The sequence below is a fragment of the Triticum urartu genome, chromosome 3A (assembly GCF_056163025.1).
Source record: "Triticum urartu cultivar PI428250 chromosome 3A, HENAU_Tu73, whole genome shotgun sequence".
NCBI lineage: Eukaryota > Viridiplantae > Streptophyta > Magnoliopsida > Poales > Poaceae > Triticum > Triticum urartu.
Genome location: NC_141875.1, coordinates 551,868,841 through 551,940,929, shown reverse-complemented (window position 1 = coordinate 551,940,929; position 72,089 = coordinate 551,868,841). Strand labels below are relative to the sequence as shown.

Below are 72,089 nucleotides of genomic sequence, written 5' to 3'. Positions count from 1 at the left end.
GCGGCATTAAACCCAGATTAGTGCGGTCCTTAAAGGAGTCTAACACGCACTGGGTAGAGGAGCTCGACTCCGTACTCTGGGGGATGCGGACCACGCCAAATAGTACTACCGGATATACACCCTTCTTTATGGTGTACGGCGCAGAGGCAGTTCTGCCCTGCAACATAATTCATGACTCACCTCGAGTGCGCATGTACGAAGAAAGAGAAGCCGAGGTCGATCGGCAGGACAGTCTGGACACCTTGCAGGAGGAGCGCGATGTGGCAAAAGCTCGTTCCGCATTCTATCAGCAACGGGCTCGCAGATACCAAAGTAGATAAGTACGGGCCAAAACTTATAACGTTGGCGAGTTAGTTCTACGCCTGCCGGAGAAGAAAAAGACCAAGCTCGAGCCCAAATGGGAAGGTCCCTTCATTATTGACCAAGTTCTGACTGGTGGAGCGTACCGTCTGTGGGATGCATCAAATAATCGACTTGAGCCGAGCCCATGAAACGCAGCCAGGCTCCGAAGATTCTACGCCTAGTGCCAGACTCTATGTTCGTCTCCTTCCTCTGTCCATTTTTTTCATATACATTATCTGTCTTTTTCCTCTTTCTTTCTTTTATTCTTTCTCAAGGCCTTCAAGGGCCAACTTGTGCCTCGCTTGTACACTATAGATGCGCTAAGCGCGCTCATTATACCTGGGGGATTCTTACACAGAAGCTTAATTATCTATCTGGGCTTCATGCCCCGCACATGTGTTATTCTTCCGCATGTACCTTTTCTTCGTCATTATATGCATCGATATGACTTAAGTTTTGGCCAAGCTGGGTTGCCTGGCTCTTGTATTTATGCCCTACGTTCCCGTTAATTCGGCTAGGGCATAAGGGGAGCACCTCTGCGATTGTTACTGCTGGGTCAGCCGGATGTGTACCTCAGACTGGGTGAAGGCGAAAGCTAGCATTCTTAAGGGAATATTCGGTCGGTGAACGAAAGATGATTTTTATTTATTTTCCATATATGCCCCCAGATGTTTTTGCCTGCGTCTCCGCTCGCAGTCCGGACATGCACTTTAGGGCATTCGTGCCCAGGGAAAGGAACCCCTAACGGAACTATTCTCCCTGGAAGATGTTTCTTACTACCCATGTAATATAACATAACTAGTTGGGTACTTGTGTGTTCAAGCACTAATGACCCCTACGCCTGGTTTCATGCATACCCCGGTTCTTATATAACTGAGCGGGTATTCGGACACACTCCGGACTATCGGGTCCCGAGGTTGAAGCGAAAAGGCTCGCCATGACAAATGATTTACAATCCGGCTAGAAGGCATTATACATGTCACTTTAATTACATAGTCATGTAGATTGACTAAATTCCTCTTCTATACCATCCAACAGGCGGTCTAGCCTACAATCCTGTTGGGAATACTTTGCGGCTAATTCTACTTGCCCATAGACTAAGCTAACGGGGATCTCTTTCCCATCGGGCCCCACAGGTCCGACCTCGGCCATGTGGTTTGGGTCAGCCTTGGTATACTGCTTCTTCACCATGGCCCAGGCTTCCCTGGCACCTTGATGGCAGGCCGATATCTTCCATAATCGGAGGCGCCGCCGTGCTCCCTTGAGCTTCTCCGCAAGCTCTCTATTGCCTTCTAGCAGGGAGACTGATGCCCACAAGGCCTGGGCAATACCTTGCATCACCTGCCGAACTTGTTCGTGTAGTTGTGAGAGCTCGGATAGAAGATCACCTGCAGACCCGGGCATCTCCTCTGCGGGATGACCCGTCAACATACCCGCAGACATAACTCTGTTAGCTGGCTTCTCCGCCTCCCCTTTTTAAGGGTTCGTTCAAGCACTTACTGAAAATGCCGCGTCGAAGCCACTTATTCTCCTTCTCGGAGTCCGCAAGCTGGGCTCGAACATCTTTCAGTTCCACGCTCAGCTTGGTATTGGCGTGTTGGAGATTGCTTTTCTCCCGCCCGACCTCAGTCAGCACGTGTTCGCCAGCCTTTAGCTGTCGTACGGCATGCTGGTCCTCCGGATTCTCTCCGGACTCATCTGCAATATCTATTGTTAGATCTGCAGCCACGCTGCATGCTATATGGTACCTATCATTCTTTAAAACAAATGTTACCAGCTGGGGACTTTTTAGGTTCCTTCAATGCGTCAACGGCGGCCCGAAGTTGGGTCTTTCATTCCTCCAGCCCCTGTGACAGTCGAGTATTCTTCTTTGTAAGAACCTGCACAATAGATGATCCTTAAATCAGTTCTGCTAACTGTTTCAAGTCTCAGGAGCTACTGATACATATAATCGTCAGATTTGCTTACCCGTACATCCCTTACATACTGGTCCGTGGCTCTGGCTAGACCATTTTGAGCAACACAAAGGTACGTGTCTCCAGAATTGAAGGCATCAAATGCCTCTGGGGAGAAGCAAGCGTCACGGAGTACGGCTCGGCGACGCCTATGATTCATGGCGCTCTCCACTTCTGAATTTGTAGCGGATAGTCTATCTGCATCCTCTGTAGGAGGAGTATCCGGTGTCTGCCCCATGTCAGCTTCCGCCTCTATGTCCGGTCCTGGAGCCCGACTGGTGGAAGCATGATACGCAGTCTCACCGGACATATTCCGGCGAGCGTTTTTTCTGTTAAAGAAACATGGACATCATTACATTTTGAGAAAGACGACAACCACGGAGCGGGGTTTTTGTCATACCTCTGCGTCGACATCTCCGTCCTGACCGCCTTCCTTTTTGGCATGCCCGGCTTCGGTGCCTCTTGTTGGCGAGTTGCTGCGGGTTCGGCACGGCGTCCCGAAGGCCTTCCCTGTAAAACACCATATGTATATGGTAGGTGAAGTGTCTAAAAGGGGATCCTAGTTTTTGGAGTTGGGATTTTTAGTTTTTCTTACGTGCGATGCAGGAAGCAGTCCGGGATAGTCGGCCGTAATGGCCACCATGGCGTCATCACAGCTTAATTGATAGAACTGCCGGTCTATCAGCTCCACGAATATGTCTGGATCTTCTTCGAGTCCGGGACCGAGGGCCCGGTCAGGGAACTCTGGTTGTGGGGATGGGCTGTTGACCTCCCTTATGGCTTTTCGCAGTTCCTGCCGCACAATGGCAAGGTGAATACCTGCGACAAAGAATGCGGGAAGAATGGGAGTAGGGAGATATAACTCACCCAGCTTGGAGGGTTGTACATGGAGAATCCATCCCGTGGCTTGATGTGGACGAACTCCTCCTCCTCTCCCTTGAACAACTTGGACAGAATTTTTGCTAAAGCGGCAGCGTTGTCCGGACCCTCACGCCCGCAACGGGTGGCATCATCTTCCCCGTTAAAACACCATAGGGGGTGCCCTCGATATTGATGTGGCTGCACTCCCTGCATTATGCATATTGACATAACCCCGATTACTGTCAATCCTGATTGAGCCAGCGCTTTAATCCGGTTCATCAGGTAAAGGACTTCTCCATTGTCTTCCTCCTGGGGGCTCCGTGGGCGCCAACTTCGGTGTTTCTTCAGAGGAGCATTGTTGAACTCAGGAAGACCCCGCCGAATAGGGTCCGGAAGGGGGACGTCTTCCATATAAAACCATTCTGAAGGCCAGTCTTCGGACGTCTTCTTCAGAGTACCGGACAGGTATCCGGTTTCGGTGATGCGCCATATTTCGGCTCCACCCACTTGATAAAGTGACCCCTTCTGTGTGCGGGGGACGAGGCAAAATAACCTTTTCCACAGCTCAAAATGAGCCTCGCAGCCCAGGAATAACTCGCAGAGAGCAACATAGCCGGCGATGTGTAAAATGGAAGCAGGGGTGAAATTATGCAGTTGGAGGCCGTAAAACTCCAGGAGCCCACGGAGGAACGGATGAATTTGAAATCCGAGTCCCCTTAATAAGTAGGAACAAGGCATACCCGCTCCCCCGTAGAGGGGCTGGGGAAGCTCTCCGCTTCCTCCCCGCCATTGTAGGTGGCGAGCCTGGCTCGTACGGGAACCGTATACGCTGGAGAGAGAAATCCCTTGGTCTGCAGTTCGACTAATCGACTGCGTGGGACAGAACACCTTCCAATCACCGGGCTTAGGGCTACGGGGGTGGGAGGAGGAGCTGCGGAGGTCAGCCATGCTGGAGTGGATCTTTCTGAAGCACGCTCCGATGGATTTCCTCTGGGGGAGGGTGGTACGGATTGGATCTAAGAATCCCCATCCCTTTAATAGACAATTTATTTATCTGGCTAGGGGGTGAATGTAAAAACACCCTGGCTCCTCATATTCATTCGACGCGTGGAAGATAGCCCTTATCGGGCACAGAAGCCAAGAGGTCCAACATTTATGGGGCCGGACACTACTTAACGAACATTCAAAATTTGGAGAAGAACCTGCCTTGCAATGCCGAAGACAATACTGCGTGTCGGACTTAACGTCATTGAAGCCTGGTTCGGGGGCTACTGAGGGAGTCCTGGATTATGGTGTCTTCGGACAACCAGACTATATCCTTTGTCCGGACTGTTGGACCATGAAGACACAAGATTGAAGACTTCGTCCCGTGTCCGGATGGGACTCTACTTGGCATAGAAGGCAAGCTAGGCAATACGGATATGTATATCTCCTCCTTTGTAACCGACCTTGTGTAACCCTAGCCCCCTCCGGTGTCTATATAAACCGGAGGGTTTTAGTCCGTAGGACAACATACAATCATACCATAGGCTAGCTTCTAGGGTTTAGCCTCTCCGATCTCGTGGTAGATCAACTCTTGTACTACTCATATTATCCAGAATAATCAAGCAGGACGTAGGGTTTTACCTCGAGGGCCCAAACCTGGGTAAAACATCGTGTCCCCTGCCTCCTGTTACCATCCGCCTTAGACGCACAGTTCGGGACCCCCTACCCGAGATCCGCCGGTTTTGACACCGACAGACGCCGTCGTGTTTCGCTGCCAAAGCAATGATCTGCGTGCTCTCTCCGATGTCTACTTCATTCCTAGCCTACGCAGCAATATCATTTCAGTAGGGCAGCTGGATGAGGGCAGATGCAAGATAGGGATAGAAGATGGCACGATGACCATCCAAGATCCAAGCCGGCGTGTCCTGGCTCGGGTCAAGCGGACGGCAAACAGACTGTACACAGGTGGTCTGACCATCGACGCCCTGGCTTGTTTCCTCACCAAGGAAGAAGATGTCACCTGGCGTTGGCACATTAGGTGGTCCATACGGACTTGTGCGGGCCGATTACGCGAACTACGCCCGGAGGTAACAAGTATTTCCTATTGGTAGTCGATGATTACTCATGTTATATGTTGTTGGAACTGCTAAAGTCCAAGGACGAAGCACATCGGAAGTTCAAGAGAGTGCAGGCTATGGCCGAAGCGGAGGAATGGTGCAAGCTTCGCGCATTTCGGTCAGACCGAGGTGGCAAATTCAACTCGTTGGACTTCAAGGAGTACTATGATGGACTGGGCATCAAGCACTACACAACTGCACCCTACTCTCCTCAGCAAAACAGAGTGGTGGAGCGTCAAAACCAAACCATCGTTGACGTGGCGCACTGTCTCCTCAAGAGCATGGCGGTCCCGTCGTTCTTCTGGGCGGAAGCGGTGAAGATGGTGGTGTATCTCCTTAACAGGGCGCCAACGCACAGCCTAGACGGAGTAACACCGTATGAGGCATGGCACGGCCGCAAGCCTAGCATGCAGCACCTGCGCACATTTGGGTGTGTGGCGTATGTCAAGAAGCTCGGCCCCGGAATCACCAAGCTCTCTGATCGCTCAACCATGATGATCTTCATTGGATACGAGGAAGGATCCAAGTGCTACCATGTGTATGATTTGGCAAGCAAAAAGGTACATGACACTTGTGGTGTTTTGTTTGAGGAAAACATGTTGTAGAGTTGGGACAACCAAGTCCTAGTCACCGCGCCAATGCGGCAACCTTCTCTGTTCTCTACACCATCAAACCGGGCGTGCATGAGCTGGATACTGGCGGCTCATCAGTGTCTGTCCCGAGCAACACAGCAGGCTCACCCTCTAAATCACCAATGGGGTCGCCGCCGCACTCGATGGACACGTCGGCCGCATCGACGCCCGACACACCGTAGACCGAGCCTTGCACGCCGGCTGCGGCGAGGGAAATGCGCTAGGCCATGCCACCCACGCATGATGATCGGCGTGATGTTGACTTCGGACCTATACTGTACCGGCACCTATCGCGCATCTTCGACGAGACTGAACATGAGGCCATCCGAGAAGAGCTCGAGCTCAGCCTCCTCATGGCGGAGGATTCGCGCAGCATCACTGAGGCGCTGAACGACGGGGTCTGGAAGGCGGCGATGGACAGTGAGATGGCGTCCATTGGTGAGAGTAACACCTGGGAACTCGCCCACTTGCCAGCAGGCCACAAAGCCATCGGTTTGAATTGGGTGTATCGCATCAAGCATGACACAAACGGCAAGATCATCAAGTACAAGGCACGCCTAGTGGTGAGAGGCTATGTGCAGCGAGAAGGCATGGACTTCGAGGAAGTTTTTGCGCTGGTGTCATGCATGGAGACTGTGCGCCTGCTTCTTGTGCTCGCTGCGCACTCCGGCTGGGAGGTGCACCACATGGATGTAAAATCCGCTTTTCTCAATGGTGACCTCGCCGAGGAAGTGTACATGGCGCAGCCACCGGGGTACGTCATCGCCGGCAAGGAGCACCAGGTCCTGCGACTTCGGAAGGCACTCTACGGTCCGCGGCAAGCTCCAAGGGCCTGGTATGTGAAGCTGGATGAGACCATGAGCACGCTGGGGTTCACGCGCAGCCCACTAGAGCATGTCGTGTATCGCCGCGGGGATGCACATTCATTCCTGCTAGTCTGTGTGTACGTCAACGATCTCATCATCACCGGCACCGACCAAGCATCCATCACCGAGTTTAAGAAGTAGATGCAAGAACTCTTCAAAATGAGTGACCTCGGTCTCCTAAGCTACCACTTGGGCATCGAGGTAACCCAATCCAGAGACTCAATTACTTTGTGTCAGAAGAGCTATGCGGAAAAGATACTTGAAGCTGCAGGGATGACAGGATGCAATGGGTGTCAAACGCCCATGGAGTGCCGGCTCAAACTGAGAAAAGATGATGAGGCAAAGGCTGTTGATCCCTCTCCGTATCGCAGTATAATCGAGAGTTTGAGGTACTTGGTACATACCAGGCCGGACATTGCACATTTTGTGGGGATTGTGAGTAGGTTCATGGAGAAGCCAACAACCACCCAATTGGCGGCCATCAAGAATTTTTTTAGGTATGTGCGTAGAACTCTGAAACATGGCTACTACTATCGGCGTGTGTCGGTGTCAAAACCAGCGGATCTCGGGTAGGGGGTCCCGAACTGTGCGTCTAGGCCGGATGGTAACAGGAGACAAGGGACACAATGTTTTACCCAGGTTCGGGCCCTCTTGATGGAGGTAAAACCCTACGTCCTGCTTGATTAATATTGATGATATGGGTAGTACAAGAGTAGATCTACCACGAGATCAAGGAGGCTAAACCCTAAAAGCTAGCCTATGGTATGATTGTTGTATGATGAAGTTGTCCTACAGACTAAAACTCTCCGGTTTATATAGACACCGGAGAGGGTTAGGGTTACACAAAGTCGGTTACAATGGTAGGAGATCTTGAATATCCGCGTCGCCAAGCTTGCCTTCCACGCCAAGGAAAGTCCCATCCGGACACGGGACGGAGTCTTCAATCTTGTATCTTCATAGTCCTGGAGTTCGGCTGGAGGTATAGTCCGGCTACCCGAACACCCCCTAATCCAAGACTCCCTCAGCGTGGCTCTGAGAAAGCTACATTGGTTGGATACAGTGATAGTGACCACGCTGGAGACACTGGAGATTGCAAGAGCACTTCTGGCCAGGTTTTCTTCCTTGGTGAAAATCCCATGTCTTAGACCTCTCAAAAGCAAAAGATTGTCGCAATCTGCTCCTATGAGGCAGAATATGTGGCAGTGGTGGCGCCTACTTGTCAAGGCCTGTGGTTGAACCGCCTTCTTGCAGAAATGAGAGGGGAAGAAGTTAGTGCATTCAAGGTCTTGATCAACAACAAATCTGCCATCGTAATGGTGAAGAGTCTTGTTCACCATGACAGAAGCAAGCACATCGATGTCAAGTTCGACTTCATCCATGACTATGTGGAAACAAGGCAGGTGGAGGTCGATCATATCGGCACAAGGGATCAGCTGGCCGATGCGCTAACCAAGGCACTGGGGCGCGTTCAATTTGTCGAGCTGCGGTAGAAACTTAGCGTCCGTGGGACGTTGAGCTTAGGGGGGGGGGGGGTGGATTGTTAGCCTGAATAATCTCACGTCCATGCACGCTAGGTTGTTTACTCCGTTTTAAAATAAGGTGTAACTGGGCTGATGTGACTGATGTCGCTTGAAGCTACATCGGTATTTCCCCAAAGAGGAAGGGATGATGTAGCACAGCAGCGGCAGGTATTTCTCTCAGATATGAAACCAAGGTTATCGAACCAGTAGGAGAACCAAGCGACACAACATAAACAACACATGCACACAAATAACAAATACTCACAATCCGACGTGTAAAAGGGGTTGCCAATCCCTTTCGGGTAACGGTGCCAGAAATTGGCAAACGGACGTGACAGAGTTGTAAATATTGATAGATCGAACGCCAAATAAAATAAATTACAGCAAGGTATTTTTGTATTTTTGGTTTAGTAGATCTAAAAATAAAAGGGCAAATAAAATAGATCATGAATACAAATAATATGAGAAAGAGACCCAGGGGCCGTAGGTTGCACTAGTGGCTTCTCTCGAGAAAATAGCAAATAGTGGGTAAACAAATTACTGTTGGGCAATTGATAGAACTTCAAATACTCATGACAATATCTAGGCAATGATCATTATATAGGCATCACGTCCAAGATTAGTAGACCGACTCCTTCCTGCATCTACTACTATTACTCCACACATCGACCACTATCCAGCATGCATCTAGTGTATTAAGTTCATGGAGAAACGGAGTAATGCAATAAGAACGATGACATGATGTATACAAGATCTATCTATGTCACTACAAGAAATATGTCAACTTCTGACCTTTTGTCAGTGACCCTGGAAGAATTGGTCATAAATCTACGACCATTTGAGACCAATTGGTCAAAAGCTGTTCGGGGGGCTCCAAACCCTAAACTATAACGACCATTTTGGTCAGAAAGGTTGCAATTTCCTTACACGAAATGGTCATGAAGCAGACAACACGGGCCCACTACATTATTTCTAGCTGATCATGACCAATATAGATGATCATAACCTTGTAAATCGTGGGGGATTGCTATGACTTGGCGCCACCTCATCAGTTTCGCCTATGTGTCATGTCCATGTGTCAATTTTTACCCTAGGTTGTGAAGCAACCTATATTTCTGCCATTCCCAAAATTCCCCAAAAAATTGGGCATTCTTTACTATCCAAATCATTTCCTCATGACAATATTCAACTCCATTTGCCTGGTAAATCTTCCTCGGCAAATTTCCAAAGTTTTTGTTCAGCTCAAACTGTTGTGAAGGAAGTACTAGCTAGGCATATCCTAATGAGCTGAAATTTTGCCACATCTTATATATTCCCAAATCATAGCTCTCCACGAAATTTGAGCCCCATCTAATAATACATGTGAGCTCAGCATCCAATCTTTTTTTCTAGTGATATTTTCAGTTTGTGAGGCGGCTATTATTTATGTTAACTTATAATTGCTGAAAATTTACCACGACATGACCCTGCCCATAGAACCTCCCTACACCAAACTTTAGCTCATTTATTCTAGCCAATTTCCCTCAGCATTTTTCCCAATTTTCTATTCAATGGAGAGCACTGTGAAGGAAGTACCAATTTTATGTATCCAAATGGTATGAAAATTTTAAAGTGGCTTCACATGACCAAATTATCATCCTCCTTCAAATTTCAGATCAATCCATTCATTCATTTGAGTCTAGGTTCAACATTCATATTTTTGTCCAATGTGGTACGTTGCAAAACAAATGCCACCTAAACTCCTCTATTTGAGCTAAAAATTTGTGACGACAGTCTTCTTACTAGATGATCATCCTCAGCCAAAACTCACGCCCATTGGCCATGTGCATTTCCCGTAATGCTAATCACACATTTGGGTGCTAATTCATGTTCGATCATAGTTCAGTCTCCCTGTTAGATTCTTCTGTTGTCATTTTCTTCCTAGCACGTACCTAGGGAGTTCCCAACCCACTAGACATGCCTATGCCGTCCAGAATGCAGGGCAATGCCACGGTCACCCGGTGACCATGCGGCGGTCATGCGAGTTTATGCGCTTTGGAGTTGGGGCCCTCGGCCACCGTCCAAACCTCGACGTATCACCACCAAACCATGTATTTCTGATTAAATATATACTTATGTATCTAGAAATGATTTTTGGAAAAAAATAAAGAGCAAACTATAAGGCAGCTGCAGTTCAAATTTTACCAGCTTCCTACTGAATTGGCGGAAATTTGTCTTTTTCACCAGAGGTGGATCAATACTTTTGACACCCAACCATTTTGTCAATTGTGCATTAAATATGGCATAGTATTTTAGAAAATTGATTTGGTCCAATTTTGCAACAAATATATGGTAGGTCCTTCACAAAAAAACTCATTTTGGGCACTCAACAAATGGAAAATGAATTTTCGTGCAAAGAAAATGAAAACTCCCTTAGGCAACATTGTTTGGAATTCCAAGATGCACCCTTGTGCACAATATGAGATCATTTGAACAAACTATGCCATGAATGTGGCCATAAGATTGATCATTTGGCTTGAAAGCCATGAATCTTCACGCATGATAGCTCATTTCTGAGAACACTTTTTAAAAATAATTACCGTATTACAAGTTTATTATTTTTCCTGGAAAAGAGGTCACATATAATGACACAATGCGAAGGCTTTCCAATTTTTTGAATTTTTTATGCCCGCTTCAAAATGCGGTCAAAACTGCAGGCATGACCGTTTGTCGCTAGTGGTTGAATCTTGGAAAAAAAATTGTGTTTCTCTAATTAAATAGATACCTATGTACCTAGAAATGATTTTTGGAAAACATAAAGAGCAAACTATGAGGCAGTTGCAGTTCAAATTTGACCCGCTTCCTACTGAATCGGTGGAAATTTGTCTTTTTCACCAGAGGTGGATCAAAGCTTATGACACCAACCATTTGGTCAATTGTGCATTAAATATCTCCTAGTATTTTATAAAATTGATTTGGTCCTATTTTGCAACAATTATTTGGTAGGTCCTTCACAAAAAAGCTCATTTTGGGCACTTGGAAAATGGAAAATGATTTTTTTCGTCCAAAGAAAATGAAAACTTCCTTAGGCAACATTGTTTGCCAACCCAAGATACAACCTTGTGCACAATATGAAATCATTTGAACAAACTATGCCCTGAATGTGGTCATAACATTAATCATTTGGCTTGAAAGCCATGCATCTCCACACATGATGGCTTGTTTCTGAGAACACTTTTTAAAAATAATTACTTTATTACAAGTTTGTTATTTTTCCTAGTAACTTGGTCGCATATAATGACACAATGCAAAGGTTTTCCAATTTTTTGATTTTTTTGAATTTTTTATGCCCGTTCCAAAATGCGTTCATAATGTCCGACATGACCGTTCCTAGCTAGTAGTTGAATCTTGGAATTTTTTTTGCATTTATCTTATTAAATAGATACTTATGTACCTAGAAATGATTTTTGTAAAAAATAAATAGCAAACTATGAGGCAGCTGCAGTTTAAATTTTACCCGCTTCCTACTAAATCAGCGGAAATTTCTCTTTTTCACGAGAGGTGGATCAAATCTTTTGACACCCAACCATTTTGTCAATTGTGCATTAAATATGACCTATTATTTTATAGAAATGATTTGGTCCAATATTGCAACAAATATATGGTAGGTCCTTCACAAAAAAAACTCATTTTGGGCACTAGAAAAATAAAAAATGAATTTTTCGTCCAAAGAAAATGAAAACTTCCTTAGGAAACATTGTTTTCCATCCCAAGATGCACCCTTGTGCACAATATGAGATCATTTGAACAAACTATGCCATGAATATGGCCATAAGATTGATCATTTGGCTTGAAAGCCATGCATCTTCACACATGATAGCTCGTTTTCGAGAACACTTTTTAAAAACAAAAAAATACTGTATTACAAGTTTTTTATTTTTCCTGATAACTTGGTCACATATAATGACACAATGCGAAGGTTTTCCAATTTTTTGATTTTTTTGAATTTTTTATGCCCGTTTCGAAATGCGGTCAAAACGGCGGGCATGACTGTTCCTAGCTAGTGGTTGAATCTTGGAAAACTTTTTGTGTTTATCTGATTAAATAGATACTTATGTACCTAGAAATGATTTTTGGAAAAAATAAATAGCAAACTATGAGGCAGCCGTAGTTCAAATTCTACCCGCTTTCTTCTAAATAGGCGGAAATTTGTCTTTTTCACGAGAGTTGGATCAAATCTTTTGACACCCAACCATTTGGTCAATTGTGCATTAAATATGGCCTATTATTTAATAAAAATGATTTGGTCCCGTTTTGCAACGAATATATGGTATGCCCGTCACAAAAAAACTCATTTTGTGCACTCCAAAAATAGAAAATAGATTTTTCATCCAAAGAAAATGGAAACTTCCTTAGACAACATTGTTTGCCATCCGAAGATGCACCGTTGTGCACAATATGAGATCATTTGAACAAACTTTGCCATGAATGTGGATATAAGATTGATAATTTGGCTCGAAAGCCATGCATCTTCACGCATGATAGCTCTTTTTTGAGAACACGTTTTTAAAATAATTGTCGTACTACAAGTTTATTATTTTTCCTGCTAACTTGGTCACATATAATGACACAATGCGAAGGTTTTCCATTTTTTTGTTTTTTTATGCCCGTTTCAAAATGCGGTCAAAACGGCAGGCATGACCGTCCCTAGCTAGTGTTTGAATCATGGAATTTTATTTGTGTTTCTCTGATTAAACAGATACTTATGTACCTATAAATAATTTTTGGGAAAAATAAAGAGCAAACTATGAGGCAGCTGCAGTTCAAATTTGACCCGCTTCCAAGTGAATCGACAGAAATTTGTCTTTTTCACCAGAGGTGTATAAAAACTTTTGACAACCAACCATTTTGTCAATTGTGCATTATATATGGCCTAGTATTTTATACAAATGACCTGGTCCCATTTTGCAGCAAATATATGGTAGGTCCTTCACAAAAAAAACTCATCTTGGGCACTCAAAAAATGGTAAATGATTTTTTCTTCCAAAGAAAATGAAAACTTCCTTAGGCAACATTGTTTGCCATTCCAAGATGCACCCTTGTGCATAATATGATATCATTTGAACAAACTATGCCATGAATGTGGCCATAAGATTGACCATTTGAATTTCTCATATCATAAAAGTATTTATATGATTCAACACCTTATTTTTAGTTGATTCCGACCAACTTAGATGGTCATAACGTGTACTGGGTTCTGATTGGTCCATGGGCATGTCACGCGGATCGTGCCTCCAACGCCATCGTATGCTCCCAGATCCGACGGCAGCCCTTTCTCCCTCACCCCCTCTTTGTCTAAAAAATAAAACTCCCTCACCCTCTCACCCCACGAAGCCCGGCCCACAGCCCCGCACGCGAACCCTAGCGCTCCAGATTCCTTGCAGCCATCTCCCCGCTCCAGATCCAAATCCGCCGCCCACCTCCCTCTTCCCTCGCCGCCGTACCGCCCATCGCCTCCCGCACAAACCCCCATAGATCAAACGACCTTCTCCCCTCCCCCCCATTCCCGTGTCCCCATCCTGTTGAAACCCTAAGCAGCGGCGGCGCGCGGGCACTAGCCATCCCGGTTCCCCATGGAGGACTTTGTGCGTGCGGTGGACCCTAAAGAATTGGTCCGTGTGAGTCCTGGCTCGTGCTCTCGTGGCTAGCTGCGCAGCTGCCCAAGCTCTCCCTGACCAACCATGCCACGCACCTCCATAGGCTCAACAAGGATGACTACACCGGCGGCGAGCGAAGGCTGGTGGGCGTGGACATGTTCGTGAGCGCGGCGGACACAGCCAGGGAGCCGCCCCTGGCGACAGCCAACACGGTGCTGTCCGTGCTCGCGGCGGACTACCCCGCGGGTATGCTCGCCTGCTGCGTCTCTAACGATGGCGCCGGCATGTTGCTCTTCAAGGCGCTCTTCGAGACGGCGCGGCTCGCGAGGAGGTGGGTCCCATTCTCCCGCCGCCACAGGGTCGAGTGATGACCCACAAGTATAGGGGATCTATCATAGTCCTTTCGATAAGTACGAGTGTCAAACCCAACGAGGAGCAGAAGGAAATGACAAGCGGTTTTCAGTAAGGTATTCTCTGCAAGCACTGAAATTATCGGTAACAGATAGTTTTGTGATAAGGTAATTTGTAACTGGTAACAAGTAACAAAAGTAAATAAGGTGTAGCAAGATGGCCCAATCCTTTTTGTAGGAAAGGATTAGCCTGGGCGCACTCTTATATGAAGGAAAGAGCTCCCGAGGACATATGGGAATTATCGTCAAGCTAGTTTTCATCACGCTCATATGATTTGCGTTCATTATTTTGATATTTTGATATGTGGGTGGATTGGTGCTTGGGTACTGCCCTTCCTTGGACAAGCATCCCACTTATGATTAACCCCTCTTGCAAGCATCCGCAACTACAAAAGAAGTATTATGGTAAACCTAACTGTTGGGGGTATAACTACCAGGAATGACCCGCCTAGGAGGGGCCGGGTCAATAGCAATGGCGGGTTAACTAAAGGAAGCCAAAAGAGTACACAAGGTGACGGTTTATGATACGGTTTGTAGTAGGCCGAAGCCGAGAGGCGGCTTAAGGCCCATGAGTATAAACCGCCATGTATGATAAGACTTGTAAAGTAAGGCATGTAAAAGACATCACCGAGCCGGACACGTTGTATGAGCCGACCGGGACTCTATAGGCCGTAGGGCGTCAACTTGTGTATATAAGGGGATGACCCGGCGGCGGCTTAGGGCAAGAAACAACAGATCAAGAGCCAAGCTAGCGTATTTCACTCCTTGGTCATCGGAACCTAGCAAATACCACATCAACTGGACTAGGCTTTACCTTCACCACAAGGGGATGAACCAGTATAAAAACCTCTCATGTCCTTTGTCCCGATTAACCCCTTTAAGCTTCCTAGTTGCGATGGCTCCACGACTAAGTCCTTTCACTAGGACATCTGCCGTGAAAATTCCACGACAGTTGGTGCCCACTGTGGGGCCAGTGCACGGTGGATTTGAGTTCTTGAAGGGCAGCTTTGAAGGGCTCAAGGGATATGCTGTCGGCCAGATGACCAAGAGTCGTCGCAGCAAGCTCTACATCGACGACGCAGGTTGGGGCCCCGACGCCGGCTCAATTGAGTACGGGTACCGGGTCCCCTTCGGCGGAATCCACGTCTTCATCGACCGGATCGGCGAGCCGGGCCCTGAGCTAGACATCTGCAACGACCTCATCAAGACGGCTCACCGTGCGAGACCCGCCCGAACTCAGCCCGCCGTGAGGCGTGCCTTCGTGGGTTGCATCCATGGAGGGGAGTTTTCTGAAGGATCTGTGGATGGCGGTGAGACGGTCGTCCACTCTGACGGTGAGTCATCCACAGGTGAGACGGATTCATTGTATCAACTACAAGATGGCGGGCTTGGGGGCTATTCCGATGGCAGCAGTATTCAGGACCCCTTTGAGCCGCCGAATAGAGCTGGGATCTTCATGGCTGGTACGTAGACCGTTCAAAACTCTACGGCTGCAGCAGCGATAACCACTGGATCGGCAGCGGCCGGGTCAAGAGACCCCCCGCGCCCGCCGGCTCAGGTGCTGATGGATCTCATGGATAGGATGACGACCCTATTAACCACCGTGGTTGAACCGGCGGACAAAGCTCAGCATGATGCAGAAGTGGCACGGTTACATGGGGAGGTAGCTCAAGCCAAGGAAAACTTGGCGGCGGAGGACGTCCGGATGGCTGCAGAACGGGCGGCTTTGGACGCTCGGGCTCAGCAGCTTCAATCAGAGGCTTTTCAACTTTCGATGAATCTGAACGCGTCAAACAAGGTCATGAGGAGAAGGCACCAGAAGACTCAATCGTGTCTGCCCCTGACTTATGATCCTAGGAATCTCTTCCACACACCCGGGGCTGGTCCCAGTAACCCGCCGGAGGCAAACCGGATTACAACACCCGGGGCTGGGGCACCGGTTCAGCCGCGAGCTATGGAACCCCCTTGGGTGAATACGGCTCCGCCTCATCATACACCAACACCGCCAGGTCAGTTTTCTAACCCTTTGGAGAATCTGATTGCTGCATCGGCACGTCCGGCGGCTCTCCCAATGGAAGGCGATTCCCCGACGGCGATCGAAACACGAAGGGTCAGAGATCTTGAGACAGCTCTGGCACAGCAGGAGTGATACTCTTATAGTCGAGACAGGATTCATTCAACCCCTCGCCCAAGCCGGAGCCCAAGCTATAGCAGGCATATGGATTCAGCGGCCATGTCAAGCAATGCCCAGCGCCGTAACCAACCACGCAGGTATGACCCGACGCATAATGGAGCTCTTAACTTGGTGGACCAGGAGAGGATCCGCCAAGAGGCTGAGCAGGCGATTCAGCAGGCAGCTGAGCAGGCGGCTCACCAGGTTTTTCCGGTTTACCAAACGGCCTCTGTTGAAATAGGTGTGTCTACGAGGATAGGAGGTGTCCCTTGTCTGGTGTCGGCTCTGCGTAATGAGCGTTTGCCAAAGGACTTTAAGGGGCCTTGCAAGGTGCCTAATTACACAGCCGACTTACAGCCCGGGGCATGGATTGAAAGTTATGAGATGGCCATGGAATTGTTGGAGGTCAGTGACGCAGCAATGGCCAAGTACTTCACTATGATGCTAGATGGAATAGCTCACACTTGGTTAAAGGGGTTGCCACCCAATTCCATCGGCTCATGGGAAGAGTTAAAAGCCCGGTTCATTCCGAACTTCAAAGATACATGCAAGCAGCCCATGTCGATTGTGGATTTGACTAATTGAAAGCAAGAGGAGGTGAATCCCTGACCCATTGGGTGCACCGGGTGAAGGAAATAATACATTCATCCGACAAGATGGATGTCAGCTCCGTGGTCTTAATGTTGGAGAAAATTGCCGTTTTGAACCTCTGAAACAGAAGCTGGGGCAGCTCAAGCATGATTATAATGACATGGGCCAGCTGATGGCGGCTCTGGCAAGTACGCTAACTCTGATAGTACCAAGGATCCCGCGTCTGACGAAGAGAAGACAGGGAAGGGAAAGAAGAACGACAATGGGAAGGGTCACCAGCATAACCCGACGAATCAAGGAGGTAATAATAAACATAAGGCTGACGGTAGTCCGGAGTTTGTGGCTACCACCAGTGCATAGGGCAACAATCAACAACGTAAGGGGAGGCCACCTCCTCGGTCAGGCGGGTCAGGTCCCACCCTCGAGCAGCTGCTAAATGAACCCTGTCCAAGACACGGCACCCAGGAGAAGCCGGCCACCCATCTATGGAAAGACTGTACGATCATAAAGGCTTTCAAGAATTCTAACATGTTCGACGGTAATCATGGACCTGGCAATGGCTCAGGCGGTGGCGGCTTTCATGGCCCGGGCAGCGGCTCAGGAGGCGGCGGTTTTCATGGCCAGGGCCCTCAAGGCAATCAAGGCGGCTATAATCAGTAATCTGGCCAAAGTAGTCAGCAGCATCAATCCGGGTATCAGAGTAACACAAAGCAGCTGAGCAGTGGGCAGTATCATGTATTTTTCACCACCAGTTTATGCAAAAGGGACCAGAAGCTTCATAAGAGATATGTGAATGCTGTTGAGCCGGCGGTTCCATGTTATTTGAGGTGGTCTGAGCAGCCTATTTTGTGGAGTAGGGAAGATCACCCTCCTCGGGTTGATAATCCGGGTCACATGGCCTTGGTGGTGGCCCCTCAGGTTGGTGGGTACAAATTCACTAAAGTACTCATGGACGGAGGCAGTAGCATCAACATCCTCTATTATGAGACGTTCCGTCACATGGGGTTGACTGACAAAAGTCTTAAGACATCCAACACCGTTTTCCATGGAGTAGTACCTGGCAAGTCGACATATCCAGTTGGTAAGATTGAGCTGGAAGTAGCCTTTGGAGATGAGCATGATTCTAGGGCGGAGAAGTTAACCTTTGAAGTGGTCAAAATCAAAAGCCCATATCATGCTCTTTTTGGACGGCCAGCTTATGCAAAATTCATGGCATGGTCGTGTTATGTTTATCTGCAACTCAAGATGCCAGGTTATAAGGGCACTATCGCAGTGCATGGAAGTCGGAAGATAGTTTTGGAATGTGAAGAAGGTGATGCTGCTTACGCCGAATCTGTTTGTGCGACAGAGGAGTTGAAGTTTTACAAGGATAATGTCGACCCGGCGGACATGACATCTTTGAAAAAGCCAACCACGGAGCATGAGCCAGCGTTGAAGTTTAAATCAGCTGACGACACCAAAATGATTGATTTTGTGCCTGGCGACTCATCCAAACAGTTCATTATCAGTGCTAACTTGGATCCAAAATAGGAAAGCGCGCTCATCGAGTTCATCCATGAGAACCGGGACATCTTTGCATGGAAGCCTTCTGACATGCCGGGTGTACTGAGAGAACTCGCTAAGCACACTCTCAATATTGATCCCAAGTTTAAGCCAGTCGGTATTCGGCGGTTCAATGAGGAAAGGCGCAAGGCTATTGGAGAAGAGGTGGCCCAGCTCTTGGCGGCCCGGTTTATTGTTGAAGTTTTTCACCCAGAGTGGTTGGCTAACCCGGTGCTTGTGCTCAAAAAGAACAGCACTTGGCGTATGTGTGTGGATTAATCAGATTTAAACAAGGCTTGTCCAGTTGATCCTTTTTCTCTCCCTCGTATTGATCAAATCATTGATGCTACAACGGGTTGTGAGCATTTGAGTTTTCTGGATGCTTATTCCGGCTATCATCAGATCAAGATGGCAGTGAAGGACCAAGAGAAGACGGCTTTCATTACTCTGTTTGGAGCCTTGTACTATGTGTCTATGCCTTTTGTGCTTAAAAGTGCCCAGCCGACTTATCAGCGGTGTGTGTAGAACTGTCTTCATATTCAGATTGGGCGTAATGTTCACGCTTATGTGGACGATATAGTGGTGAAATCCAGAGAGAAGGAAACTCTGGTAGATGATCTGAAGGAAACCGTTGATAACCTCCGGGTCTACAAGATGATGCTTAACCCAGCCAAGTGCGTTTTTGGAGTCCCAGCTGGCAAGCTTTTGGGTTTTTTGGTGTCTAACAGAGGCATTGAGGCTAACCCAGAGAAAATTAAAGCGATTACGTCTTTGGCTAAGCCGGCATGCATCAATGACGTTCAGCAGCTGGCAGGTCGTGTCGCAACTTTACGTCGGTTCATAAGCCGGTTAGGTGAGAAGGCTATGCCATTGTATCAGATGATGAAGAAGACAGATAACTTTATCTAGAGTGACGCTGCTAACTCTGCCTTTGAAGATCTGAAAAGACAGCTCGCCGAGCCACCGGTTCTTGCCGCTCCCATTGAGAATGAGCCACTATTGTTATATGTGTCTGCTAATACATGTGTTGTTAGTGTGGCCATTGTTGTAGAGCACAAGGAGGCTGGCAAGGAACATCCGGTTCAAAGACCGGTTTATTACGTTAGTGATGTGCTCATTGAGTCCAAACAGAGATATCCATATTGGCAGAAGCTTGTTTATGGGGTGTTCATGGCAAGCCGGAAGCTTAAGCATTACTTTCAGGGTCATCCTATTACTGTGGTTAGCTCTGCTCCTTTAGGAGATATTATTCAAAATAGAGAAGCCGCATGACGAGTCGCCAAGTGGGCCATTGAACTTGGGTCTCATGGTTTAAAGTATGTGCCACATACTGCCATGAAATCTCAAGCACTGGTGGACTTCATTAACGATTGTACAGAGTTGCAGATACCTGAAGAGAAGCCAGACAACACATATTGGACGATTCATTTTGATGGGTCCAGACAATTGGAAGGCTCAGGGGCTGGAGTTGTCTTAACTTCTCCTCGAGGTGACAAATTTTGTTATGTGTTGCAATTGATGTTTCCTTGTACTAACAATGCAGCTGAATATGAGGCCCTACTCCATGGCCTTCGAATGGCTAGAGAAATGAGTTTAAGACGGGTACGGTGCCTTGGCGACTTAGATTTAGTGGCTCAGCAAGTATCAGGCAAGTGGGATTCCAAGGACCCTCTCATGGCGGCTTATCGCCGTGAGGTTGATGCTGTTGCTGGACACTTCAAGGGTTATCAGGTGGAGCACATTGACCATAGGAAGAATGAAGCGGCCGATGCTTTAAGCCGGTTGGGATCTCAGCGTAAGCCGGTGCTGCCTAACACCTTTTTAGATGTTCTGCATAACCCTTCTGTTAAGTTGCCTACAGAGGAGGACTTGGCTGTTCCAGACCCAGAAGCACAATTGGTGGTGGCTCTTCATGTCATTCCAGATTGGACAATGCCATATTTGGCTTATATGACCCGTGGTGAGTTGCTAGAGGATGAGACCTTGGCACAGATAACCCGGCGGTCTAATTCAATGACAATTTCCAATGGTGAGTTATATCATCGCAGTGTCACCGGAGCATTTCAATGTTGTGTCTCTCCTGAAGAGGGTCAAGAATTTCTTCGTGAGATCCATGAAGGAGATTGTGGCCATCATGTCGGTTCAAAGTCTCTGGTGGCCAAAGCTTTTCGTCATGGTTTTTACTGGCTAACGGCTCACGCCGATGCGGAGGATCTGGTCAGTAGGTGTGATGGGTGTCAAAAATTTGCACGACGCGCGCACGTGCCGGCTCAAGAATTGCGGATGATTCCAATCACTTGGCCGTTTGCAGTCTGGGGGCTTGACATGGTTGGACCTTTCAAAAGGTCTAAAGATAAGAAGACGCACCTTTTGGTGGCAGTGGACAAGTTCACAAAATGGGTTGAGGCAGAACCGGTCAGTAAGTGTGATGCGGCCACGGCGGTTCAATTCATGAAGAAGGTGATTGACGGTGTCCTGGACTAGGGGGTACTCAACACGTCATCTCCCGATCTGTTAGATTGGGCCGAGGACCCCCGTGGTCGTATACTCATGGGCCAGTTCGGACAGCTGCCGCATACAAGGAAGATTCCATAAGACTTGGCGATCAAGACAAGGACTCCTCCCCACCAGCGTATTCGGCTAGGACTCTTGTTATCCTAGGCCTCTGGTGCATTATATAAACCGAGGCCGGGCTAGTCGATAGATAATATACATACAATCATACCATAGGCTAGCTTCTAAGGTTTAGCCTCTCCGATCTCGTGGTAGATCAACTCTTGTAATACTCATATCATCAAGAATAAATCAAGCAGGACGTAGGGTTTTACCTCCATCAAGAGGGCCCGAACCTGGGTAAAACATCGTGTCCCCTGCCTCCTGTTACCATCCGCCTTAGACGCACAGTTCGGGACACCCTACCCGAGATCCGCCGGTTTTGACACCGACAGTGATCATTTGTTTTGGCTTTCCACACAGCATTATCACTGATAATGGCACTAACCTGTCCCAAGGAGATATGGAAGAGTTGTGTCAACGGGAACAAATCCGGCTTGATGTTTCATCAATAGCTCACCACCAATCCAATGGTCAAGCTGAAAGAGCCAATCAGGAAATCCTGAAAGGTCTAAAACCCCGGCTTATGGTCCCTTTACAACATACGCCAGGTTGTTGGGTGGAAGAATTACCCTCTGTGATATGGAGCATCCATACTACCCCTAACAGGTCTACGGGTTATACGCCTTTCTTCATGGTTTATGGAGCAGAGGCAGTTTATCCCAGTGACATCCATCGTGACTCGCCCCGCGTGGCGGCTTACGGTGAGGCTGATAATGAACAAGCCCGTCAGGATGCGCTTGACTTGTTGGATGAAGAACGTGACTTAGCGGCAGCCCGCTCAGCAATTTACCAACATGACATGCGCCGTTACCATAGTCACCGGGTTAAGTCACGAACCTTTCAAGAAGGTGCCCTGGTGCTCCGGCTCATCCAGGATCAGTCTGATGCGCACAAGAAATCCCCACCTTGGGAAGGACCCTTTGTGGTCAGCAAAAACTTAAACAACGGGTCATATTACCTTATCGATGTTCGAGAGCACCAAGACTCACGTAAATCGGAGGAGGAGACCCGCCGACCATGGAATATTGCTCATCTTCGGCCTTACTACACTTGAGCCACCAGCTCTCATAATGTACATACTTTGAAGTTGTATATATTATGATAAGTAATAAAGCAGGACCTCTGTCCTTTTTTGACCATATATCGTTATTATTCTAATTATTAAAACTACCAGTTGGGGGCTGATCGTATTCGAATCTAGCTTAACCCTTTTGGTCCGGCTCATGATCATATTCGTATCTAGCCGTTAAACCTCATGGTCACTAGGGGGCTTCCTATTCAAACATAGGTCGTATTCGAACCAAAGAGAACATAGTTGTCGTAACCCTCTTGATCGGCACAAAGCCAAACTCACTAGGGGGCTTCCAGATCGTATGCGAATCATAGCTCAACCCCTTTTGGGTCCGACTTGGATCATATTCGAATCAGGGTCGTTAAAAACCTCTCAAGGTCATTTGGGGGCTTCCTGTTCAAACATAGGTCGTATTCAAACCAAAGAGAACATAGCTGTCGGTACCCTCTTGATCGGCGCAACGCCAAAGCCACCGGGGGCTACATGATTGTATCTGAATCCTAGCTTAACCCCTTTGGTCCGGTTTACCGATCGTATTCGAATCGGAAGCCTTCAAATTTTTCTTAATGCTTGATTTACATTGTTTAAAAGATACTCTTTTGTTTTATTAGTTTTTTGTTTTCTCGAATCTAACTATAAGTTTGGTTTCAATTTAAACCGGCTTGGTTCTTTGACAATAAGTTGCCAATGTATAATAGTCATCAGGCATATGGAGTATTGACTTATAAAATGATTGGGTTGTCACCCTTACTATCCGGGTCACATAAGCCGGGAGTCCAAAGTCAAAGAACGCAGGTATGACATTGTCATTCATAAACAGACTTATCTGTGTTTTTTTTATTTTTCAAAGGCTTTTCAGTCTTGTTTATCTTTACACATGGTCCCGATTATTCTGCTATGGTAATTTCATAGTTATGTATTGGGTGTTTTGACCCGTCCAACGGTAAACCGCCAGGACAGTTTCCCATCTTCTACAAACAGGAACAGGTTTAAACACTGCAGATATGATAAAAGATATAAATCATATATTGACATGACGGATAAAATGTCAGATGCAGTATGATATGCATGATGGCATAGGCAGAACATGCAAGTTTTAAAGCTAGCCTATTACAAGGCGTTGGGAGCCAAAAAAAGGTTAAAACTATTTTTTCTCTTCAACGGATGTTAAGCTAAGGCTGGGTCATCAAGTCTTGGCCGGATTATTTGGACGGTTATGACTCCTCCCTCGCCGGTTCGTCTCCCTCCACTGAATGGAAGCTGGGCTTAGACCAGTTGAACCCATGAAGAGCAACGAACTCAGCTCCTTCATCAATCAGATCAGCCGGGTCAATCTCTGGAGCAAAGGTGTGTTGGCGAACCGGCAGGATGAGATCTGTTACTTTATATGAAGGAGTCGCCATCTTTTTATTGTCAACATCAAAACCCGGCTGATACTTATCAATGTTGGTCTCATCGCCAAGAATGGTAGCCTGAGGACGAACTTCCCTCACACAAGCGACAAAGTCATCTTGATCAAACGGAGTCCTGTCTTCCTTCAAGGGGGGATACCCTTTGGCTACGTCAGTCGGGTCTAGTTCCGGCACCCAAGCTTTGGAGCGGCTTAAAGTAGTTAGGGCTCCGGCTCTTGCACAAGACCGCTTGACCTCTTGGAATCTGGCGGGTAAGATGGATAATTTCTTCAAAACATCACTCAAGAGGTTTGGTCCCTGGTTGGCTGGGGAGATAATAGCAAGCGCTTGTTGAGCCCCAGTGTACAGTTGCTCCACCAGGGTGTAAACCGCCTTGAGTTTTGTCACGCTGTTTTGGCTCAAATTGCTCCTCCGTGGACCTATGAGTATTTTAAAGGGTTAAGCAGGCGGCTTATATTTTTGGTAAAAATAGAGTTTAAGTAAATAATATAAATGACTCACCAAAGACTGCGGAGACCATCTGAGACACGCGATTTTTAAGTCGGTGAGCTCCGTGGTAACCTCCTTGAGAGCCGCCTCAGCTGTCTCAGCACGCTGTATCAGCAAGGTGTTCTCATCAGCCCAGGATTTTCTCTCCGCATCAATACTAGTCTTCAATTTTTCAGCTTCAGAGAGGCTTATTGGAGTTTGGAGTCAGCATTTTTTATCTCCGTTTCTTGATCCACCAGCTGGGTCTTTGCATCAGTTAATTGAGAACCCAATTCAGTTATGGGGGTCTACAGACATGCATAGGTGTGTTAAAAATTTATTTCAATAAAGGAAATAATGATTAAAGCCCAAGTGCTTTGCAACACAACACCACTCGGCACTTGGGGGCTAATGTCTGCCAAAGCAATTTTTTAAAATGCAAAATGGTTCTTCTATGATTAAAGTCCCAAGTGTTTTACAAGTAACAACGCTTGGCACTTGGGGGCTAATGCATGAAATTAAGAAAGTTTTATCATTTTGAGCCGGATTAATTCAAGACAGTTATGAAGTCAAGTACCAGCTCATCCATGATAAATTAAGCCGGCCCTTGGAGGCTACACATTGCTGTTAAAGTTTACATGATCATATTTACAAAGTCCCTTCTCATTATTGCATAATGACCTGGACCTTGGGAGCTACAGTGGTTGAAGCTTTTATGGGCATCAGGCAATTACAAGTCCTAGGTTGCTGCAAGCATGACAACCCGACACTTGGGGGCTACATATGAGGAATACTTAGTTTCGACTAGTGATTAAGATGAACAACATGGATTTCTTCAAAGTGGTAAAATTTATATTGAAGCAAGTCTTAAATCATCACTTTGCTTTTCTCAAGACTTGGGGACTACAGGTCAAATTTATGCTAATCCACTGGACTTAGGGAAAATCTAAGATAGAGCATCAACCTATATCATAAGTCTACAGATCATTCAGGTTCATCATAATCCGAAGACTTGGGGGCTGGCAGAGCATATGTAAACTAGTGAAAGCCGGGGAACATACCTCATATTTCAGTTGCAGCTGCTTGACCATCTCAATTTCCGAGTCATGGCTGGAACGCACATGACTGAGGTATCTAGACGGCACGTCACTAATGTTCAGGTGAGCATAGTGAGAGACGTCAAACCGTACTTTCTGCCTTTCCAAGGCCTCTTGTTTGGCAGAGTGCCTGGCCAGTATAGTTGGATTGCCCGGCTCAATGAATCGGCTACCAGTAATTAAGACGTCATTGTCAGAAGGCGCCGGTGGGTCAGCTGAGCTGGACAGCCTGACGGTGGATGGATTGAGAATGGTCTCATCAGTGGACGGCTCAGGAAGGTCGGATTAAATATTGACAGTAGGGTCTTCTGGTGCTTCGGATTGTTCAGGAGCAGTTGGTATTGCTGGCTTAGGAGAAGGGTCTTTCGGGTCTTCCGCCGGCTTATCCACCCTCTTTTTCTTGGGCTTTGCTTGACCACTAAGAGGAATTTCATGAGTCAATATAATGATACAGATCTAAAGATGCAGAAGAAAGATAATTTTCTTTACCCGGGGGTAGTCCTGAAAGCCGGAAATTGAGTTTGTGAAGAATCGCCGGACGAACAAGAAACCTCCTGCAATAGTAAAATCACAATTAAGAGAGCAAGGAAGTAGATTCATTGACAAAAGTGAAAGATAAAGGTGAAAATAAACCTCATTCTGGCGTTTCCGAGGAGTCTTCGGTAAGCCGGAGAGCAGTTCATTATCGTCACTGGTCTGGGCCTGACAGCGGCTCTCATGTTGCTGCATTTTCAACAGAAAATGAGCATCCAAATAAGCCAAAGGGTGCGAAAACCTTACTTTTCGGGTTACCAGTCGAGGTTTCTGTCTTGGCAAAGGTTCTGAGTCGGAGGAAATAGTTACCTCTTCTTCTACTGCCTGGCTGGCTCACGTGTCATCCTGGCAATAGTCAGTGTCAATAAGGTTGTTAAAAAATAGGCCAAGAAATTCAAGGGCTACCTCCGACTCAGAAACATCATCTAGCTTGAACATATCAGAAGCGGTTCTTTTCTTCTTGGGACTTTCGGGTCGTCTTCTTGGCGGCTATGGTGGCGGCTCTAGCCTTCTTGGCAGCGTCATGATCGTATTTTGCCTTCCAAAAGTCAGACTTGGCTTGTAGGCAAATACCATGTTAAAGGTCATGCAAATACTTAACTACTGAAGAAAAAAGGGAGTCAAGGGAATTTACCTCTAGTACCGGGTTAAGCTTGCAGAAAGAATTCAATCCAACTTTACTGCAGTGCTCGTATTTACTGTTTACGAGGGTGGTTGACATTTTGACAATGGCCTCTTTAGTCAGTTGTGCAGAACTATGACGCATAGGATCATCTGGGCCTCCTCCATATTTATACATCAAGTTGGCTCGGCGGCTCAGAGGGATGAACCGCCATGCAATCCAACAACGGATCAAGTCAACTCCAGTCAGGCCGTTTCCCAACAAGGCTTGAATCCTTTTGATGGACGTGATGAGCTTCTTACATTCAGCGACAGTCAGCTTGTCAGGGAGCACAAACTTAGAATCCAGACGCTCCACGCGATAACCCGACATTGGTTTTTCATCAGCTGGAGACGTGTCTTCGCAATAAAACCAAGTTTGGTTCCAATCCTTGTGATGGCTTGGTAAGACCACTAAGGGAAAAACAGCGCCTTGTCGGTGCTGAATCAAAATTCCACCAAGTTCCAAGCTAGGGCCGTTGGTGCATTCATTCTAGCGGTTCAGATAGAAATACTCTCTGAAGAGTTCAACGATAGGTTCTTCCTGAAGATAAACCTCATAGAGAACTTGAAAATTGCAGATGTTGGATATGGAGTTGGGTCCTAGATCTTGTGGATGAAGCTTGAAAAAATGCAGAACATCTCTGAAGAACTTTGAGTTGGGTGGTGAAAAACCCCGGTTCATGTGATTAGTAAAAATGATGACTTCACCGTCTTTGGGCTGAGGTCGTTCTTCAGCCGGGTCAGGAGCACAATAGGACATAATGTTCTTCTCCGGCAAGTATCCGATGGTGGCAAAATCCTTCAAAATGTCATTCGTGACTATGGAAGGGACCCAGTTGCAGACTGTTGGCACTTTTGATGGCATGATGAAAAAGGACAAGCTGAAGAGAAAATAATTTGCCGGTTCAAATTAATTGGTGGAATTACAGGTTAAATGATTATAGTAGAGATGAGTAATGGTGGCTTAAGTAGGGGCTAATGATATATGAAGGAGAAATGAGCCGGTATGCTAAGCCGCCATGGCTCAAGATATTTGAAGGTTGTCTGAGATAGAATTGATTAAGTACTGAGACAAACAAGTTTCACAAGCTATTGCTATTATTTTAGATCAAGATGGTTCAAAAAAGAAATATAAATCTGGACCTAGAAAACTAGTGCAGAGGAGTTCGTCAGTTCTAAAGAGGCCTTTGTACAAGAGAAAAGGATCTGCTAGCATCTGAAATGGATGCAAAACAACTACCGCATAGGTTTTATACTTCTTTTAGATCAAAGGAGTGTGCGGTGGAGAAACTGCAAGGAATCTGTGATGAATAGCGAAGAACAAAGAAAGAACTCGCGAACCCTAATGCAGATCTAAAGGTGTGAGAAAGCAAGGGCTTACGAATGCAGATCTACTACAGAGGGTCGCCGTTGTTCTCTGGACAAGCTCAGGGTGATGCAGCGGCCAAAGTTGAGGACGACGGTGAGCGCTGCGGCGGCGGAGCTCGAGCGGCAGAGAGGTTGTGAGAGAAGGAATAAGAAGAAAGAGGAAGGACCGGCCGTGCCTATTTATAAGGAGATAGGTGAACAGGCAGGTGCAAAAATCGAGGAAGGCTAAAAGTAATGATTATCCAGCTAAATGGACGCCTCGATTTTCGGAAACCATTTAAGCTAAGGATCCGTTAGAGATGACGTCGTGGCGGGTTTCCAAATTTTTTGAAGATGATGTCATGGCGGGTTCCAGAGCTTTTACAAACAGCGGCGGAAGACGAATACCAAATTCACATGACTACTTATAGCAAGACATCTCCCATGTCCTCGGGAACAAACATAACTACTCACAAATCATATTCATGTTCATAGTCAGAGGGGTATTAATATGCATAAAGGATCTGAACATATGATCTTCCACCAAATAAACCAACTAGCATCAACTACAAGGAGTAATCAACACTACTAGAAACCCACAGGTACCAATCTGAGGTTTTGAGACAAAGATTGGATACAAGAGATGAACTAGGGTTTGAGATGAGATGGTGATAGTGAAGATGTTGATGGAGATTGACCCCCTCCCGATGAGAGGATCGATGGTGATGATTTCCTCCTCCCGGAGGGATGTTTCCCTGGCAGAACAGCTCCGCTGGAGCCCTGGATTGGTTCCGCCTCATGACGGCGGAGTTTCGTCCTGAGAGCCTGCTTATGATTTTTTCCAGGGAAAAAGACTTCATATAGCCAACGATGGGCACCAGAGGCCTGCCAGGGGCCCACGAGACAGGGGCGCGCCCAGGGGGTAGGGCGCGCCTCCCACCCTCGTGGACGGTGGGTGGCCCCCTCCGGTGCTTTCTTCGCCCAATATTTTTTATATATTCTGAAACTGACTTCCTGGAGTTTCAGGACTTTTGGAGTTGTGCAGAATAGGTCTCTAATATTTGCTCCTTTTCCAGCCCAGAATTCTAGTTGTCGGCATTCTCCCTCTTCGTGTAAACCTTGTAAAATAAGAGAGAATAGGCATACGTATTGTGACATAATGTGTAATAACAGCCCATAAGGCAATAAATATCGATATAAAAGGATGATGCAAAATGGACGCATCAACTCCCTGATACGTCTCCAACGTATGTATAATTTTTTGATTGCTCCATGCTATATTATCTACCATTTTAGATGTTTATGGGCTTTATTATACACTTTTATATCATTTTTGGGACTAACCTATTAACCCAGAGCCCAGTGCCAGTTTCTATTTTTACCTTGTTTTAGAATATTGCAGAAAAGGAAAACCAAACAGAGTCCAATTGACCTGAAACTTCACGGAACTCATTTTTGGAAGGAAAGCAACCTGGAGAGTTGGAGTCTACGTCAAGGAAGCTTCGAGGAGGCCACAAGGTAGGAGGGCGCACCCACCCCCCTGGGCGCGCCCTCCACCCTCGTGGGCCCGTCGTGGCCCCCCTGACGTAATTCTTCCGCCTATATATCTCCATATACCCTAAAACCATCGGAGAGCACAATAGATCGGGAGTTCCGCCGCCAGAAGCCTCCGTAGACACTGAAAGCCAATCTAGACCCGTTCCGGCACCCTGCCGGAGGGGGAATCCCTCTCCGGTGGCCATCTTCATCATCCCGATGCTCTTCATGACGAGGAGGGAGTAGTTCTCCCTCGGGGCTGAGGGTATGTACCAATAGCTATGTGTTTGATCTCTCTCTCTCTCTCATGTTCTTGAGGTGATACGATCTTGATGTATCGCGAGCTTTGCTATTATATTTGGATCCTATGATGTTTTCTCCCCTCTCTACTCTCTTGTAATGGATTGAGTTTTCCCTTTGAAGTTATCTTATCGGATTGAATCTTTAAAGATTTGAGAACACTTGATGTATGTCTTGCCGTGCGTATCTGTGGTGACAATGGGATATCACGTGATTCACTTGATGTTTGTTTTGGTGATCAACTTGCGGGTTCCGCCCATGAACCTATGCATAGGGGTTGGCACACATTTTCGTCGTGATTCTCCAGTAGAAACTTTGGGGCACTCTTTGAGGTTCTATGTGTTGGTTGAATAGATGAATCTGAGATTGTGTGATGCATATCATATAATCATACCCACGGATACTTGAGGTGACATTGGAGTATCTAGGTGACATTAGGGCTTTGGTTGATTTGTGTCTTAAGGTGTTATTCTAGTACGAACTCTAGTGCTATTTGTGACACTTATAGGAATAGCCCAACGGATTGATTGGAAAGAATAACTTTGAGGTGGTTTCGTACCCTACCATAATCTCTTCGTTCGTTCTCCGCTATTAGTGACTTTGGAGTGACTCTTTGTTGCATGTTGAGGGATAGTTATGTGATCCAATTATGTTATTATTGTTGAGGGAACTTGCACTAGTGAAATTATGAACCCTAGGCCTTGTTTCAATGCATTGCAATACCGTTTACGCTCACTTTTATCATTAGTTACCTTACATGTTTTTATATTTTCGATTATAAAAACCTATATCTACTATCCATACACTACCTGTATCACCATCTCTTCACCGAACTAGTGCACCTATACAATTTACCATTGTATTGGGTGTGTTGGGGACACAAGAGACTCTTTGTTATTTGGTTGCAGAGTTGCTTGAGAGAGACCATCTTCATCTTACACCTCCTACAGATTTATAAACCTTAGGTCATCCACTTGAGGGAAATTTGCTACTGTCCTACAAACCTCTGCACTTGGAGGCCCAACAACGTGTACAACAAGAAGGTTGTGTAGTAGACATCAAGCTTTTTTCTGGCGATGTTGCCAGGGAGGTGAGCGCTTGAAGGTATATCTTTCGATCTTTCAATCGCGTCTTTTAGTTTCTTGTCTTATCACTAATTAGTGTATAAAAAGAGTTTGCCACATACGCTTCATCTTTTTAATATCTTTCATGAGTATGATGGGAAGGAAAATTGTGCTCAAGTACTAGAAGAAGAATTACATAGAATGCTTGGCATAAAATATTTGAATGATGAGCATGATTGAAATGTTGTTAGTATGAATTCTTTGTATATCCATGATGCTAATGATATGCAAAGCCACAAGCTTGGGGAAGCAATGTTTGATGAAGATGATATTTTTTGTCCCCCAAGCTTTGATGAGCAAATTTATTATGATGAAAGCATGCCTCCTGTCTATGATGATTATTGTGATGACACGTATGCTTTAAAGAATAATGATAACCATGAAACTTGTCATCTTGATCTTAATTTTCAATCACATGATAGTTATTTTGTTGAGTTTGCTCCCACTATTATTCATGAGAAGAATTTTGCTTATGTGGAGAGTATTAAATTTTCTATGCTTGTAGATCATGAAAAGAATGCTTTTGGTGCTGGTTATATTGTTGAATTAATTCATGATGCTACTGAAAATTATTATGAGGGAGGAATATATGCTTGTAGGAGTTGCAATAATATCAAGTTTCCTCTTTATGTGCTTAAAGTTTTGAAGTTATGCTTGTTTTGCCCTTCTATGCTAGTTGATTATTGTTCCCACAAGTTGTTTCCTCACAAAATCCCTATGCATAGTAAGTGGGTTAGACTTAAATGTGCTAGTCATATTCTTCATGATGCTCTCTTTATGTTACAATTCTTATCTTTTATGTGAGCATCATTGAAATCATCATGCCTAGCTAGGGCCGTTAAACGATAGCGCTTGTTGGGAGGCAACCCAATTTTCTTTTAGTTCCTTGATTTTTGTTCCTGTTTAGTAATAAATAATTCATCTATCCTCTATTTAGATGTGGTTTTATTCTTTTAATTAGTGTTTGTGCCAAGTAGAACCTTTGGGAAGACTTGGGGAAAGTCTTGTTGATCATGCTGTAAAAAATAGAAGCTTTAGCGCTCACGAGAATTATTTCCATTTTTATTTGGAAAGTGATATTTAGTTAATTATTTTTGAATATGATTAATAGATAAATTCCTCAGGTCCATAAATTCATTTTAGAATTTTATGAGTTCCATATGTATACGTTTGATCCATATTACTACAGACTGTTCTGTTTTTGACAGATTCTGTTTTCTATGTGTTGTTTGCTTATTTTGATGAACCTATGAGTTGTATCGGAGGGTATGAACCATAGATAAGTTGGAATACAGTAGATATTACACCAATATGAATTTAGAATGAGTTCATTACAGTACCTTATGATGGTGATTTTCTTTATTATACTAACGGAGCTTACGAGTTTTCTGTTAAATTTTGTGTTGTGAAGTTTTCAAGTTTTGGGTAAAGATTCGATGGACTATGGAATAAGGAGTGGCAAGAGCATAAGCTTGGGGATGCTCAAGGCACCCCAAGGTAATATTCAAGGATAGCCAAGAGCCTAAGCTTGGGGATGCCCCGGAAGGCATCCCCTCTTTCGTCTACTTCCATCGGTAACTTTACTTGGAGCTATATTTTTATTCACCACATGATATGTGTTTTGCTTGGAGCATCAATTTATTTTGTTAGGATTTGCTTTCTGTTATTTAGAACAATGTTTTGCATCTTTTATTTCAATAAAAGTGGCATTGATAGCCTTTACTATGCCTATTTTAGAAGTCCACATCTTGCTGTTTGAAAACAGAAAGTTTAGCGCTGTTGCAATAATTCCCTAGAAAAGTCAGAATGTGAAAAAATGTTGAAACCTTTTAAATATTAAGCTCTGATAAATTTACTACAGTGTGAATTTTCTTTCATAATTTTTGGAGCTAGGGAAGTATGGATGTTGCTGCATTCTTTATAGACTGTCCTGTTTAGGCAGATTGCTGTTATGTTTGCATTGTTTACATATGTTTGCTTCTTTAATGATTCTATTTGAGGATAGGACTATTAAATATGAAGAGGCATTTAGTATTCAATGTTGAATAATAATTTTAGTGATTTGCCACAGTAGAGTATGATAAGGTTTTTGCAATGTGTTATACTAACTTATCTCACGAGTCCTTGTTGAGTTATGTGTGGATGAAGCTTTTGAGATTTAGGGAGACCGTGATATGAGAGGAATTAAGGAGACACAAAAGCTCAAGATTGGGGATGCCCAAGGAATCCCAAGATAATATTTCAACAAGTCACAAGCGTCTAAGCTTGGGGATGCCCCGGTTGGCATCCCACCTTTCTTCTTCAACAACTATCGGTTAGTATCGGTTGATCCTAAGTTTTTGCTTCTTCACATGATGTTTGCTATTCTTAGATGTCATTTTTTTTTGCTTTGCTTGCTGTTTGAATAAATTATCAAAATCTGAAATTATTAAATGAGAGAGAGTCTTCACATAGTTGCATAATTATTCGACTACTCATTGATCTTCACTTTTATCTTTCGGAGTAGTTTGTCATTTGCTCTAGTGCTTCACTTATATCTTTTAGAGCACGGTGGTGGTTTTATTCTATAGAAATAGATGAACTCTCATGCTTCACTTAGATTATTTCGAGAGTCTTAAATAGCATGGTAATTTTCTTAAAATCCTAATATGCTAGGTATTCAAGATTAGTAAAATTTTCTTATGAGTGTTTTGAATACTAAGAGAAGTTTGATGCTTGATGATTGTTTTGAGATATGGAGGTAATAATATCAAAGTCGTGCTAGTTTATTAGTTGTGAAATTGAGAAATACTTGTGTTGAAGTTTGCAAGTCCGGTAGCATGCACGTATGGTAAACGTTGTGTAACAAATTTGAAACATGAGGTATTATTTGATTGTCCTCCTTATGAGTGGCGGTCGGGGATGAGCGATGGTCTTTTCCTACCAATATATCCCCCTAGGAGCATGCGCGTAGTGCCGAGGTTTTTGATGACTTGTAGATTTTTGCAATAAGTATGTGAGTTCTTTATGACTAATGTTGAGTCCATGGATTATACGCACTCTCACCCTTCCATCATTGCTAGCCTCTTCGGTACAGTGCATTGCCCTTTCTCACATTGAGAGGTGGCGCAAACTTCGCCGGTGCATCTAAACCCCGTGATATGATACGCTCTTTCACGCATAAACCTCCTTATATCTTCCTCAAAACAGCCACCATATCTACCTATTATGGCGTTTCCATAGCCATTCCGAGATATATTGCCATGCAATTTTCCACCATTCCATTCATCATGACACATTCATCATTGTCATATTGCTTAGCATGATCATGTAGTTGACATAGTATTTGTGGCAAAGCCACCGTTCATAATTCTTTCATACATGTCACTCTAGGTTCATTGCATATCCTGGTACACCGCTGGAGGCATTAATATAGAGTCATCTTTTGTTCTATCATCGAGTTGTAATCATTGAGTTGTAAATAAATAGAAGTGTGATGATCATCATTTTCTAGAGCATTGTCCCAAGTGAGGAAAAAAAGAAAAAAAGAGAAAGTCCATAAAAAAGAGGGAGAAGCCCCCCCAAAAAAGAGAAAGGCCATAAAAAAGAGAAGGCCCAAAAAAATGAGAGAAAAAGAGAGAAGGGACAATGCTACTATCCTTCGCCACACTTGTGCTTCAAAGTAGCACCATAATCTTCATGATAGATAGTCTATTGTTTTGTCACTTTCATATACTAGTGGGAATTTTTCATTATAGAACTTGGCTTGTATATTCCAACAATGGGCCTCCTCAAGTGCCCTAGGTCTTCGTGAGCAAGCAAGTTGGATGCACACCCAATTAGTTTCTTATGTTGAGCTTTCATACATTTATAGCTCTAGTGCATCTGTTGCATGGCAATCCCTACTCCTCGCACTAACATCAATCGATGGGCATCTCCATAGCCCATTGATTAGCCTCGTTGATGTGAGACTTTCTCCTTTTTGTCTTCTCCACATAAGCCCCTCATTATTCTATTCCACCCATAGTGCTATATCCTTGGCTCGCGCTCATATATTGCGTGAAAGTTTATAGGTTTGAGATTACTAAAGTATGAAACAATTGCTTCGCTTGTCATTGGGGTTGTGCATGATGAGAGCATTCTTGTGTGACAAAAATGAAACATGACTAAACTATATGATTTTGTAGGGATGAACTTTCTTTGGCCATGTTATTTTGAGAAGACATAATTGCTTAGTTAGTATGCTTCAAGTATTATTATTTTTATGTCAATATGAACTTTTATCTTGAATCTTTCGGATCTGAATATTCATACCACAATTAAGAAGAATTGCATTGAAATTATGCCAAGTAGCCCTCCGCATCAAAAATTCTATTTTTATCATTAACCTACTCGAGGACGAGCAGGAATTAAGCTTAGGGATGCTGATACGTCTCCAACGTATCTATAATTTTTGATTGCTCCATGCTATATTATCTACTGTTTTAGATGTTTATGGGCTTTATTATACACTTTTATATCATTTTTGGGACTAACCTATTAATCCAGAGCCCAGTGCCAGTTTCTGTTTTTACCTTGTTTTAGAATATCGCAGAAAAGGAAAACCAAACGGAGTCCAATTGACCTGAAACTTCATGGAACTCATTTTTGGAACGAAAGCAACCCGAGAGACTTGGAGTCTACGTCAAGGAAGCTTCGAGGAGGCCACGAGGTAGGGGGGCGCGCCCTCCACCCTCGTGGGCCCGTCATGGCCCCCCTAACGTACTTCTTCCGCCTATATATTTCCATATACCCTAAAACCATCGGAGAGCACAATAGATCAGGAGTTTCGCCGCCAGAAGCCTCCGTAGCCACCGAAAGCCAATCTAGACCTATTCCGGCACCCTGCCGGAGGGGGGATCCCTCTCCGGTGGCCATCTTCATCATCCCGGTGCTCTCCATGACGAGGAGGGAGTAGTTCTCCCTCGGGGCTGAGGGTATGTACCAGTAGCTATGTGTTTGATCTCTCTCTCTCTCTCTCTCTCTCTCTCTCTCGTGTTCTTGAGGTGATACGATCTTGATGTACCGCGAGCTTTGCTATTATATTTGGATCCTATGATGTTTTCTCCCCCCTCTACTCTCTTGTAATGGATTGAGTTTTCCCTTTGAAGTTATCTTATCGGATTGAGTCTTTAAAGATTTGAGAACACTTGATGTATGTCTTGCGGTGCGTATCTGTGGTGACAATGGGATATCACGTGATTCACTTGATGTATGTTTTGGTGATCAACTTGCGGGTTCCACCCATGAACCTATTCATAGGGGTTGGCACACGTTTTCGTCGTGATTCTCCGGTAGAAACTTTGGGGCACTCTTTAAGGTTCTATGTGTTGGTTGAATAGATGAATCTGAGATTGTGTGATGCATATCATATAATCATACCCACAGATACTTCAGGTGACATTGGAGTATCTAGGTGACATTAGGGTTTTGGTTGATTTGTGTCTTAAGGTGTTATTCTACTACGAACTCTAGGGCTGTTTGTGACACTTATAGGAATAGCCCAACGGATTGATTGGAAAGAATAACTTTGAGGTGGTTTCGTACCCTACCATAATCTCTTCGTTTGTTCTTCGCTATTATTGACTTTGGAGTGACTCTTTGTTGCATGTTGAGGGATAGTTATGTGATCCAACTATGTTATTATTGTTGCGGGGACTTGCACTAGTGAAAGTATGAACCCTAGGCCTTGTTTCAACGCATTGCAATACCGTTTACACTCACTTTTATCATTAGTTACCTTGCTGTTTTTATATTTTCAAATTACAAAAACCTATATCTACTATCCATATACTACTTGTATCACCATCTCTTCGCCGAACTAGTGCACCTATACAATTTACCATTGTATTGGGTGTGTTGGGGACACAAGAGACTCTTTGTTATTTGGTTGCAGGGTTGCTTGAGAGAGACCATCTTCATCCTACGCCTCCTACGGATTGATAAACCTTAGGTCATCCACTTGAGGGAAATTTGCTACTGTCCTACAAACCTCTGCACTTGGAGGCCGAACAACTTCTACAAGAAGAAGGTTGTGTAGTAGACATCACTCCCGCAAGCTTAGACCTCGCTTGTCCTCAAGCGGAAGCCGATATCGAAAAATATGTCCACAGGTTTAGAGATAGAGGTGTCGATAAAATAAAATACGGACATGAGGGCATCATGATCATTCTTAGAACAACAACATATATATATATGTATATATGTATATATATATTGTCATATGATTTCTTATGCTAAAGTAACAATTCATTCACAATTTCAAGTATGAATCAGAAACTTCATTGAAAACTAACAAACTATAATCTCAGTCATTAGAGTAATTGCAATTTATCATAACATCGGAAAGAGTCAATATAAGAGCTTTTCAGCAAGTCCACATACTCAACTATCATTTAGTCTTTCACAATAGCTAACACTCACGCAATATTTATGGGTATGAAGTTTCAATCGGACATAGAGAAATATAGGGGCTTAGAGTTTTGCCTACCAACCTGTTGGGGATATTATTACTGGAGGTAAACCGGCCTTATGTAGCCGGGTTGACTCTTTGAAGATTAGAAGCCCATGAAGATGTAAAGATGTTGGCGCTTTACGGAGGGCCCAAAGGCGGGTTACAGTCTGTAAATGTAAACCAGCCTAGTCATGTAGTATATTAAGATAGAAAGAGAGAGGCCGAACTGGAAACGTTTATAATCCGGCTTCGGGACTCTGTAGCCCGGCGGGCGTCAACCTATGTATATAAAGGGATGACCCGGCCGCGGTTGAGAGACAGACAACAACAGCTCGAGAGCCAGACAAAGCGGATTCGCTCCCTGGCCTTCGAAACCCTAGCAATACCAATCACAAATAGACGTAGGCTTTTACCTTCATCGAAGGGGCCGAACTAGTATAAACTCCCGTGTCCCCTTGTCCGATTTAACCCCTTTAAGCTAACCCGTTGCGATGGCTCCACGACTAAGTCCTTTCACGAGGACATCTGCCGTGACAAACCCATGACAGTTGGCGCCCACCGTGGGGCCATCGCACGATGGTTTTGAGTTCTTGAAGGGAAGCTTCGATGGACTCAAGGGATACGTTGTGGGCCGGATGACGAAGAGTCACCGCGGCAAGCTCTACATCGACAACACAGGATGGGGTCCCGAGGCCGATTCAATCGAATACGGGTACCGGGTCCCCTTTGGTGGGATTCACGTCTTCATCGGCAAGATCGGCGAACCGGCCCCGAGCCGGACATCTGCACCCACATCATCAAAACGGCTCGGCGTGCAAGTTCTTCGCCGGTTCAGCCCGAGGAAAGGCACGTTTTCGTAGGTGTCGTCCATGGATCGGGGTACGAGGAAGGACCGGTGTCCGATGGAGAAACCATAGTCTGCTCTGATGACAAGTCTTCTGGAGAAACCGAATCGCTTTACCAGTTGTAGGACGGCCGGATTGAGGGAGGATCCGAGGGCAACAGTATTCCGGATTCCCCCGGTCTGCCAAACCGGGCCACCATCTTCATGGCCGGCACACAATCATCGCCTCATTCATCTACCGCCGCAGCAATGCTCTCCGGTTCAACGACGGCCACACCAGCAGGGGCAGGAAGCTCGATGCCACCTCCGGCCCAAATCTTGTCTGATTTGTTCGATGCTCTGGCAACATTGATGTCCGCGGAGGTAGACGCAGCAGCCAGGGATTAGCATGATGCGGAGATTGTAAAAGTGAAAGATTATATAGCCCAGGCTAAAGCGGACCTGGCAGCAGAGAACGCCAGGATGGCTACAGAGCGGGCCGAGTTGGAAGCACAGGCTTACCAGATTAGACTGGATCAGAATGCTTCATAGGAAGTCATGAGAAGAAGGCACTGATCATGTCTCCCGTCGGTTTATGAGCCACATAATCTTTTCAACACGTCAGGTGCAGGAGCTGGTAACCAACCCACGCTAAACCGGGCGGGGGCGCCGGGAGCAGGAGCGCCGGTTCAGCCGCGCAGGACGGACCTGCCTCGCCAGAACAACGTTGTGCCATCAACGCCGCCCGGGCATTATTCCAACCCGTTGGACAACATTGTGGCCGCCGCTTCACGCCTAGCGGCCTTCCCAACCGACGGCGAGTCACCAGTTGCAGTGGAAGCGCGTCGGGCCAGGGATCTCCTTCAAACAACACTAAATCAATAGCAAGCATATTCACACAGCCGTGAGAGGATTCATTCCACTCCCCGTCCAAGCCGGAGTTATAGCAAACACGTGGAGGATGAACCGCCCGTGTACAATAGTGCACGTCGCCGAAATTCCCCACAAGGGAACAACCCGGCTGGGGGAGGTGCTAATGCGCAAGATGTTGTGGACCATGGCCGCGCACATCGAGAGGCCGAGTTGATAGCTCAACACGGAGCACGACAGCATACTCCGGTTCACCCCACCACCTCCGTGGAGCCAGGGGCTATGTTCAGTTCCTTAGGGGTACCGTGTTTAACTCCCGCTTTGCGTAATGTGCGACTACCCAAGGATTTCAAGGGACCTCGTAAGGTACCAAATTACACCGCCGATTTGCAGCCAGAGGCATGGGTGGAGAGCTATGAGATGGCAATGGAGATGTTAGATGTGGATGAGGCGGTGTGTGCTAAATATTTCACCATGATGTTGGAAGGAACAGCTCGCACTTGGTTGAAGAGCTTGCCGACCAACTCTATTAGATCATGGGCCGAGCTGAAGCATCGGTTTATCCAGAACTTCAAGGATACGTGTAAGCAGCCAATGTCAATTGTAGATCTGGCCACTTGTGTCCAAGAGGAAGGGGAGTCCATGACCCATTGTGTCAAACGGGTCTCGGCGATTTTGCATTCATCAGATCGTATCAATGCAGACACCGCAGTGTTAACGTTAGAGGGCAATTGCCGCTTCAAACCATTGAAACAGAAGTTGGGAAGGCTCAAACGTCATTGCAACGACATGTCAACACTCATGGCCGCTTTGGTTAAATATGCTGATTCAGATAATACCAAGGATCCGGATTCAGAGGAGGACAAACCGGAGAAGGGTAAGAAGAACGGCAATGCCAAAGGCCAACAACATAATCCAGTAGGCCATGGAAACGCTGGTAAGCGCAAGGCCGACAGTGGTTTGGACTTTGTCACAAATACCAACACGCAGGAGAATGGCCAGCGCCGTAAAGGCAAGCAGCCCCAGAGGGGTGGAGGTCCAGGCAACAGTTTGGAGCATTTGTTAAATCAGCCCTGTCCAAAGCACGGATCGAAGGATAAACCGGCATCACATCTCTGGAAAGATTGTTATATCATGTGGGATTTCAAGAATTCCAATATGTTCCAATATGACAACGGCCCGCCCGGCGGTTCAGGAGGAGGTTTCCACGGGCCGGGTTACGGAAGTGGTGGTTCTGGTTCAGGGTTTCCAGGCAATCAAACCGGACACGTCAATCAAGGACACCAAGGCAACCAGGGAGGTTACAACCATAAGGGGAGTCAGCAGCAGCAGCAACAGTCGGGTTATCAGAGCAATCCCAAACAGCTGAACAGCAGGCAATATCATGTCTTCACTACTAGTTTGTGCAAACGTGATTAGAAGCTTCACAAAAGGCAGTCAACTCTGTTGAGTCGGCAGTACCTCAGTATTTACGCTGGTCGGAGCAACCTATTTTGTGGAGTAGAGAGGATCACCCGCCCGGATTGATAATCCAGGTCATTTGGCCTTGGTGGTAGCCCCTCAAGTTGGGGGATACAAGTTCACTAAAGTGCTCATGGATGGGGGGAGTAGTATCAATATTTTTTATTATGATACATTCCGCCGTATGGGGTTGACAGATAAGGATCTTAAACCGTCGAATACGGTATTTCATGGTGTAGTGCCTGGTAAATCTGCATATCCTGTTGGTAAGATAGCTCTGGAGGTAGCTTTTGGAGATGACTACGATTCAAGGTCAGAAACATTAACATTTGAGGTGGTGAAGATCAAAAGTCCGTACCACGCCTTGTTTGGGCGGCCGGTTTATGCTAAGTTTATGGCAAGGCCATGTTATGTTTACCTACAGCTTAAAATGCCAAGTCATAAGGGGACTATCACAGTACATGGAAGTAGAAAGATTGCTTTGGAGTGTGAAGAAGGCGATGCGGCTTATGCTGAGTCGGTTTGTGCCACGGAGGAGTTAAAATTCTATAAGGAGCAAGTTGATCCGGCAGACATGACCTCCTTAAAAAAGCCAACTACGGAACATGATCCATCATTGAAGTTCAAATCAGCTACAGACACTAAAATGGTTGACTTTGTCCCTGGCGATTCATCCAAACAGTTCAGCATCAGCGCTAACCTGGATCCCAAATAGGAAAGCGCGCTCATGGAGTTCATCCGTGAGAATCAGGACATCTTTGCATGGAAACCTTCTGACATGCCAGGTGTACCAAGAGAACTTGCTGAGCACACACTCAACATTGATCCTAAATTCAAACCGGTCCGACAGTTCCTCCGCCGTTTCAATGAGGAAAGACGCAAGGCTATAGGTGAAGAGGTAGCCCGTTTGTTGGCTGCTAGGTTTATTGTGGAAGTTTTTCATCCAGAGTGGTTAGCCAATCCGGTGCTGGTTCTTAAGAAAAACGGCACTTGGCGCTTGTGTGTGGACTACACAGATTTAAACAAGGCTTGCCCTGCAGACCCCTTTGCTCTCTCTCGCATTGATCAGATAATTGATGCTACGGCGGGTTGTGACCGTTTGTGTTTTTTGGATGCTTACTCTGGTTATCATCAGATTAAAATGGCAGTTAAGGACCAGGAGAAGACAGCCTTTATAACTCCCTTTAGATCCTTCTGCTATGTTTCCATGCCCTTGGACTCAAGAGTGCCCAGGCAACTTACCAGCGATGTGTTCAGAATTGCCTTCATAAACAAATTGGGCGCAATGTTCATGTGTATGTGGATGATATTGTGGTTAAATCCAGAAAGGAGGGGACATTAATAGATGATCTACGGGAAACCTTTGACAATCTCCAGGTTTATAAGATGATGCTCAATCCAGAGAAGTGTGTTTTCGGTGTCCCGGCAGGCAAGCTCTTAGGCTTTCTGGTTTCAAACAGAGGCATTAAGGCTAATCCGGAAAAGATTGCAGCAATTACGTCCTTGGCTAAACCGGCATGTATTAACGATGTGCAACATCTGGCCGGCCGGATTACAGCCTTGAGCCAGTTTATCAGCCGCCTTGGAGAGAAGGCCATCCCCTTATATCAGATGCTCAAGAAAACAGATAACTTTGTCTGGAGTGAGGCAGCTGATAAGGCGTTTGAAGATCTGAAGAGGCAGCTAGTGGAACCGCCCGTGCTGGCAGCATCGATTGATAAAGAGCCATTATTATTATATGTGGCTGCTAATGCCCGGGCTGTCAGCGTAGCCATTATGGTAGAGCGCAAGGAGCCTGGCAAAGAGTATCCGGTTCAACGGCCGGTTTATTATATCAGTGAGGTGCTCATTGAGTCAAAGCAGAGGTATCCACATTGGCAGAAACTGGTGTATGGGGTGTTTATGGCAAGCCGGAAGCTCAAACACTATTTTTAGGGCCATCCTATCATGGTGGTCAGTTCAGCCCCTCTAGGTGACATCATTCAAAACAGAGAGGCAACTGGCCGGATTGCCAAGTGGGCCATTGAGCTTGGACCTCACGGGCTCAAATATATACCTCGCACGGTGATAAAGCCCCAGGCACTTGTAGATTTCATTAACGATTGGATAGAGTTACAGGCACCTGAGGAGAAACCAGATAATGTGTATTGGACTATTCATTTTGATGGATCCAGACAGTTAGAGGGTTCAGGGGCTGGAGTCGTATTAACTTCCCTACGAGGTGACAAGTTTTGTTCTATCCTCCATTTAATGTTCCCTTGTACTAACAATGCAGCTGAATATGAGGCTTTACTCCACGGTCTTCGGATGGCTAAATAGATGAATTTGAGCTGGGTTAAGTGCTTCGGCGATTCAGATCTAGTGGCTCAGCAAGTGTCTGGCACTTGGGATTCTAAGGACCCACTCATGGATGCATATCGGCGAGAGGTGGACGCAGTGTCTGGTCACTTTAAAGGTTATCAGGTGGACCATATAGACCGGCGGAAGAATGAAGCGGCGGACGCTTTAAGTCGTCTTGGTTCCCAACGTAAACCGGTTCCACCCAATGTCTTTCTTGATGTATTGCACAATCCGTCAGTCAAAATACCAACCGAAGAAGATTTGGCTATTCCTGATCCGGAGGCTCAGTTGGTGGCAGCTCTGCATGCCATACCAGATTGGACGATCCCATATCTGGATTACATGAACCGGGGCGAGTTACCAGCTGAGGAAACGTTGGCTCGACAGATAATCCGGCGGTCCAAGTCCATGACCATACTCAACGGGGAGTTACATCGTTACAGTGTTTCAGGAGCAATTCAGCGATGTGTTTCTCCTCAAGAAGGTTGTGAGATTTTACGAGAAATTCATGAAGGGGATTGTGGTCACCATGCCGGTTCAAAGTCGTTGGTTGCCAAAGCTTTTCGCCACGGTTTTTACTGGTTGATGGCGCATGCTGATGCGGAGGATTTAGTCAAAAGATGTGATGGATGTCAAAAGTTTGCCCGCTGTGCGCACGTGCCGGCTCAAGAGTTGCGGATGATTCCAATTACGTGGCCGTTTGCAACTTGGGGGGCTGGATATGGTTGGACCCTTCAAGCGCTCCAAGGACAAGAAGACCCATCTGTTAGTTGCAGTTGATAAATTCACTAAATGGGTAGAGGCAGAGCCAGTCAGCAAGTGTGATGCAGCCACGGCGGTTTAATTCATCAAAAAGGTGATATTCCGGTTTGGCTTTCCACATAGTATTATAACAGAAAATGGTACTAACTTATCAAAAGGGGAGATGGAAGAATTCTGTCAACGTGAGCACATCCGGCTTGATCTAGCATCAGTGGCTCACCCCCAATCTAATGGTCAAGCGGAAAGAGCAAATCAAGAAATTCTACGGGGTATCAAACCAAGGCTTATGGTACCCTTAAAGCGGACGCCGGGTTGTTGGGTCGAGGAGCTACCTTCTGTGTTATGAAGCATCAACACCACACCCAATAGGTCTATGGGTTACACGCCTTTCTTCATGGTTTATGGAGCGGAGGCGGTTCTTCCTAGTGACATCCGTCATGATTCGCCCCGTGTGGCAGCTTATGTTGAAGCTGATAATGAGAAGGCACGTTAGGATTCTCTGGACCTGTTGGATGAAGAGCGGGATCTTGCAGCAGCACGTTCGGCGATTTATCAACAAGATCTTCGACGTTATCACAGCCACCGGGTTAAACCTAGAACCTTTCAAGAAGGTGATTTGGTGCTCCGGCTCATCCAGATCAGACTGATATGCACAAGTTATCCCCCCCCCTTGGGAAGGACCCTTTGTGGTCAGCAAAAATCTGCACAACGGATCCTACTACCTCATTGATGTTCGAGAGCATGAAGACTCACGTCAATCGGAGGAGGAGACAAAGCGGCCATGGAACGTAGCTCTCCTTCGGCCTTACTATACTTGAAGCCATAGGCTCTTCACCTGTACATATTTATGACAGTGTATATACCATATAATAAACCGGAGCCTCCATTATAAGCGGGGTATCTGTTCTTTCTTATATCATATGTGTGCTTTTACAAGTTAACGGTCAAAGCGGAGTCTTTGTTAAATCGGCTTTAGCAGCTGCATAAAGATAAAGAAAATCACTAGGGGGCTTGGTCATGTTTTAACCACACCTACACCTCTTGATAGGCATTTCATCCACACAAGGAAAAATTTGTGGAGCCAAAGAGGGTATTGTACACAATACAAACTCAAACATAGGCACACGCTGAGCATCGCTCATAAAGTTAATTGGGGGCTCTTTTTTGCAAAGCAACAAAGAGTTTGAAAGGACCCTCGTAATTGGCTATCAAGCCACGGCTTGGAAGCCTGGTGTATTCACCTAAAACCCCGAGTTAACCTGCCTTCATCAAGTAAGCCAATCCTATCTAGGTAATCCTGGCATGACCCATCGAACGTTTGACAAGTCAATCTTTTACAGACCCTGAACTTGTCACAGTTAAAACGATGATTGGTTAATTGGAGGCCCATCTTAAAAGGCTTTGTTAAATGGTTTAACTTAGAGGCCTGGCAGCCCATGAAAATCCTCGATTTGGAGACTCACAGCTCGTAAAAAGCCTCGCATATTTTCCTATTTGAATTTTGTTTGTTGACAATCATAAGTATTTTTTGATAAACCGGCGTCCTTGACCCGGCTTGCTTTCCAACTACCAGTTGTTGGCACATGATCAATTATAAACCGGTGGTCATTGACCCGGTCTGGTTTGACTAAATCACCAGTGTTAAAAAAATCCGATAGTTATACCGGTCCGGTTTAATAGATAGACCGGCATTATGAAGATGAAATTACCAAACGTATCGGGTTGGTGTTAAACACCTTTGTTGTATACACGTTTGGTCAATCAATCAGGTATGTTCTGTACATTATTTTTTGTACAAACACTTGATTATTCAGCTAAAGTACTATATACTTCTTGGATATTATGACATGTTTAGCGGTAAACCGCTAGACATTTTTAAGTTTTTTGGACCTAGGAAGGCAATATATCCTGAAGGGCGGCACAGATTGTCACAAAGCATTATGAAACATGCTCGATGGCATGGCAGATAAACAAAGTTTCAGCTATCCTATTACGTGAAGCTTCAAAGCAGTTCAAACAGTGCCATTGTTTTTCATAGTAGCCATATAAACCAGTGACCGGATCAGGACTCTTCATCACGATGGTTTGATGGTTGCAGATCAGTTGGTGTTGGCACTTCTTCATCCCTCCCCAGCCGCTGGAAATCAGACGTTGACCAGTCAATTTCGGTTAAAGCTTGGAACACTGCCTCTTCATGGATAAGATCAGAAGGGTTAATATCAGGGGCATAAGTGTGCTTACGAATCGGAGGCACAAGTTTCATGGATATCAGCCAGCTGTATTTTCCCTTCTGCATCATATAACGGTTGAAAATGGGACAAATCGGTGTCCTCAGCCAATTTGCTGGCCGCTGGCCGCATCTGTTTGGTCAGCCGCCGATGATCATCATTGTCAAAGTTTGAACTGTCTTCTTTAACGCCTGGATATCCTTTAATGATATCCTCCGCTTCAAGGTCTGGAATCCAGGCCTTGGCTCGAATAAGGGCGGTTAATGCTCCTGCTCTTGCAGCGGCTCTTTTCAACTCGACAATACGCGCCGGTAACATGCCCAGCTTCTCAAGGGTCTCCTTAATCAATGTTGGCGCCGGTTTGTTATAAGCCGCTGTACTAATGGCTCGCTGAGATCCAGAGTATAGCTGCTCAACCAATGTATATGCCGCTTTGAGCTTCATCCGCATATCTGCACCAAGATGAGTGATCCGAGTTCCTGCCAAAGATTTTATCAACATTTTGGTCAGTTTTAAGATTCATTGACTAGTGCAACATACATAAGCAGACACTTACCAAAGATAGCAGAGGTCATAGCATTGATTTGGCGCTTCAAACCGGCTAGTTCTTCAACCACCAGTTTCAGGGCTTCCTCGACATCTACAACCCTTTTGGTCAAACCAGCTTTTTCGGTTTCCCATTCAGCACGATCTCGGTTGCAGGATTCTTTCAATTTTTCCATTCCGGCCAGGGCCTGCGTCAGCTCCTCTTTGGCTTTTGCAGCTTCGGCTTGTTGGGACTTCACATTTTCTTGCAAGTCAGAGTTTTGGGCATCTTTGCTTCTCAGTTCAGCCTGCAACATTGAAGGTATATTCAACAAAACAACATATTTATGCACGAAGTATAAAGCATATAACAAGTTATCCACTTCATACTTGGGGGCTAATGCCTATTTGCTCTCAAATACTACCCTCTATACAAGTCTCCAGAACAATGCAAGCATTATCCTTGACACTTGAGGGCTAATGTATGTTTGTTCTAAACCGGCAATGTGGATTAAAAACCAGATTAACTTGCCAAGTTAAACCGTCCTTTGGGGGCTATGCTGCAGAATGTTATCTAATTCTTTTTCAAATATGAGTCTTATCTATGATTGAGGACACGCCTTTGCAAGGATGAATGATGGGATGCTTGAAGTGTTACAAAGACCCGGTTTATGATTAACAATCATAAAACGGCTCTTAGAGGCTACTTGGAATGGTATTTCAGCTATAAATCAATGTACAAGGGAGAAGAATTTACCTCATATCGTTCTTTCATCAAATTCACCAAACCGGCTTCATAATCCCGGTTTGAGTGCAGACGGTTCATGAGCCGGAATGAAGCTCATCAGCGTTAAGATGAGCATAGTTTGATAAGTCGCTGCTCCATTTACCTTTATCCCTGGCAATTTGCTCTTCTTTGGCACTATGCTGAGCCAAAATGATGGGATGACCAGGAGAGCTGTGGCATGTTCCAGTAATAATAATGTCATCACCTTGGCCTTCAGAATTTTTGGTGGATGATGATGGAATTTTAGTGTCTTTCATTGGATTAGCCCGGTTTGGTTCTGCCGGTTCAGTATCAGGGGCGGCAGGCTCAACATCTGTTGGTTCGTCAATATGTTGGCCGTCAAGGGGCGGATCATCAAAAGTTGTTTCAGGATGGAGGCCTTCCGGTTCACTAGACTGCTCCCTTTCACCTCTTGGTTCTTCTTCTTCAGCAACAGGGTCTTTTGGCGGATTGGTGACCCGAGCTTTCTTGCTGGGTCTCGCTTTGGCCCTGCAAACAGAATAAAAAAGGATTAACATCCTGTTCAAAAGATGTAAGGCGCATTGAAAGGAAAGGTTTTTTCATAACTTACCCGGCCACAGTTTTCAAAGGGGGGAGTTGAGTTGCTGTTGATTCACCAGAAGAGGAAGGAGGTGTCACCTGATAATTTGAATCGGACGGATTAAGAGGCTGTCTGAATTACCTGCCTTGGGGTAAGAATGGTCAGAAGTAGGAGAGATCTTAGACCGGCGCTTCCAAACTGGAGCATCAGGTAAACCGGTAGAGGTGACCTGTTGGCCACTTTGCCGGGTTGTCCGGCGAGCTTCATGCTGTTGAGTCTTCAAAATAAATGTTGGATCCAAGTGAGCAAGAGGATGAGAAAAGCTTACTTTCTAGATTGCTTGGCGAGTTTTTTGTGTTGCCATAGAGTCTGAACTGGAGGAAAGGGTAATTACCTCTACGTCATCAGCCTGACTAGCTTCTGCCTCCTCCTGAGGAAGATCATTGTTAACAAGATGCATAAAAAGAGAGCCAAGTGAGTCAAGTTCTACCTCAACTTCTGGGTCATCAGTATCATCATCAAGTTCCGTATTAATCTGGTCAGCCGTTTTCCGCTTTGACGTCCGTTTTACGGCTTTGGTCTTTGGGCGGGTTGGTTTGACCACTTTGTCTCCAGTTGGCTTTGCCGCTTTCTCTATGGATTTCTGTTTCCAAAAAGGGTCATCGCCCTATATATAAAGAAGAAGGGTTACAGCTTGTATAAGTTAAAGATATTAGAGATGAAGAGGAAGTGTAATGCTTACAGCAGGCGGTTTGTTCTTGGTATAGAAGGGACTCAGACCGGTTTGACTACAGACCAGTTCCGATTCATTCAGAATTTTCTTTACACCTTCGGTAAATTCTTCCTCAGATAATTGGATATTGCAGTGGCGTTGAGGATTGTCAACTTCGCCGGTATATTCGCACATTAAACTGGGACGCCGGCTTAGCGGCAAGATACTCCAGGATATCCAACAGCGCACAAAATCCACGCCTGTTAAACCGTTTGCCATAAAGGCCCAGAGCTTGGTGATTTGAGGAGCGTATTTTGCCCTTTCCGAAGAGCTCAGGCGTTGTGGCATTGGGTGAGTATTGGATAATCTATGATCATGGAAGCCGGGGAGGGGATTTTCATCCTCAGGCAAAGTGTCTCTGCAATAGAACCATGTTTGGTTCCATTCCTTTGGGTGGCTATGGTGTTTGGCATGAGGAAATTCCACTTCTTTCCGCTTTTGAATCGAGACACCACCAAGCTCTATGTTCGGGCCATTCACAAACTCTGTGCACCGGTTTAAGTGAAAGAAATCCCGGAACAATTCTGCAGTTGGTTCTTATTGTAAATAGGCTTCACAAAAGACTTGGAAATTACATAAGTTGGAGACTGAGTTGGGACCAATATCTTGTGGATGCAGTTGGAAGCTGGCAAGTACATCTAGATAGAATTTTGACCCTGGCGGTTTGAAACCACGGCCTATATGGTCAACAAAGATTACCACCTCGCCTTGTCTTGGGGTTGGAGGATTCTCTGTTCCTGGAACTCGCCATTTGATCTCAGTTTTCTTAGGCAGAGAGCCGATGCTAACCATCTCATTCAATTGATCCTCAGTAACCCGGGAACGAGCCCAGTTGCAGGCAGTGAATTGTTTAGCCATTGCAAAGCGAACAAACTGAAAATGAAAGGCCGGTTTATAAATTACGCATGATTATACACAAGAGACAAGGGAGTAAGAAACATGCTGATATGATAAATGGTACAACCCGGAGACTAGTATAATGAGAGAGAAAGTTAATGCTAGCACAGGGTTGATCAGACACTGTTAAACCGGAGCATAATTGTGAAGGTAACATGCTCTTCCGGTTTATCAAAGGACTAATGGCATAGACTATTTATACAATGCTAAACCGCTTATATTGGTACGAGGAGAAACGGATCTCATAGGAGCATAGAAACAGATCTCACAGTGATGTATAAAACTTTTGGATCTAAAGCTAAGACATAAAAGCAAAAATAATTGGATCTTGAAGGGGTGCAGAACTGAAGCAATTTTTGACAGACTAGATCAGTTCTTTGCGCATAAGGATTTGTGATGACCATGGTAGGTAAGCTACGGCAAGAGATGCATCAAGCATGAAGTGTCCATCTATTAAATGAAGAACAGGGAAGAATATCACTGATGAACTTCGGAAGAACTGCGAAGAATGTCGAAACCCTAGAACAGATCTATGGTGAAAGAAGCAGAGAACTTACTGGAGCTGGTGAGGAAGCGAAAGGGCGCCGCAGTATTCTGGTGCGTTCAGGGTGATGCAGCGGCCAAGGTCGGAGCAGAGGCGACGGTCGACGGTGGCGGCGGAGCTCCAGAGGCTGAGCGGCGCGAGGAAGACGGCGCGAAGAGGCACGGGGGGAAACGGTGAAAATGACCCCTCGGTCCTATTTATAAGGCGAAGTGATGAAATGGCAAGTACGGGAATCGAGGAGCCCAAAAAATGGTTAAGTTAATAAAGGTGTTGCCTCGATGACTGGATATGTATTAAATGAAGGAAATCTCCGACATCAACAGATGGATGACGTCACGGCGGTTTATTGTAATTTTGAAGTATGACGTCACGGCGGTTTACAAGATCAAAAATGAAGATAAGAGAAAAGATTTTTTCTAAAGTGTGGAAGATTGAGATGAACAAGTTCAAACCAATCTGGGGCCTAATGTTCGGGATATTACTACTGGAGGTAAACCGGCCTTATGTAGCCAGGTTGTCTCTTTGAAGATTAGAAGTCCATGAAGATGTAAAGATGCTGGCGCTTTATGGAGGGCCCAAAGGCGGGTTACAGTCTGTAAATGTAAACCGGCCTAGTCATGTAACTTGTATAGTAAGATAGAAAGAGAGAGGCCGAACCGGAAACGTTTATAATCCGTCTTCGGGACTCTGTAGCCCGGCGGGCGTCAACCTATGTATATAAAGGGACGACCCGGCCGCGGTTGAGAGACAGACAACAACAACTCAAGAGCCAGACAAAGCGGATTTTCTCCCTGGCCTTCGAAACCCTAGCAATACCAATCACAACTAGACGTAGGCTTTTACCTTCATCGAAGGGGCCGAACTAGTATAAACTCCCGTGTCCCCTTGTCCGGTTTAACCCCTTTAAGCTAACCCGTTGCGATGGCTCCACGACTAAGTCCTTTCACGAGGACATCTGCCGTGACAAACCCACGACACAACCTTTTACCTCAAGGGTAATGTCAACAATAATAGTTCATGAAAACTCACATCCAATTAGCTATATATATCAGGATCTTTCCAACACATTGTGCTTGCCAAAGGATAAAATGTAAAAAGGAAAGGGGAAGATCACCATGACTCTTGTATGAAGTATAAGCCAAGAATAAAAGATAGGCCCTTCACAGAGGGAAGCAGAGGTTGTCGTGTGTTTTTATGGTTGGATGCACGAAATCTTAATGCAAAAGAACGTCACTTTATATTTCCACTTGTGATATGGACCTTTATTATGCAGTCCATTGCTTTTATTTCTTCCACATCACAAGATTGTATAAAGCTTATTTTCTCCACACTAATAAATCATGCATATTTAGAGAGCAATTTTTATTGCTTGCAACAATGACAACTTACTTGAAGGATCTTACTCAATCCATAGGTAGATATGGTGGACTCTCATGGCAAAACTGGGTTTAAGGATATTTGGAAGCACAAGTAGTATCTCTACTTGGTGCAAGGAATTTGGCTAGCATGAGAGGGAAAGGCAAGCTCAACATGTTGGATGATCCATGACAATATAATTTATTTCGGATGTAAGAAAACATAACCCATTACGTTGTCTTCCTTGTCCAACATCAACTTTTTAGCATGTCTTATTTTAATGAGTGCTCACAATCATAAAAGATGTCCAAGATTGTATATTTATATGTGAAAACCTCTCTATCTTTATTACTTCCTATTAATTGCAACGATGACCAAAACTATGTTTGTCAACTCTCAACAACTATTATTCATCATACTCTATATGTGAAGTCATTACTCTCCATAAGATCAATACGATCTCTTTATTCTTTCTATTCTTTCTCTTTTTTCTCAAGATCATAGCAAGATAACCAAGCCCTTGACTCGAAACTAATCTTTATTATGTATAGCTCACTGACTCGATTACATAGAAGGATCATAAAGCAAAACTCAAAACTAAATCATACTAAAACTTTATTCTACTGGATCAAGATATTACCAAAAGGATCGAACTAAGAAAAATGGTAAAGATAAAAGTGTGATGGTGATACAATACAGGGGCACTCCCCCAAGCTTGGCAGTTGCCAAGGGGAGTGCCCATACACATGTATTTATGTCTCTTTCTTCGGAGGTGGTGATTGATGTTCTTGGCGATGATGCCCCTCAGGATGTGATTCTCTTCCTCGAGCTTATTAACTTGTTGCTTGAGTTCCATTATTTCCTTACGGAGCTTGCCCATGACGGCTAAAGCTCCTTTCACCCATGGATGTTGCATAGCTGTGGTAGAACAAGTAACACTCTTTTTCATATTTTCATAAGAAAGAAATCTAACATTGGAAGGGATGACCGAGTTTGGAATAGCTAAGCTCTGTAGTTCCCCCATCCTGAACCCGGCTCGGAAACGAGAAGTAACTTCTTGATTCTCTTCCATGGCATATATCCTTTTCAAGTCGGCCTCCACCTCTTCCTCTGTTGATGGCCCAAAGTGGTCAGCATCACTGTTTGCTCCTGGTCCCGGTGTCGGATGAGACACCCGGCTCTCCCCGACTGACTCTTGAGAAGGCATCTTGATCAAACTCTGCAGCAGAACAACTCAAAACAAAAACAGAGGATATTTGCATGGTACGGTGGTCAAAACCTTCGGGAGATTATATAATGAATTTTTACCGACCAAAAGAAGTATCGTGCAAGAAAACGGAGTCCGAAGGCACACGAGGTGCCCACGATATAGGGGGCGTGCCCAGGGGGGTAGGGCGCGCCCTCCACCCTCATGGATGCCTCATGTCCTTTTCGGACTTCTTCTTATTTTCCTTTTTTCTTAAATATTCCAAAAGGGAGAAACAGCTATTAGAACTGTTTTGGAGTTGGTTTACTTACCGTACCACATACCTCTTCCTTTTTGGAGGTTGAAACGTTCTGGAAAGTGTCCCTTATATACTCCTCCGGGGTTACGGTTTCAACAATATTAGTTTCAACATTTATAGGATTACCTGAGATATAATGTTTGATTCTTTGACCGTTAACCACCCTCGGATTTGTGCCTTTGAAGTTGTTGATTTTTATGGCACCGGAACGATAGACCTCCTCGATAATGTAAAGACCTTCCCATTTAGAGAGGAGTTTTCCTGGAAAAAAATCTTAAACGAGAGTTGTATAACAATACATAATCACCTACATTAAACTCACATTTTTGTATCCTTTTGTCATGCCATCTTTTAACATTTTCTTTCAACAGCTTGGCATTCTCATAGGCCTGGGTTCTCCATTCATAAAGCGAGCTAATGTCAAATAGTCTCTTCTCACCGGCAAGTTTGAAATCATAATTGAGCTCTTTAATAGCCCAATATGCTTTATGTTATAGTTTGAGAGGTAAGTGACATGCTTTTCCATAAACCATCTTATACGGAGACATACCCATAGGATTTTTATATGCAGTTCTATAGGCCCATAATGCATCATCAAGTTTCTTGGACCAATTCTTTCTAGATCTATTAATAGTCTTTTGCAAAATTAATTTAAACTCTCTATTACTCAGTTCTACTTGACCACTACACTGTGGGTGATATGGAGATGCAATTCTATGATTAACGTCATACTTAGCAAGCATTTTATGAAAAACACCATGAATAAAATGTGAACCACCATCAGTCATTAAATATCTAGGGACTCCAAAGCTCGGAAAAATAACTTCTTAAAGCATCTTAATAGAGGTGTTATGATCAGCAGTACTAGTTGGAATAGCTTCTACCCACTTAGTAACGTAATCAACAACAACTAAAATATGTGTATAACCATTAGAGGAAGGAAACGGTCCCATATAATCAAAGCCCCAAACGTCAAATGGTTCAATAACAAGTGAATAATCCATAGGAATTTCTTGACGTCTACTAATATTACCAATTCTTTGACATTCATCACAAGACGAGACAAACTTACGGGCATCCTTGAAGAGAGTACGCCAATAAAAACCGGATTGCAATACCTTATGTGCAATTCTATCTCCAGCATGGTGTCCTCCATAAGCTTCGGAGTGACACTTGCATACTATCTGTTCCTGTTCATGCTCAGGTACACAACATCTAATAACCCCATCTACTCCTTCTTTATAAAGGTGTGGGTCATCCCAAAAGCAATGTCTTAAATCATAGGAAAAACCTTTTCTTTTACTGGTATGTGAAACTAGGTGGTATAAATTTAGCAACAATGTAATTAGCATAATCAGCATACCATGGAGCAGTACGAGAAGCATTTATGATAGCTAATTGTTCATCAGGAAAGCTATCATCAATAGGTAGTGTGTCATCAAGAACATTCTCTAACCTAGATAAGTTGTCTGCAATGGGGTCCTCAGCTCCCTTTTTATCAATAATATGCAAATCAAATTCTTGTAGCAGGAGAACCCATCTAATAAGTCTAGGTTTAGCATCTTTCTTTTCCATAAGGTATTTAATAGCAGCATGATCAGTGTGAACAGTTACTTTAGAATAAACAATATAAGGTATGAACTTATCACAACCAAATACAACTGCTAAAAATTCTTTTTCAGTAGTAGCATAATTTCTCCGGGCACTATCTAGAGTTTTACTAGCATATTGGATAAAATTTAATTTCTTATCAACTCTTTGTCCTAAAATAGCACCTACAGCATAATCACTAGCATCACACATAATTTCAAAGGGTAAATTCCAATCAGGAGGCTGAACAATAGGTGCAGAAATCAAGGCTTTCTTAAGTATTTCAAATCCTTGTACACAATCATCATCAAATACAAAAGGAACATCTTTTAATAAGAGATTAGTCAGAGGCCTGGAAATTTTTGAGAAGTCTTTAATGAACCTCCTATAAAAACCGGCATGACCAAGGAAACTTCTTATACCTTTAATGTCCTTTGGATAAGACATCTTTTCAATAGCATCAACTTTAGCTTTATCAACTTCAATACCTCTTTCGGACATCTAAGAAGCCACGTGGCAACCACCTATGTTTTCTGGAAGTTGACCATTTGGTCAATTTGCCTACAGTGGCAGATGGCAAAGGCCTGATGCTCTTTGCCGTCAGCCATGGACGGCAAAGACTGCCGTTAGCCACCTAATGGACTAACATCGAGTTTATTGCCATCTACTTTCTTTGCCGTCCGCCGCTGATGGCAAAGGCTCTTTTGCCGTCCACGTCAGGAAGCAGATGACAAAGAAGGTCTTTGTCGATCCTTTCTTTGCCGGCGCCTTTTGCCGTCCACGGAAGACGGCAAAGGCCTTTGTCGTCCGCCTTCCATGCCTTTGCCGTCTGCCTTGGCAGACGGCAAAGTAGTTGATTCCTGTAGTGCCCCAAGACAATACCTTCATTAACCATAAAGTGGCACTTCTCCCAATTCAAGACAATATTTGTTTCTTCACATCCTTGCAAAACTTGATCAAGGTTGCTTAAGCAGTCATCAAAAGAAGTTCCATATATGGAGAAATCATCCATGAAAACCTCAACAATCTTTTCACAAAAGTCAGAGAATATAGCAGTCATACATCTTTGAAAGGTAGCAGGTGCATTACATAAACCAAAAGGTATACATCTATAAGCAAAGGTACCGAGAGGGCAAGTAAAAGTGGTCTTTTCCTGATCCTCTTTTGACACAGGTATTTGAGAGAAACCAGAATAACCATTTAGAAAGAAAAAATGTGTATGTTTAGATAATCTTTCTAGCATTTGATCAATAAAAGGTAAAGGGTAATGATCCTTTTTAGTAGCTTTATTTAATTTGCGGAAATCAATTACCATTCTATAACCTGTAACAATTTTTTCTGGGATCAATTCATCTTTATCATTAGGAACAACAGTAATACCTCCCTTCTTAGGGACACAATGGACATGACTTACCCACTGACTATCAGCAACGAGATAGATTATACCTACCTCCAGGAGCTTTAGTATTTCTTTTCTTACCACTTCTTTCATCTTAGGATTTAACCATCGTTGGTGATCAACAACTGGTTTAGCGTCTTTCTCCAATTTTATTTTATGCTGGCATAGAGTGGGACTAATGCCCTTAAGATCATCAAGAGTATATCCAATAGCAGCATGGTGCTTCTTCAAAGTTTTCAATAATTTCTCTTCTTCCTGCTCTGAAAGGTGAGCACTAATAATAACATGATATATCTTCTTTTCATCAAGATAAGGATATTTAAGAGTATCAGGTAATGGTTTGAGCTCAAACACGGGGTCACCCTTGGGTGGAGGGGGATCCCCTAGAATTTGAATAGGCAAGTTGTGTTTCAAAATACGCCCCTGTTTAAAGAATACTTCATCTATTTCCCTTCTTTCATTCATAAACATATCATTTTCATGGTCTAGCAAATATTGTTCTAAAGGATCATTAGGAGGCACGGCAATAGAAGGAAGACCAATAATTTCATCTTTACGAGGCAATTCTTTGTCATGGGGTTTTCTACGAAATTTAGCAAAATTAAAATCATGAGACATATCCCCTAAACCAACAGAAACAATATCCTTTTTGCAGTCTATCTTAGCATTAACAGTATTCAAGAAGGGTTTACCAAATATAATGGGACAAAAGTCATCTTGTGCGGAACCAAGAACAAGAAAATAAAAAGGATATTTAACTTACCCACACAAGACTTCAACATCTCTAACAATCCCAACCGGTGAAATAGTTTCTCTATTGGCAAGCTTAATTGTAACATCGATACCTTCTAACTCAGCAGGTGCAATATCATGCATAATTTCTTCAGAGAAGGAATGAGGTATTGCACTAGCACTAGCACCCATATCACATAAGCCATGATAGCAATGATCTCCTATTTTAACAAAAATAACAGGCATGCTACAACAGGTCTATGTTTATTTTTAGTATCGGGTCTAGCAATTCTAGCAGCTTCATTACAAAAGTAAATAGCATGCCCATCAATATTATCAGACAAGAGATCTTTAACCATAGCAATACTAGGTTCAACTTTAATTTTCTCAGAGGGTTTGGGTGTTCTAATGTTACTTTTGTTGACCACAGTTGAAGCTTTAGCATAATCCTTTATTCTAATAGGGAAAGGTGGTTTGCCAATATAAGCGGTAGGAACAATAGGATCAACATTATAAGTGATAATCTTTTCTTCAACTTTAATAGGTTCAACTACTTTTACGTCAATGGGAGGATGATATGTAATCCACTTCTCCTTAGGGAGATCAACATGAGTAGAAAATGATTCACAAAAAGAAGCTACTATCTCAGAGTCAAGTCCATATTTAGTGCTAAATTCATGAAAAACATCGGTATCCATAAAAGACTTAACACAATCAAACTTAGGTGTTATACATGACTCCTTACCTTCGTCGAGTTCCCAATATTCAGAGTTGCATTTAATTCTTTCCAATAAATCCCATTTGAATTCAATAGTCTTCATCATAAAAGAACCAGTACAAGAAGTACCGAGCATGGAGCGATTATTGAGAGAAAGCCGAGCATAAATTTTTTGAATAATAATTTCTCTTGAGACCTCATGATTGGGGCATGAATATAACATTGACTTAAGCCCCCCCCCCAAGCTTGAGCGATGCTTTATCCTTCGCGAGGCCAAAAATTATATATATAATTACGATCATGATGAACCAGATGCATAGGATAAAACTTCTGAGGAAATTCCAATTTCAATTGGTTGTAGTTCCGTGATCCAATATCATCACATAGCCTAAACCATGACAATGTCTTTCTCTTCAAATATAAAGGAACGACCTTCTTCTTGATAACATCCTTGGGTATACCTGCAAGCTTAAATAATCCACAAACTTCATCCACATAGATTAGGTGCAAACCGGGATGCAATGTTCCATCTCCTGTAAAAGGATTAGCTAGCAGTTTATCTATCATACCCAAAGGAATTTCAAGATAAACATTTTTAGTAGGTTCAGGAGCAACTCTTTGCTCTACTGGTCGGGGTGAAGATACCCCAAACAAGCCCCTCAAAGGATTACTTTCCATAGTAACAAGTGATAGTAAATTTTAGCACACTATATAAATTTTTCCTTACCAAATTCCACCAACCAAAGGCGCTTCACTCCCCGACAACGGCGCCAGAAAAGAGTCTTGATGACCCACAAGTATAGGGGATCTATTGTAGTCCTTTCGATAAGTAAGAGTGTCGAACCCAACGAGGAGCAGAAGGAAATGACAAGCGGTTTTTAGTAAGGTATTCTCTGCAAGCACTGAAATTATCGGTAACAGATAGTTTTGTGATAAGGTAATTTGTAACGGGTAACAAGTAACAAAAGTAAATAAGGTGCAGCAAGATGTCCCAATCCTTTTTGTAGCAAATGATTAGCATGGACAAACTCTTATATAAAGGAAAGCGCTCCCGAGGACATATGGGAATTATCGTCAAGCTAGTTTTCATCACGCTCATGTGATTTGCGTTCGTTACTTTGATAATTTGATATGTGGGTGGATCGGTGCTTGGGTACTGCCCTTCCTTGGACAAGCATCTCACTTATGATTAACCCCTCTTGCAAGCATCCGCAACTACAAAAGAAGTATTAAGGTAAACCTAACCATAGCATGAAACATATGGATCCAAATCAGCCCCTTATGAAGCAATGCATAAACTAGTGTTTAAGCTTCTATCACTCTAGCAACCCATCATCTACTTATTACTTCCCAATGCCTTCCCCTAGGCCCAAACAATGGTGAAGTGTCATGTATTCGACGTTCACATGACACTAGTAGAGGAAAGACAACATACATCTCATCAAAATATCGAACGAATACCAAATTCACATGACCACTTATAGCAAGACTTCTCCCATGTCCCCGGGAACAAACGTAACTACTCACAAATCATATTCATGTTCATAATCAGAGGGGTATTAAATATGCATAAAGGATCTGAACATATGATCTTCCACCAAATAAACCAACTAGCATCAACTACAAGGAGTAATCAACACTACTAGTAACCCACAGGTACCGATCTGAGGTTTTGAGACAAAGATTGGATACAAGAGATGAACTAGGGTTTGAGATGAGATGGTGCTGGTGAAGATGTTGATGGAGATTGACCCCCTCCCGATGAGAGGATCAACGGTGATGACGATGGTGATGATTTACCCCTCCCGGAGGGATGTTTACCCGATAGAACAGCTCCGCCGGAGCCCTAGATTGGTTCCACCAAGGATCCGCCTCGTGGCGGCAGAGTTTCATCCCGAGATCTTGCTTATAATTTTTTCCAGGGCAAAAGACTTCATATAACCAAAGATGGGCACTGGAGGCCTGCCAGAGGGCCCACGAGACAGGGGGCGTGCCCCCACCCTCATGGATGGTGGGTGGCCCCTCCGGTGCTTTCTTCGCCCAATATTTTTTATATATTCTGAAACTGACTTCCGTGGAGTTTCAGGACTTTTGGAGTTGTGCAGAGTAGGTCTCTAATATTTGCTCCTTTTCTAGCCCAGAATTCCAGCTGCCGGCATTCTCCCTCTTCGTGTAAACCTTGTAAAATAAGAGAGAATAGGCATAAGTATTGTGACATAATATGTAATAACAGCCCATAATGCAATAAATATCGTTATAAAATCATGATGCAAAATGGACGTATCATCGAGCCGAGGGCACCCGAGCCCTACTTCGCGCGGAACGTGGGCTACCTCAGGGACAAGGTCGCGCTGTCGTTCGTCAAGGAGCGCCACACCATGAAGGTATACATGATCATGTAACAGATTGATTGATCGGAGGTATGAAGTACTGAAGTGTAGTGCTTGGCTGATCTATCGTGGCGTGCGTGCATGTAGAGGGAGTACGAGGAGTTCACGGTGAGGATGAACTACCTCGCTGCCAAGACGCGCAAGGTGCCAGAGGAGGGATGGCTACACTGCATCACGCGCAGCCACGAGTGCGACGTCAGGCTCGTCGTGCCCATGGGGGAACAAGTGAGGCCATCGGATTAGGCCGTCGTCGGCGGCGTATCGCTTTTTTTGTAATTTCCTGGTGTTGTTATGTTGGCTCGTCTCAGAAGGATTCAGTTTGGTGAGGGTTGACATGATTGGTGATGCCGTATTATTGTGTCTATTTGACTTGAGTTGTTGTACAGTTAGGGTCGCTTGTCATGTTAGGGTGTCTGACCGCAATCGTTGGCTTGCCTGATGCTAAATTCTAGATATTGTCAATAGCTTGGTTCCTAAGTTCTAGACAAGTAAAAGGGATACACCTTCAGTTAATAAACGGCGAATAGTATGTTCTAGTGTTGCATCAGCAAGTGATAGCAGTTCCTTGCTTTGTCCAATTGAAACAATCACCAGAAGGGATATGTTGGTCTTGCAAGAGGCAAACACACTAGGAATGTGCAGGAAATGTTGCATTATCTCATTTGGACATGCATATCATCATACTGGATTGCTTGGCCTTTACGCTAACATGTGCTAGGATATACAAGACTTGGAAATAGAGATTAAATTGATAGCAAAGTTATTAAACTCGGATGGTTAGTGTGTATTATTAAGTGCAGTTGTGTTGCTTCTGTTTATCTCGCCTTGTAGCAAAGGTATTATTAAGTGCAGTAGAATTCTATGCCTAATTTGAACACTGTAAACATGCCATTCTTGTGGAATGGGAATTACTTGAGGGAATAAGAGTGTGCAGGGCGGGTTATCAAGTGCATGGTTGCTAGTTATCTTAGTAGCTCTGTTCTATGTGTATATGCATATAAATTTGTATATGTGGCTTTTTAAGCATGGTTTTTGTATATCTGATAAGTGCACACATCTATAACTGTTCCTCCTTATCTGGTATTATAAGTCCATTTGACTGGATGCTTTAAAAGATGAGTCGCTGTGGTAAATGTGTTGCAAAGTCTAATGCGGTTTCATAAACACATGCATTTGTTTGTCTTGCTCTGTTATTCCTCAAGATAAAGCTCCTTTGTATTGATTAAAACTATTCCATAGTTTCACAAACAATTAGCATCATTAGCCTGGTTGCATTATCTGTATTCTTCTTTTGGACCTGATGATAAGAACATTTCTTTTCTCCCGTGGGTTAAAATAATGGGAGTTTGTGTGGAAGGTTCTATCGCTGTATGTGAATAGCAGTCTGATGTTACTTGGCAATTGTTTTTTCTATGATATGAGGGAAGAGCTACGATCATGTGCATGGAAGGTTTTCAAGTGAGCACGTGTTAGTTTGTTTAGTACTTATGTAGTATGGGAAATATGCATAGGTATGTCCATCTTCTTTTTAAGCATGCTTACTGCCTACCTGATACAGAGTTCTATAACTGATGTTCTTTATTTGACAGTCTACAGCCTCTTATAGTTGAAAAGTTGAATAGTTAGAGTATGTGTGCTGCTATGTCTCTTACAGTTTTAGAAAAGCGTTAATTTATCTGTCATGTTCTATTAATCTGGAAGATTAAACTCATATGCATATGTTGCTTAACCTGACTGGCTTGAGTATTGTTCCGAACAGATTATACTGCAGATTCCCTTCACTATTTTTTCTTCTAGTTATCTCATAGGATATTTCATGAGGCATATCTATTCTCTCCATTTTTTAGTACAAAAATGTGATTAAATCAACATGCTTATGAGGGTGTTGAATATTTTTGTGCATTAGCTTCTTTTGGGATTTTTCTACTTGGATGATGTTCTCTTCTTCTTCCTCTCCTCTCCCCCAATCTGATCCGTGCGTGCATTTTATTGCAGGTTCATGAAGGGGCTGGATGGCTCCTCGGGCAACTCTTTGTCATGGGCGGCACCATCGTCGGCAGGGCCGTTTCTTCTTCGAATTACCACACACGCGCGTCTTGTTTGTTGCTAATAAACCAATGATTTCGGTGATTTTGGGTTGTTTTTAGTTTTGCTTCTGCTATTTAATGCTGTCAATGCTCTTTCCTGTTTGGTGGATCAACTAATTGCTTACAAATCTAGCAAGCATGAATGCTTAATTTTACAGATTTGTTTGACTGACTTCCTCAAATCTAGGTCGTGTCTTTTTGTTGGATGTGGATCAAGTCTCCCTTTGTCAATGAGTTCTAGATTCCAGTTCACCATGTTTTGCTTATGAATGAATGCGTTAGAAGTAGAACATAATCTGTTGCATTGGTGGTTACTTTATACATTTTCTGGTTGGTTAATCAGCTAGTTAGCTACAGTTTACCTTGAACAGGGAATGTCGATGGTGAAAGAATTAACGTCCATTCTCTAGATCTTAACATGTGGTTCTTGGATAGGTCCCTTTTTGAACCCTTTTTTATTTGAATCCCATGAAGAAGTAAACTAGCCTAGTTTTTTTAACAGGCATGTTGTCTTATTAAATCGAGGGGTAATTATTGCCTGGATAGGTGTTTTCCTTTGTGAAGTTAGTGGATGTTGATCAAGTCCCCCTTTCCACTGTATGAAACGTTTCTCCTGTTGTACTTCTTAAAAAGCTTTCCGCTAATGGCAGGAAGAAGAAGGCTATTCACAAGAAGATGGAAGGAAGAAGCAGGCTGATTTGATTCGATCCTCAAGGTAGCCCTTCCTTTCCACTTCTTTCTTTCATTCGATCCGATCTATGCACAAAGTTCACAAATTTGGATGCATCATAGAACTTGTGGTGATGTTGTTTAGATTGCAGCAAGCAAAAATACAAGTGTTGAGGTTGTTAAGTGTTTTGTTACGGTGAAATCCAAACCATTTATTGAATAGTAGGATGGCCGACTTTCTATGATTATCTCTTGTTGCTATTTTTATCTTTTCCATATCCACATCATGTCTATGAATTGGTGTGCTTCTATTCCTTGTCGGTGTTCTTTTTATTCTGGTATAAGATGAACCAACTTGTTATTTTTTGGTGGTTGGTTTGCATACATGTTCTTTTTTTACAGAAATATGTTGTGGTTCCTTGCAAAGTAAATATGCTGTCAGATTTACTTTTATTTTGTTCCTAATCATTTTGTTCTATAACGTGCAGATGCTGGCCTTTCATGTTTCTTCACGAGCATCAGGGCAAAGAAGTTGGAAGAAGCATAGTTCTAGCTCATTGGAGCTAGTTTTGGGAGTAATGAAGCCCTTTAGGTTGATCCTATTTGTATGTGTGTTATATGATGTAGACTGTACACTTGTAGACTCATGTGGTAGACCCTACACTTGTAGGGCTCATGTGATACTCATGTGGTAGACTATACACTTATAGAGCTGTTCTCAAATTGTAAACTTGATGTTGATCACATTTGTATGTATGTTATATGATGTAGCAGATTGCTTCTTGCTGTTATTTGAAGTATTGCATCGGTTTTCTGTATTGGTATATTGAAATCTGAAGAACATGACCTTGATAGCAGGGTCCCATGAACCAGAACATCACATTTGGGACCCATTTACCAGAATTTGACAACTCGGGTGCATAAAAAAAGGAAAAGAAAGGCTGCAGCCCAAAAATAAAAAGCTATAATGTTGGGCCTGGCCCATGTAGCTAATCAGAATTAATAGGGAAAATATATAAAAGGCTGAATTAATGGACTCGGTCCATGTAAAACACCGAACTGGACCGAGCTGATTCTTGTCAACGACCTTTTCATTTGGTCGCAAGTTTGCCACGTCAGCTTGCCACGTCGGATCCGACATGGCCTGGGCAGAGAGCTAGTGACCAAAACAGAAGGTCATAGGATCAACAACCTTTTGTTTTGGTCGTTGCCTTCCACGACCTTCTCACAGAGAAGGTCGTTAATTTCAGTTTACGACCATCGGCTTTTGACCATCTGTTTTTTGTCACAAAAAGGTCGCAAATGAAAAAACAATGACCTTTCAGCGACCAATAGTGATAGTCTCAAGTTGACATATTTCTTGTAGTGTGTAGAGATAGACCCCATCGTTTTATCCTTAGTAGCAACGATACATACGTGTCGGTTCCCCTTCTGTCACTTGGATCAAGCACCGTAAGATCGAACCCACTACAAAGCACCTCTTCCCATGGCAAGATAAATAGATCAAGTTGGCCAAACAAAACCCAAATATCAGAGAAGAAATACGAGGATATAAGCAATCATGCATAAAAGAGATCAAAGAAACTCAAATAACTTTCATGGATATAGAAAGATAGATCTGATCATAAACCCAAAGTTCATCCGATCCCAACAAACACCCCGCAAAAAGAGTTACATCATATGGATCTCCAAGAGACCACTGTATTGAGAATCAAACGAGAGAGAGGAAGCCATATAACTACTAACTACGGACCCGAAGGTCTACAAAGAACTACTCACGCATCATCGGAGAGGCACCAATGGAAGTGGTGAAGCCCCCCCCCCCCCCCCCGTGATGGTGTCTAGATTAGATCTGGTGGTTCTGGACTTTGTGGTGGCTGGAATTAATTTTCGTCCACTCCCCCAGGGTTTCTGAAATATTGGGGTATTTATAGAGTAAAGAGGTGGTTCAGGGGACACCCGAGGTGGGCACTACCCACCAGGGCATGCCCTGGTGGGTTGTGCTCTCCTCGCAGCACCCCCTAGGCGCAGCCTTGGCCCATTAGGTGTCTTCTGTTCCATAAAAAATCTCCATAAAGTTCCGTTGCATTTGGACTCTGTTTGGTATTGATTTTCTGCGATGTAAAAAACATGGAAAAAATAGCAACTGGCACTTGGCACTATGTCAATAGGTTAGTACCAAAAAAATAAAAATGACTATAAAATGATTATAAAACATCCAAGATTGATAATATAACATAATGGAACAATCAAAAATTATAGATACGTTGAAGACGTATCAACATCCCCAAGCTTAACTCCTACTCGTCCTCGAGTAGGTAAGTGATAAAAACAATAATTTTGATGTGGAATGCTGCCTAACATGTCATATCTTATTCTTTTCTTTATAGCATGGACATTTGTAATTTTATATTGTTCAAAGCAATAGTCTAGTTTTGACATGATAACTTAAATACTCAAGCATATCAACAAGCAACTATGTCTTTCAAAATATCAACGGTAAAATAAGCTATCCCTAGCCCATCATGCTCAAGCATTGATCCATTCATGAAAAACACTCGCATATTAACTACACCCAATGTTCAAGTATGATCATAGTGCATCCTTGAGGGAGTCCTGGATTAGGGGGTGTCCGGATAGCCGGACTATACCTTCGGCCGGACTCCTGGACTATTAAGATACAAGATTGAAGACTTCGTCCCGTGTCCGGAAGGGACTTTCCTTGGAGTGGAAGGCAAGCTTGGCGATACGGATATGTAGATCTCCTACGATTGTAACCGACTCTGTGTAACCTAAGCCCTCTCCGGTGTCTATATAAACCGGAGAGTTTTAGTCCATAGGACGAAGAACAATCATACCATAGGCTAGCTTTTAGGGTTTAGCCTCTCTGATCTCGTGGTAGATCTACTCTTGTACTACCCATATCATCAATATTAATCGAGCAGGACGTAGGGTTTTACCTCCATCAAGAGGGCCCGAACCTGGGTAAAATATCGTGTCCCCTGCCTCCTGTTACCATCCGACCTAGACGCACAGTTCGGGACCCCCTACCCGAGATCCGCCGGTTTTGACACCGACATTGGTGCTTTCATTGAGAGTTCCTCTGTGCCGTCGCCATCAGGAAGGATGCCTCATCCCGTCTTTAAAGATGGCACCGTTGCTAAGGGAGCTTTGGCTGTCGGCCAAACTCTCCGGCTAGGTGGTTTCCTTATGACCGCCTGTTGAGCTGCTGCGCCGATGATGACCTCTCGGGTCATCGAAAGCAATCTTCATGTCAGCTCGGAATTCGCCGAGCAGCTAGATCCAATGGAGCTCTCTTCCCTAAACGATCTCTTCGATCGCATCGCCGCCCTGGGAGTCGCTACAGATTACGACCAGATTGGGCCTAAACCCGATCTGAGAGAGATTAACTCTCCCCAGGTCACCCATCACGTTGCCATGGTAGAGGGACAGTGCGGCGACCCTTCATCTATCTTAAGGACTAGCTATGTCCGGATTCCCGATCCCTCCAAGCCGGATACCTACGGAGGGGAGGATATTACTCAAGACCTGAACTTAAAGTTAGGCGATAGACTAGATTCATCGGGCCGCATCCAAGAATCCCAACGTCCGAGTTCGGAAACTCCTTGGCCCCTGGGTCTCAGATTGGGTGAGGTTTCGGATTTGATTCCACCCACCCACCCGTACATAAGCGATCTATCCCAAATTAGGCAAGATCCCAAAGAAAACAATACATCATTACTGGGCCAGATTCCTCCTGGTTATGAACAGGATAAAGGACTGCCGTGAGGAAGACGCAATTTCATTCTTCTGCAATAATTGCACAGACAAGGGAATCCTCAACGCCATAAGTCGCCGTGATATTACATGCTTTGCTGACTTGGCGTCCATAGTATGAAAGTGCTGTGCGATGGAAAGCGCCTGGAAAACCGAAACAAAATTTTGGGACAATCCGGCCTTGAATACAAACCCGGTCCGAAATAAAAGGGTGCATCATCGTCAGACACCCGGGTTCAATACCAAAAAGCAAAAGCCCTCTACAGGGCACGGAACTGTACTGGAAGGAAGGCTTGATGGACCCTGTAAAATTCATAGTGCAGAGGGCGCCACACTAACTCACAGCCTTAGAGCATGTTGGATACTCCGGCAGGTGGCAAAAATTGGCGAAGATCTTCTAATTCCAGAAGCCACAGAAAGCCACCCCAGAGAAACCAGTACGATATTAACAGTCTTCGAGACTTTCGCATCAAATAATATGCGAAAAAGAACACTCCGCGGCCTTGCCGAAGTCTACCAAGTAGCAACAATAAACCCATCGAGTGACACGGCTATTACTTTTAACGCCAGTGACGAACCTAAATTCCGAACAGCTCGAGCACCAGCCGCATTGGTCCTCAGTCCAATAGTGGACGGCTTTCGTCTTACCAAGGTACTCATGGATGGCGGCAGCGGATTGAACCTCATTTATGAGGAAACCCATCAAAAAATGGAAATAGACTGGAACCGCATTGAGCGAAGCAGAACAACCTTTAGAGGAATAATCCCCAGTCAGGAAGCACGCTGTACAGGAAAAATCACACTAGATGTGGTGTTCGGCACGCCGGATAATTACAGGTCCAAAGAGGTCACGTTCCAGGTGGCCCCGTTCAGTAGCAGATATCACGCTCTACTAGGGCGGGAAGCGTTTACAGTCTTCCAAGCAATACCCCATTACGGGTACATGAAGCTCAAGATGCCCGGGCCTAACGGAATCATCACCCTTGTTAGTGATCCGGACATAGCACTCCACGCTGAAAACAAGACAGCCACACTGGCCCTGGAGGCGCTATCCGAAGCCCTAGCGGCTGAGGAACTGAGTGCGCTGCGCTCCACGGTGAATAGGGATGATGTGATACTCGATAAAAGATCCAAGTCCACCTCCTTTAAATCGGTGGACGAAATAGTCAAATTCCAGGTCCATCCAACGGACCCCAATAAAATAGCTTCCATCGGGGCAGAGTTAAACCCGGATGTAGGTGCCGCACTGCGAGAGTTCCTACGAGAGAACTGGGACATTTTCGCCTGGCACCCTTCAGACATGCCAGGAATCCCACACAGGCTGGCTGAACACAGCTTAAATATCCTAAAAGGATTCAAGCCAGTCAAACAGGCTCTTCGGCGTTTTTCCGAACCTAAGAGACAGGCCAAGGGAGAGGAACTAGCCAAGCTATTGGAGGCCGGATTCATCAAAGATATCAAACATCCGGACTGGCTAGCAAACCTGGTGATGGTACCAAAGAAGGACAAATCCTGGCGCCCGTGCGTTGATTTCAAAAACCTTAACAAGGCGTTCCCAAAGGATCCCTTCCCTCTCCCCCACATCGATCAAATTATCAATGCTACTGCAGGACACGATTCGTTGTGTTTCCTCAATGCATACTCCGGATACCATCAAATAAAGATGTAAGAGTCAGACCAAGCCGCAACGGCACTCATCACACCATACGGCCCATTCTGCTTCAACACAATGCCCTTCGGGCTCAAAAACGCCGGCGCAACATATCAGCGCATGATTCATACATGTCTGGCAAACCAGATCGGCAAAACAGTGGAGGCATACGTAGATGATGTGGTCGTTAAAACAAGACATGTCGAATCTCTAGTAGACGACTTGAGGCTAACATTCGATAACCTCTGAACATACGACATCAAGCTTAACCCGGAAAAATGCGTTTTCGGCATTCCAGCTGGAAAGCTCTTGGGCTTCATTGTATCCGGTAGAGGAATTGAAGCAAATCCAGCCAAGATCCGGGCTCTTTCACAATTGGATATCCCGAAGGACCTCAAACAAATACAAAAATTAACCAGATGCGTGGCAGCTCTAAGCCGCTTTATCTCCCGCTTAGTTGAAAAGGCCCTACCCCTTTACCGCCTCCTTCGGTGCACCGAACACTTCGAGTGGACGGATGCAGCCACAGCCAGACTCGACGAAATAAAAGCCATCTTGGCAACAAACCCAGTCCTGGTCGCGCCAAACATTGGCGAACCAATGCTATTATACATTGTAGCAACCCATCAGGTCGTAAGTGCAGTGCTCGTCATCGAACGAGAAACGGACTGACACAAATTCCCCCTTCAAAAGCCGGTCTATTATGTGTCCACTGTCCTTACTCTGTGCAAGTCACGGTACCCGCATTATCAAAAGATTGCGTACGTGGTATTTATGGCATCCCAGAAGCCACGACACTACTTTCAAGAGTGTTCAATAACAGTAGCCTCAGAAGTGCCACTTAACGATATTAAAAACAACCGCGACGCGACGGGCCAGATTGCAAAATGGGCCATTGAGCTCCTCCCGTTTGACATAACTTACAAGCCACGGCGAGCTATCAAGTCGCAAGTTTTGGCCGACTTCGTTGCAGAATGGACGGAGAGCGAACTCCCTAAAGAGCACAACACGTATTCAAACTGGGTCATGCACTTCGACGGCTCCAAAATGTTGGCCGGTCTAGGGGCTGGCGTCGTTTTGACGTCCCCCACAGGAGACATAGTTCAATATGTACTCCTGATAATGTGCACAGACTCCAACAACGCAGCCGAATATGAGGCCCTTTTACATGGTCTCCGAATGGCAGTATCCATGGGCATTCAACGCCTAGAGGTGCACGGGGACTCGAACCTTGCAATATCCCAAATAAATGGAGACTTTGATGCCAAGGATCCAAAAATGGCAGCTTATCGCAACGCCGTCCTAAAAATGTCAGCTCGGTTCGAAGGGCTCGAATTTCACCATATAGCCCGAGAAAATAATCAGGCGGCAGATGTCCTGGCATGCATCGGCACAAAACGCGATGTAGTCCCACCCAACATCTTCTTGGAAAGGCTGTTCAAGCCGTCCGTAGTATGGGAAGGGGAACCTGGCAATAACAGCCCAGACCCAACCGCACAGCCCGACACCAAACACTCTGACATAATTGGAGGCTCTGCCAAGGAGATAACACCTTCAGCCCACGTAATAATGGCCGTCATCGCCCCGTGGACAGAACCATTCCTCGCCTACCTTACCAGGCAGGAACTCCCTGAGGACCAAAATGAGGCACGCTGCATAGTGCGGCGATCTAAAGCCTATAAAGTCCATGAGGGAGAGCTTTATAAGAAAAGCACTATCGGAGTCCTTCAAAGGTGCATCTCCGAAGAGGAAGGGCGGAACCTCCTGGCTGAAATTCATGCCGGACTCGGCGGACATCACGCTGCAGCTCGGTCCCTTGTAAGCAAGGCCTTCCGTACAAGCTTTTATTGGCCGACGGCCCGGGCAGACGCCTAGCACTTAGTCCAACGAGGCGTCGGTTGCCAGATTTTTGCAAACCAAAGCCATATGCCACCCACCGCCCTCCAAACTATCCCCATCACTTGGCCCTTCACGGTCTGGGGGCTTGACATGGTTGGACCCCTTAAAGGCGGAACCCACAAGAAAAAAAATACTTACTGGTCATGGTGGATAAGTTCACCAAATGGATAGAGGCCAAGCCTGTTAAGACGGCCGAATCCGGACCGGTGATAGACTTTATATCTGGTGTTGTACACTATTACGGCGTCCCCCACAGCATCATCACTGATAACGGCACGAACTTTACGGCCGATGAGGTAAAACTCTGGTGCAAAAACATGGGCATCAAGCTCGATTATGCTTCCGTCTATCACCCACAAAACAACGGCCAGGTCGAACAGGCAAATGGTCTTATCATGAGCGGCATCAAACCCAGATTAGTGCGGTCCCTTAAGGAATCTAATACGCACTGGGTAGAGGAGCTCGACTCCGTACTCTGGGGGCTGCGGACCACGCCGAATCGCACCACCGGATACACACCATTCTTCATGGTGTACGTTGCAGAGGCATTTTTGCCCTGTGACATAATTCATGACTCACCTCGAGCACGCATGTACGAAGAAAGAGAAGCCAAGCACGATCGGCAGGACAATTTGGACGCCTTGGAGGAAGAGCGAGACGTGGCAAAAGCCCGTTCCGCATTCTATCAACAGCTGGCTCGAAGATACCAAAGCAGAGAAGTACGTGCAAAAAATTACAACGTTGGCGAAATAGTTCTACGCCTGTCGGACAAGAAAAAGGACAAACTCAAGCCCAAGTGGGAAGGTCCCTTCATAATTGACCAAGTCCTGACTGGTGGAGTGTACCACCTGTGAGATGCATCGGATAACCGACTCGAGCCGAACCCATGGAACGCAGCCCGTCTCCGAAGATTCTATGCCTAGCGCTGGACTCTGTGTTCGTCTCCTTCCTCTGTCCATTTTTTACATACTTTCTGTCTTACATTTCTCTCCTTCTCCTCTCTCTCTCTTATAGCCTTTAAAGGCTCATAAAATGACGCGCTATCCGCGCTCATTAAACCCGGGGGCTTCTTTAACTAGAAGCTTATTTATACAGGCTTCATGCCCAACACATGTGTCACACTTCCGCATGTACCTTTTATTCGCCATGATATGCATCGATATGACTTAATTTTTGGCCAAGCTGGGTTGTCTGGCTCCTGTACTTACCCCTACGTTCCCGATTGTTCGGCTAGGTGGTAAAGGGAGCACCTCTGCGATTGTTACTGCCGGGTCAGCCGGATGTGTACCTTAGACTGGGTGAAGCCGAAAGCTAGCGTTCTTAAGGGAATATTCGGTAGGTGAACTAAAGATGATCTTTTTTATTATCTATACGCCCCCAGATGTTTTTCCTGTGCCTCTTTTCGCAGAATGGACATGCACTTTAGGGCATGCCTCCCAGGGAAAGGAACCCCTAATGGAACTATTCTCCCTGGAAGATGTTTCTTACTAACCATGTAATATAACATAACTAGTTGGGCACTTGTCTGTTCAAGCACTAATGACCCCTACGCCTGGTCTCCATGCATACCCCGGTTCTTATATAACCGCGAGGGTATTCAGACACACTCCGGACCGTTAGGTCCCGAGGTTGAAGCGAAAAGGTCGGCCATGACAAACGATCTACAATCCGGCTAGAAGGCATTACACATGTCAATTAAAATTACATAGTCAATCTGACTGATTGTATTGCTCTTCAATACCATCTAACAGGCTATCTAGTTTACCATCCTCTTGGGAATACTTTCCGGCCAACTCTACTTGGCCGTATACTAAGCTCACAGGGATCTCCTTCCCATCGGGCCCTATGGGTCCGACCTCGGCCATGTGGTTTGGGTCAGCCTTCGTGTACCGCATCTTCACCATGGCCCAAGCCTCCCTGGCGCCTTGACGGCAGGCCGACATCTTCCACAATCGGAAGCGCCGCCGCGCTCCCTTCAGCTTCTACAAGCTCTCCAAGGCCTTCAGGCATGGAGACGGATGGCCACAAAGCCTGGGCGATGCCTTGCATCACCTGCCGAACTCGCTCGTGCAGTTGTGAGAGCTCGGGAAGAAGGTCACCCGTAGAACCGGGAATTTCCTCTGCAGGACGACCTGTTAGCATACCTACAGACATTACTCTGTTAGTCGACTTCCTCGCCGAACTCTTTTCTCAAAGTTTGTTTAAGCACTTACTATATATGCTGCGTCGAAGCCGCTGATTCTCGTTCACGGAGTCCAACAGCTGGGCACGAACGTCTTTCAGTTCAACGCCCAGCTTGGTGTTGGCATCTTGGAGATCATTCTTCTCCCGCATCACCTTTGTCAGCACGCTCTCACCAGCCTTCAGCTGCCGTCGGAGTTGTTGCACTTCCGGATTTAATCCGGCGCCATCTGCAATTTCATTTGTCAGATTTGCACCCACGCCGCACTTCGCAAAATACTTATCTTTCGATGCGTATATTACCAGAGGGGGTC

At 44.8% G+C, this 72,089-nt stretch overlaps 1 protein-coding gene across 1 annotated transcript; it reads left to right on the top strand.

The window, feature by feature from the left end:
• The first annotated feature begins 13,890 nt into the window (after nucleotides 1-13,890).
• On the top strand, nucleotides 13,891-59,754 carry LOC125546958 (putative cellulose synthase A catalytic subunit 11 [UDP-forming]). The gene is made up of 4 exons (XM_087515628.1): nucleotides 13,891-13,929; nucleotides 13,974-14,269; nucleotides 59,403-59,505; nucleotides 59,599-59,754. The coding sequence occupies exons 1-4, from the start codon at nucleotides 13,891-13,893 to the stop codon at nucleotides 59,752-59,754; spliced, it is 594 nt and encodes a 197-aa protein (XP_087371754.1).
• Nucleotides 59,755-72,089: the final 12,335 nt, after the last annotated feature.

Excerpts from the sequence above, each read along its gene's own strand:
- LOC125546958 (XM_087515628.1), top strand. The coding sequence starts at position 13,891 with ATGGAGGACTTTGTGCGTGCGGTGGACCCTAAAGAATTG. Across the intron at positions 13,930-13,973 it reads CGGTGGACCCTAAAGAATTG|CTGCCCAAGCTCTCCCTGAC; the intron begins GTCCGTGTGAGT and ends CTAGCTGCGCAG. Across the intron at positions 14,270-59,402 it reads GTCCCATTCTCCCGCCGCCA|TATCATCGAGCCGAGGGCAC; the intron begins CAGGGTCGAGTG and ends GCAAAATGGACG.